At 40.4% G+C, this 60,948-nt stretch overlaps 3 protein-coding genes across 3 annotated transcripts; 1 reads left to right on the top strand and 2 right to left on the bottom strand.

The window, feature by feature from the left end:
* The first annotated feature begins 12,944 nt into the window (after positions 1-12,944).
* Positions 12,945-20,109, top strand: pnpla4 (patatin-like phospholipase domain containing 4). The gene is made up of 7 exons (XM_061067040.1): positions 12,945-13,100; positions 14,229-14,417; positions 14,540-14,634; positions 15,409-15,544; positions 15,915-15,980; positions 18,363-18,515; positions 19,734-20,109. Exons 2-7 carry the CDS (start codon positions 14,238-14,240, stop codon positions 19,863-19,865), a joined length of 762 nt encoding a protein of 253 aa, XP_060923023.1. The 5' UTR covers positions 12,945-13,100; positions 14,229-14,237; the 3' UTR covers positions 19,866-20,109.
* A 2,996-nt stretch (positions 20,110-23,105) lies between these two features.
* On the bottom strand, positions 23,106-34,902 carry sts (steroid sulfatase (microsomal), isozyme S). Its single transcript, XM_061066754.1, has 10 exons — positions 34,786-34,902; positions 33,411-33,595; positions 32,026-32,147; positions 31,020-31,142; positions 30,014-30,425; positions 29,710-29,846; positions 28,517-28,636; positions 26,869-27,028; positions 26,039-26,160; positions 23,106-25,068 (listed from the first exon to the last, which is right to left on the bottom strand). The coding sequence occupies exons 2-10, from the start codon at positions 33,575-33,577 to the stop codon at positions 24,722-24,724; spliced, it is 1,710 nt and encodes a 569-aa protein (XP_060922737.1). The 5' UTR covers positions 33,578-33,595; positions 34,786-34,902; the 3' UTR covers positions 23,106-24,721.
* Positions 34,903-36,772: 1,870 nt separating this feature from the next.
* LOC132996869 (fumarate hydratase, mitochondrial-like) lies at positions 36,773-38,272 on the bottom strand. Its single transcript, XM_061067233.1, has one exon. It carries the CDS (start codon positions 38,270-38,272, stop codon positions 36,773-36,775), a length of 1,500 nt encoding a protein of 499 aa, XP_060923216.1.
* Positions 38,273-60,948: the final 22,676 nt, after the last annotated feature.

Here is a 60,948-nt window from a genome sequence, read left to right as displayed (position 1 = left end):
TCAATAATTTAGCTTGGCCTGTGAAGAATGCTTTTAAAAATGAATTGGCCGGATAGGATTACATTTCCCCACCCCTGGTGATATTGTGTAAATGACTGAATATTTATTTATTTTTTATCATTGGAGCTTTTTAATGCCTCAAATGGCTAGGACAGAGAGTAAGCTGTGTTTGAAGAAAGAACCGCACAGAAGTTGTCTCTTTTATGTTTGTGTTCTATTGAAATTGAATATTGTAGTGGCTTAAGAAACATCGAGTTTGGTTCAATATTTCGGATCCAGAGAGATTGAAACTCTTTTTCTCGTAATGTTATGACTTCTATATCATCCAATTGTGACTTCATTCTCGTAATATTATGACTTATTCAAATTTATTCTCAAAATCTCAGTTACCTTTTCAATCATTCATATTTGCTTCTCCTGTAAGTGGCCTTAATACTTTAGATATAGGTTCTGTGGGAATTAAGAACACTGGGTTACACAACATGTGTTTGTCAGGCTGAACAAATTAAGAAAAAGTGAAAAAGGAGCAAATGTTGTCAAATTACGATAAATTCTTCCCTACTTATGAGCAGCTCTGTCTTCAGTATGTACATACACATACTGTTTTTATCTACTCTTGCAGTGCAACTTTACACTTTTCTCCTCCTGACCTCCTGAGTGATGCTCCAAATGCCCTTTGGGATTGCTTTGCAACACTGCTCCCTACTGGTTGCACCACAGCACCCTCATACTTAACTCCGAGGACCCCCCTATTCATTATGTTCTATCTAAAGACTCATATAAACAAAGTATGGAAATTGTATGTTGTAAATTGTTGTGAATGTATCATTATGTAATGGTCTTTGAAAAAAAATGCGTTAATGCTCCAAGATATATAGCATTCAAAATGTTTTACTTTAATGTAAATGGGAGCAAAATAGTACAATCAGTCAGAATTATACAAATTAAGACGTCAAAATAAAATTGCTTTAACATTTAAGCTGCTTCCTACTCTAAGAAGGATGAAGAGGATTACATTGGTGTCATATGTTTTTCTAAATGTCATTTTCTTTTAAAAAATACATAAGTAATTATATTATAGTTGATATTTTTGTAATTAGATAAATGGGAAAGCTACCTCAAACCTTAAGCCTCAGCATTTTAAGTCGTTCCATATGCAGAGGTGCAGGAACTGCGACCTTATCCCAAAACCCCAGCTTTCATTCCTTCCATCTTGAAAAAGCAGTTTCCAATCGCTGACTGCTCCTGATTTCACATTCAGATACATCCAAGTTCCATTTTTCTGGCCGTGGGAGCAAACTGCTTCTCCTCCGAAAAAACTGTGTGTGGAGTTCATCTGACTTTGTTTGTCACTGTTTAGTGTATATAACCCTTTGAACCTAGACTTTGCCCTTATAAGAGTTACTGTCCATTCGAATTAGAAATAAAAAAACACAATTTCAACAATGGCCTCACCATTTAATCAAATGGAAATGAATGGAACAATCTAATCCAAAAATAAAATATCTAAATAATATAAAATATTATATTGTCAGCAAACATGTCAGTATTTTGTTGTACTGTGAGTATTGGGTTGTGATGCGAGTAATTTGTTGTGTTGTGAGTATTGGGTTGTGATGTGAGTATTTTCGTTGTACCGTGAGTATTGGGTTGTGATGCAAGTATTTGATTGTGTTGTGAGTAATTGTAGTATTATGAGTATTTGCATAGTATCTTCCCATTTCCCACGCACGTCCTATCAAATTGATTAAAAGGTTCTCTATTGCCACCTTTTTTTGTGTAGTTGGACGTTTTCTTAAAATGTGTCAAGTTGCACTCTGTATAACACAGCCATGATCTGTTCTTTAGATTAAATGAACAAATGTATGTATCTGTATTCAGTGTTGGGAAGGATACTTTCAAAACGTATTCCGTTACAGAATACAGAATACATGCACAAAAATGTAATCTGTAACGTATTCCATTACATTAACTAATCTGAGTAACGTATTCTGAATACTTGGAATACTTCCGGTTTGTATTGCATTTTTTAAGTGTATGATTGCGGCGTTGTTATAGTCAGTGGAGCAGCAGCAGTTTAAACTCTCTCTCCACCGATGCTGCGGGCCCGCTGGATGTCCGGCTCCCATCCACTCCCACCTCTGTGCGGGTCTCACCGGAGGCTGAATCCCCCCCCTGCGCCAAGGCTGCCTCGCGCCGTGCAGCGATCGTTTCGGCGTCGGGTCTATTTTTTGCGCTTGACGCGAGCATATCGCTCCAGGAAACACACTGAAAAAGGATTTTAAACGATATTGATGACATATTTTATATGATATAAATGATAAAGTATGCATCCCATAGTTTGTATTCCCCTTCTGTTGTCCTGGAGTTTTAAATAAAGAGAGGGGGGGGGGGGGGGGCGGAGAATACGTAATTTACCCTCGACACCCGACATTGAACGGAGCAAACAGCGGAGAAGTTCTTGAAGATGGATGACATTAAATTGGGACGCTGTTGCAGTTAATGTTGGAGCAACAAGTGACCATATGCTTTTATACTACTGGGTCAACGGGTGATATTATTTTAGCGTCGCTTCAGCGTCCGGTGTGAACCCTGCGTGCCTCGCTGGTCTCCTGCAGAGCCATGACAGCGGAGCTCTGGGAGCGCAGGTCGGTCTTCTCTCACCAGGCGCTGGAAGGGCAGCTTGCGGATCAGCAGCTCCGTAGATTTCTGGTAGCGACGGAACTCTCTCAGAGCCAAGGTCCCGGGGCCTGTAACGGTCCCGAGCGGGTAGCGGTGAGGCTTCTTCACGCCGCCGGGGTCCGGGCGCTCTTACGGCAGCCCTGGTCTCCAGCTGCTTCCTGGGGGCTTTGCCTCCGGTGGATTTACGAGACAGTGATTAAACTCGTGAAACAGAGAAGTACCGTCATGTAATCCACTGATTTCAACAATGTAACTGTATTCTGAATACCATCTATTTAATTTGTAACTGTAACGGAATACAGTTACTCATAATTTGTATTCTAAATACGTAACGCCGTTACATGTATTCCGTTACTCCCCAACACTGTCTGTATTATTTTTCATTCAGCTCCTGAAGTGTGGGTTGCAGACTGCTGCTGGCAGGATTTTACAGAATAAAATGGTGCCTCACATTATCGGTTGGACGTGCTTCGGCTAATTTACTTCGTGAAGTAATGCTCATGTGTAAATGATACAGGGCTGTTTAATGACCCACATGCCGAGAGAACTCGCTCATGGAAACAGGGAGGGAGGCATTAAATACGAAATATTTTCTCACTAATTTCAAAGAGGATGTATGTTTGGATTGATTGGAGAAGATTCTCATTAGCTGAGCTCAGCGGTTACTTACAGTGCAGTGCTTTAAAAAGGTCCTGATTTCTTAATTCACTCTGGTGGGCATTTTCTCATAACAGATTATATTAACACATTTACAAATCTGTTAGGCATACACAGATTGAGGCAGAGATACACAACTTCACACACACACAAATTATATAGCGACACTATTGGCCCCATATAAATCATCTAGATTAATTTAAATGGGATAATATATTGATCGGGACAATTGAACAACACCTTGTTGGGACATGTCTAAACTGCCCACTCTCAGATCTACACCCAGCTTATGTTTAACCCTAAAATTAAAATTAACCCTTTATATCTATAAAGGGTTAATTTTAAAGTAATGAAATGCTCAAATTTCTCATATCCTTTGGGTGAATTATCAGACATCAATGCAAGAATAAATTACAAGTTCTTAAACTTTTTACTTTCTTTCTGACACTTTCTAGGAAAGTTCAGAAAGAAAGTCAGAGCGCATTGTAAGATAAGGACATCTATAAATTTGCAGTTGATATTACGAACTATACTTTTCAAAATCAAAATTCAAGGTATGTCGACTTCACTTTTCCAATTTCCAGTTTCATACATCTGCAACTGCATTTTGTTGAGTCAGATATTTGTTCTTGATAAGGAAATGTCATTACATCTCTGGATTTCTAAGGAGGAAAAAAAATTGTTTACGCTCCAAATCTAGATAGTAAAAGTACTGAAGTGAAGATTTATATAAAAACCATAAAAACCAGTCAGCAAAGTCAATTAAAATCCAGTCAAATATAAAATTTATAGCAGGCTTTGACCTTCGGAGTTCTGTGACTCCTGTCTGTTTGCAGCAGCGACCACAGACTGACGATTGGGAAGATAATCTTATCACCCAGGTGCTTTTGTCCCCCCCCCCAGCTCAGTTCAAAGTCTCACACAGTTAAAACGTCTTCAAGCGTGTCTCCATGTCTGAACGTCTGTGTGAGCTGAGGTGCCGTGTTGAGACAGTTGATCTTATTAAAAGTCAATTAATAATAAAAATAGTTTGCAGTTTTTGGGTTGTGTGGTGGGGGCAATAAACAGATGAATGAGATTTGAACAACAAACCTACTGATCTACTGTTTCAAGGTCCTTCTCTGGACACCAATAAATTAAACAAGCTTGTACTTAGAAGAGAAAGAGACGTGTTTTTTCTCAGGAAAAACACATGTTTTATTGAAATAATTCAAAACAATAAAAATCACAGCGGCTGGAACTGCTGGGGGAGAAAAAGAAGCATTAAAACATCTAAGAGGAGGATTCAAATGTTCCACCATACACCAACCATTAAAACTACTATCCCTAAAAAAGGTGAAAAGTGAGTTTAGGCCACTTGTGGAGAGGCAGACTAACTAAGGAGAGTGAATGGTGCTACCTCAGTTGCAGCACAGCAAACCACAGCAACCATGGTGCAAACAACATCATGTCCCTGTGCTTTCACTCGTGCATTAAACATGGGGGACGTGAGCCTGAAGGCTCTTATATACTACTACGTGTCCGTTTCTTGGAGAGGTCTCAGCAGGAGACAAAGAGTCTTTTTGATTTTTACTTCTCCGACACAGTCCGTCGGAAGCTTGAATCTGCTTGAGGCTACATGTAGCTAGAAGCTACCCGGAGCTAGCTCTCCCCCAGCTTCCACACACAGTCAGCAGGGACTCCCGGCACTAACAACTACTATCCAGTGTTTGCTTCTAACCTGACGGTATTATAGAAACAGTGTCATGATAGAAGTGGAATTAAAGTCGTGACGGCGGGTTCTTGCACTGTTACCACCGCAGTTAGCATGGTGGCTAGCCTAGCCTGCTAGCGCTGTTTTGAAAGCTCGTTATAACCGTCTGTGACCGTGCACACATGCCCTCAGTGCTCTAACGAGCCACCGTCAGCCGGACAACTCCGCTGGCTTAACACACACGTCACATTAATCGTAGAATCATAGTTGTGTTCGTGTTTGTTGCTACAAGTAAACAGGAAGTTTGAGGTCCGGAAATACGGAAATGACGTCATACGGAAATTATGTCGTTCGCGGACCAATCACAGCCAAGAGCGGTCCGTCGGGTCTCCAACATGAAGACGGATAGTTAGAAAAATCAGACGTGTACGAAAAGCTGTCCGAAGCACTCGGAGAGGGCGTTTCACGACGGATAGGGCGGTCTTATCTGTCCGTAATAGAAAAAACGGAGAGGCATAAATTGGCCTTGAGAGCCCAGCCTCACCACAATGTGGCACTCAGATCTAGAAATTACCAGCATTATAAAGAGCGGCCGTCCTCCAACTAGAAGGTCAGCGGCTCGATCTCCAGTCTTCCCCATCTGAATGCCAAAGTGTCCTTGGGCAAGACGCTGAACCCTTAATCGTCCCTCTTAGAAAAAGAGTGCTGCCCATAGGTGCACTGTTATGATTGTGTGTGTGTGTGTGTGTGAATAGGTGAATGGCAATGAACTGTACTGTACTGTAGAGTGGTCATCAAGATTATAAACTCTACATAAATACAAGTTGTTTTTATATTTGAAAGGTATTCATGTTTTTCAGATCCCACACTATATGAACAACAAGTGTTAGTGTACGATTAGAATTCCATCTGAACAGCACAGCTCTCATATAAATCATTTTACTGACGTTTCACCAAACGCCTCTGTATGGACGCCCCGTCTCTGATAATCACACAGACCAGACATTGTGTAGTTATCACGTTGGATTTTTTTACGATATCCTTTGATATCTCATTCCTGTGGCGCTCTGCCTCATATTTCAGCTGTGAAACATTGGGGTGACGGGAGCGGCGACCTTGGATCCACTGCTGCTCTGCTCCTCTCCTCTGGCTGTTGCCTGCAGAGCGGCTGCTATTTTGAAGCATATGGAAAGCCTCTGTTAAGCACGTTAACATTTTTTTTTTTTGCGTTCAGTGCAGTGCTTCAGCTGAAATGGTATCGGGCAATAAATGTGTTTGGCTTTTGGGGAGACAGCAAAATGGAAATGAGGAGATATGGGCCAGGCATCTCTCTTAACTGGTTATTTTTATCTCTCTCTGTGTTCTCTTTACTTCTCTATAATTTGTTATCACGTTGGTCCACTTTGTGCAGTGACCCACTAGAGGAACCTCCACTCGTCTGACTGACAGCAAATTATTAATCGCAACAACAGCTCACTTCTATACGTCCCCTCTTGCTGCACACTTTATTCGCTCATGCATTTCTTCTTGCATGTGAGAAATTCGAGTAAACTTAAAGCCGAAAGAACCTAATTCCCATTTGCACGGTTCACCTAATGCACAAATATCTACTGGAGACGGAGATGTCTTCCGAGTCCAATTCACTAAGTTCTCCGTCCGGTGAAAGCTGGACTCGACAATATTACATCTCCGGGAGCCACCAGGCAAAGCTCACTATTTGCCACTTGATTTCCTCTCAGCGCTTTGCCCCAGGTGGTCACAGTCACTGAGCAGAGACCAGCGGAATCAGTGGAGCCCAGTGATCCATGAGCACCTCGCTGTTCAACTGCCGCTCCTCTGCATTGACACTATATCTCGGGATTTAAGCACCTGTTAAGAAGGTCCCAACCCCCCCAGGCTCCAGAAGGTCCCACTAGGATGCCTCGGGTCCCTGTCTGATGCTTAACTGAGAGCTGCACAGTGGGAAGAGACATTTGGGTGAGCTCAAAACAAAGTGCTAAGGACTTGTCAACCAAGGTCCCCAGATATCCAAGTGTTTACCTGTACATTCACTTTTATGCAGATGATATAAAATTAAAATAATAATAAACTTTATTTGTGTAGCACTTCACTTAACAAGGTTACAAAGTGCTTTACAGAGAAGGAGAACCAAAACAGCAATAACAAAAACCATAATACACACAACAGAAGGTTCAACAACATAAAAACACTGGGAGGTGAAATAAAGTAAAACTAGTAAAATGTCAAGGGTGGGAGGATTAAAATCCAGCAACGTTTTAAGTATTCATAAATGCACTGTGATAAAGGAAGGTTTTAAGAAGAGATTTAAATTATACTAATGATGTTGCCTGCCTGATTTCAATAGAGTATTCCACAGTTTGGGGGCTCAAGCAGCAAAGGTCTGGTCACCTTTAGCCATAAGCCGAGATCTGAAGAAAAAACAGTAGAGATGGATGATAGTTGTTATTATTATTATTGTTATTATGTATAAAAGAGATGAGAGATCATTTTCTCTACCACATTAGATAAAAAAAATAATTTTGAGATAGGTGTGTAATTGTGGAGAGGTACAGGGTCCAGATTAAGTTTTTTCAGTTGCGGTTGAATAATTGTGATTCAAAACAATTTGGGAAAGATGCCAGTAGTCAGAGAACTGTTAATAATCAATAACATAAAAGGACTAACAGTTCATCTGGACTTCTTCCATTTGCGTTAAAGTTTTTTAGGGATCGGGTGTGTTCATTAAGCCAGGGGAGGGCGTTTCAGTGACTGATAAAGATGCTAAAAATTCATCTGGATTTGGAGAAGAGTAGAAGTAGGGAAAAAAACATTTGCTGGATTTTGCTGCAGAGTCAGCAGTAGGAATGTGGGAGTAAGTCATGGTGCGAGCTTTTTAAAGAGAAGAGGAGCTTTACAAATTACCAGGTTTACAAAGACATCTGTTAGTTCAACATTCTCTGGGCAGAGACCCGAGGAAAGTATCACGGGTATATGACCTTTCGCATGTGTAAGATCTTTAACTGAATTTAGATTGAATGATTCAGCAAGATAGAGGCATTTGTTAGACATGGGGTGTGACTGGCAGCAGACGTGAATATAAAAAAACAGCCAGAATAAGCCCTTTGTCGCACTTGGAGAAAACGATAGATAAAAGTTGTGTTAAAATTCTGTAATAAAATGATTATACCTTGGAGGTCTATATACTAAAATACACAGTAAAGGAGTAGGGCCTGAAATTAGAAAGCATGAGACTCTAAATCAAATCAAATTACCTAAAGGAAATGAGAGAGCACTTAAAACCTTTGTTATAAAAAAAGCAGCTAAACAACCGCCTCTCCCACAGGGACTAGGAAGATGGAGGTGGTTAAATTATAGACCTCATTGTATCTTGCTTCTTTATTACGTAGCATAACGGTCTAAACCCTCTAATTACTGGAGGATCCATGTTTTTTATGACTATATTCGAGGGCTACACATTTATCGAATGGAGACCCTGTTCAGAATGGCTAATGCATTTTCAAAAACAGATCAAATGACCAGATTTCCCCCGAGGCCAAGATTTACCCAGTGGCAGGGTAAAAAATTTTCATGGTTGGTTTCTAAACATTTTGTCTAGATATGAGAAATTGGTTCAAGCAAATGGCTTTTCGACCTTTAACATTTCCATCTGTTTCTGACATGGTAAACATGATAATCCTTATGGGTTATTATCATGTTCATTGCCGTTAATGGAGAAATTACAAGACCTCTTCTGAACGTTTTTTTATGGAAAAAAGATCGTTTCCCCTTGAGAGAATTTAATTAATTTTTAAAAATCTAATAACTGGATGGCAGATCATTTCCAACAACTAATAAATCCAATTATGACAACTCCAATTCAGTTGCCATTGTGTTCTGACAGTTTGAAGTTGCCTTGGAAGAAGAAAAAGGCTTTAATGTGTCATATAGCTGAATATAGCAGCGTTCTTTAGGGCCATGTCTGGGGGGGTGGGGGGGGGGTAGCTGCAGAAACCTGCAAAGATGTGACTTGACTGCTCATGGCGTGGCCTAATGATTGGCTCTGTGGCAGATGGATAGTGGTGTTGTCGAGTACGGATGGTCCATTATTTGCTCTGCAAGCTATCAAGTGGTCAGCCTCAGCACAGTGCACTCATTTTAAAAACAGGCGCGTACACGTATTGGCTGCAGTGCATGTTGCATTTCAAAGACTCGACAGCACGTTGGGCGACTGCCAGCCGAGGTGCACAGGTCAGTGTTTGCAAACAGCACGGACGCTTCAACACTACAGCAAAAAACTTAATTTAAATTCTTCTTCTTCGTTTGTGAGCAGCAATGTTTAGTAATATGACAAATATTGTGCATATTGGTTCTGAATGCCCCAATCAAAGCCGGGCAATTGTCCTGGATCGTCATAGTAAGGGGTGAGATGCAATTGGGGTTCAAGTGCAGGTAAGATTGCACTTGAAGGCGTTGATGTGTGTGTGTGTGTGGGGGGGGGGGGGGGGGGGGGGTTGCATGCTGTTGCAAGCTGAAACGTTCAGATTGTGCAATGTGGGACCCAAACAACAGATGCCAGTATTTCTCCACACTTCCAACAGCTTCCCACATTCACCGGCAGACATCAGGTGAAGGGGGTGAAAAAAAAAAAAATCATCAAAAGGATTTCAAACGGAGATGCGGATGACAAGGACACCCGAAATCGTGTCGAGGCTGTGTATGACTCCGTGCATGACTCAGCAAGGTAATGTGAGAGGCTGCAGTGGCTTAAAACGTTCTGCAAGCCTCCGAAACACGATGTGCAGAGAGAAAAATATCGTGTTTGGAAAGAGAGAAAAAGAGGACATGACATGTATAGGTATACAATAAGGGAAATTATAACGTAAACCCTAAACATTGTTGTATAAATACTTGTAATTAATAGTTTATCATATTGTACTGGCTCTCAGCACCACATTGGCTGCACTCTGGCTCACATGGGGTAAGCACACCAGAAATAAAGGGTACAACCACACTACAATTGCAAAACAATGTAGTGTGGTTCTTTTACAGAAGAATGCTGATTGGGTCTCTTCAGCCACAATATGCTGATTCGTCACGCTCCTATCACATGACCCCCTTCTGGCTGAAAACAATCAGTCTTGGCTACCTGAGTAGAACGCAGCCCGGGATAACCAATTACAAGAGTTGCTGACCCTGTTTCCTTTGATTACAGCGGTTGTGTGATGTTAAATTCTGCATTTTATAACGATGCAGCTACATGCGTATAGGAGCAATTATTCAGGAAAAATGCCACAAGTCCTGTGATCAGTGTGACGCACATGCCTCCCTGTATTCACTGGCAAGCACATGCCCAGTGTAAGTGAATGGGAACATGATATGCATTTTCAGGTGCTAGTAGGAACAGGCATAAATCATAATGATTGATATTTAAGTTTTAAAACGTGATAGTATGGATGTTGCCAAAGGCTGCCCCCATCTGTGCCTGATGGAGTGAGAAAGAATGGTCACATTTTCTTGTATTAAAAACCCATTTGATGATCTGTGGTTTAATAATAGAGAAAAACACAAGAATGAAAGAAAAACACTAAGCAGAACCAGACTCAACTGTGCTGTTAACTGTCAGATTGGGGTTAAACACAGCTAGCTTGCAAAATCACAGTAAACTTCCTGTAAACTGTTAAAATAATGATTAAAAGCAAATATTGCATACATGTCCACATTCGGTAAATAAATAGACTAAATGTTCCTTACTAAGCGAAATAACCAAGAAGAAGAAGGATGTAGGTGCTTCAATGTTTCCTTTATCATCTCCTTTAGCATAGGATACACTGAAGCATCCTTCATCAAAGGAAAGGAGATAATAACGTCCCATTATTCCCGTTGGCTGCCACATATTCATTCATGAGATACTTACTGTCATGTTGCATCATGACCCCACCCTGTCACAATAGAAATCCTGATTATTATTCACAGGTTTTATATTTATATTATGTATTTGGTTAGTTTGAACTATAAATATTCTGTAGGTCATTTAGCAATTGATGGTTAAAGTTCTAAAAAGATTAAAGTGAAAACCCTCTTAAAATCTGTGATTTTGTTTTGGACAGGAAACTTCCCCCGAATTGTTGCACTCCAGCATGGAGTTAGTCACTGTACATTTCTTCCATGTGTTACAGATAAAGTTGATTCAAATTCTCAGCCTATGTGCAGTCGGATTTTCTGAGAAGCACAGATTTCTTTATCTGAAATGCCTATGAATTCCCCTTCACATCTTTCTCTAGCCTCATGACGTATTCCATCAAGGTCGAGAAGAGTGTTTACAAAAAGGAGAATTTTTTTTTACTTTTTCCACCACAGCCGAGGACTTGTGATGAATAATAGTTCCAGAAGCCTTGCACCTCACCTCCGTTACTGCTCTGGTTCATGTCTTCCTCTAACATTACCCATTTTGTTGACCCCCATAGTTTGCTTATTCCCAAACACTTTGGTCCTAAAAGACAAATTAAAGCCACTAAGCAAACATAGTATGAAGCACAAATCATAGCCCATTTTTTATCCAGTATTATCTGATAAAAGGGCCACTAGATCACATGTAGGCTTTATGTGGATGCCCTTTACACTGATTGTGAATCTAATCTGAATATTCTGGCTCCACCTCTTGTCAGTCTGATTCACAAAATGTTTTATGTTGGTTAACTTAACCTTGTATTTCTTCTGAACATTTGATTTGATATCACTTCCAATTGGATTAGGGGCAGAGGGTAGTCAAGGACTCCATCGGGCCTCGGAGCACAATTGCCACAGCAGTCAACCCCTCATCAGGATTCACTACCCCCAAGCCGACTGTCTGGCAGACGAGGAAATAATAAAACTGAGGTTGTAGAGAACCTAAAGGAGTACAGAAGAAGGCAGGAAAAGGGACAGATGGAGTCAAATCAGGAGTTTTATACTGGTATCTGTGAATGTAGCCTTATTTCAAAGTACAGTTATCAATTTTATGGATCGGATTCATTTGTTTTGTTTTCAAAAAGGAATGGTTATCTATCACATTCGGTTTCCAAAAATCAAAAGATTCCTAAGTTCAAAGCTTCCTGACATTAAACGTCAACCTCAGTGCAGTGTTCACTTTCATTTGGGATTTGTAGCATGGTGATAGCGTTTAATAATGTCATTTGATTATTAAAAAAACATCTGGATCTGTCACAAAAACTGAAGGCAGTGGTATAATAAAGCGGTTTCAAGAAGTTGAAGGGAAATATTTCAAAGTTAAACAGGGTTGAGGGAGCTGGTATTATTAATATAACGGGGTTTTGAGTTGGTCCAAAGTACATTTGAATGAGGTGGAGCAGGTTTCTTGAGGATGGAGGATGCCCCTCTATGATATGTCCTTGTGTGAAGCGCACATTATAGAGGATTCCACATGCTGGGGGAACTCCTGATCAAAATTAAGAGCTAACCTGCAGAATGGGCCATGCTATGCTGTTAAATAAAGCGCTCCTGCAAACTCCCTTGTAATGATTGTTTGAAAGGGGAAACATGGCTGTTTCATAAAATCCTTGAATCATGTAATGAACATCTATAACTCCAGAAATCTCCCAGAGGAGTCACATATGCCTTGAAATGGAGTGAGGTGGTTAAGTCTTGCTAGTTTAATTCATATTCATATTAGAGGAATGCAAGTATTTATTATATTATGCAACTGCTTTATGCAGTTTTACATTTGTGAAGAAAGAGCTCGGTAGAAATATATGATTTAGATTTTGTTTCATGTTTTTCCTGTATTTGCATGTGTTGCGACTTTTTGCACCAGTGTCGTCCAATGGATGCCCTTAATTTGCAGCTCGTTGAGTTCTCTCGGCCACCGTAGTTTTATTTTGAAACGTGGTTTTATTTTGTAAACAGAAGCGGAACAGGTTCAGCGTGCTCCTCCGCTCCGCGGGGCGCAGCTAAAGTGAATCCTGGACTTTCTATCAACAGAAGTTCTTTCTGTCATGTTAAATTATCCACCGGTAACGAATGTGATAACCGAGCAGCCAATCAGATCGGAGGGTTTCGGACCGTATTCACGGTACGTCCTCTCCTCCGCAGCCTTTAGCGCTTAGCCTGTGCACTGATTGTAGACCCAGTTGTGGCGGAAGGTTATAACATGTCTATACACGTGTCACCACAGCCTCTGTGATCTATATATCTGCAACAGAAGCTGTGTGGCGTTATCAGTGCATTATGGGATGTTTTCAAAGGAGCTGTAATCTACGTCATCCTGCGCTGTTCTCCCACAGACATACAGAGGTGCTGACTCAGTGGCTTGTATGACAGGACCTGAGCACAATAAATCCACCCCATGCTTCTTTACAGCTGATGCCTGTGCACAACATACATAAGGGGGGAGGGGGAGAGGGACAGTTGTGTAACGCTCATATGTAAGCCCTGTAAGCATCCAATAATAATAATTCTGATAATAATAGTATACAGTCGTCATAATGGCAATTCATTTGCACATTATGAAAGAGATTTTGCTAACTTAAGTGGGTTACAGCGGTTATATATAAATTATACGACGGATTTAAATAAATGAGTAGATGAAATAAATCAATGCTGGGGAACACTTCTTCATACGACAGCAAGTGGCTTCTTCTTGCATCTCTGTCCCACTTGGGAGAAGGATCCCTCACATGTGGCTCTCTCTGAGGTTTCTATATATTCTTTTCTTCTGTTAAATGTTTTTTTTACAATTTTTTCCTTATACTCTTGTTGAGGTATGAGGACAGAGTATGTTGCACTATATGAAACAAATTGGGATTTTTGAATATGGGATTGTTACGACCCAGAAAAAAAAATCGATTCTTGTTTATATTTTGAGAGAGAGAGAGAGAGAGAGAGAGAGAGAGAGAGAGAGAGAGAGAGAGAGAGAGAGCTCCACAGGCACAGTAGATACAAGCACCTCAGGGTCCCAACAGGGATATACAAATAACATTTGATTGATTGCCTATATAACTTAGGCTACTTAAGTAAGCTACTTAGTATGTTGTATGCGTGTGTGTTTACAATGTATGTGTGTGTGGGGCCTCTCAGCACTGCATTCTAATGACCTTTATTAGTATTTTCAGGGAGAAACACTTGTACTTTAACATTTTGTGATTGATTAATTGGATGCTAAAAATATTTATATATTTTATGTGTGGTCATGTCTGTGTAGGTGCTGACTATGACGGTCCTGAATCTGTCCTTTGCCGCCTGTGGATTCTTGGGGATCTACCACTTGGGGGCCGTGGGAGCCTTCCTCCGCCATGGCAACCAGCTGATTGGCTCCCTCGGGGCCTGTGCAGGGGCCTCGGCCGGGGCCCTGGTGGCTGCTGTGATGATCACGGCCCCCGACAAGTTGGAGGTCAGATATGTGTTCTGTTCCGGAACAGATCAGCTTGTGAATGTGGCCTAAAATCATTAAACACAACTTCGTAAACCATGTGTCAGGAAGTGAGATGTGATCATTGTTTCCCCGTCTTCCAGGAGTGTAAAGACTTCACTTACAGGTTTGCTCAGAATGTGAGAGCACAGCAGCTCGGCGCCATGACACCAGGATACAACTTCATGCTGACGTTACGGTATTTACTCAATTCTATTTTATTTATATAACACCAATTACATTGGAAGGTGGGGAAACCCAATAGTTCCCACAAAGAAGAATTTGGTACCCACAACCTGAGGATACATTTTTTATAATTTTGGAAATCATTTAGTCAGGAATTTAACTATTATACCAATTTTATTTTTATAATTTATAAAAGGGCATATACTAAATTTGATTAGCTTTGTAGGGAAACACCTTTCTTCAAGTGTTTGTGACGTCATGCACCACAAACACAAACATTTATTGGATATTTACAGAGTGGAATGAAGTTATTGATTCAACCATCACCAGTAAGCATCTGCAACATGAGTCGGATTTACAATTGGCTGCCAACAGTGTCCAATCATAAGCCGAAGATCCTCATCTGACCAATCTGCATTTATTAGCAGAGTACAACAATGTTTTGAGCATGATCGTCCTCTCTGTTGAAATTGAATAAAATTGGCCAATTTGTCAAGAGTAGAACCACAAAGCATCTGTTTCATCTTACTGAGCTGTATCCAGTGAATATCAAGGGTTTACACAAATGTCAAAACACATACTTTTTAATGAAAACAAAAAAAGTGAATTAAACTGTGATCTCAGTGTTGTGAGTTCAAATCAAATGAGCTGACCATGTCGTTACATCCTTCTTTAATATGCTTTGGTGAGTCTGTAGTTTTAATTACGTGAAACTGTGTTTATGAGACACTGTGGGGACATTGGTGAAAACCTGACAAATGAGCATCAGTGTGTTGTTGCTCTCCAGGGAGGGGATGGAGGAGATTCTACCCGGTGACGCTCACAGTCTGGCCACGGACCGCCTCCACGTCTCAATAACACACTCCAGAAGTGGCAGGAACCACATTGTGTCGAGGTTCACCTCCAGGGAGGAGCTCATAAAGGTACACACCCACACTCGCTGATCCTTTCACTTTAAAACGCTCTCATAAATGTTTATGATTGTCTTACGTCCTCGTTTCTGTCCACTCTTCAGCTTAGTGTTTACTTTTTACTGCTTTGAACAGAAAGTGACACTAACAAAGTCAATACCTGTGTAATGAAGTAATGTAATATCATCAGCAATGCCACTAATAGCATTTGAGGCACTAACTGTGATCTTTGAATCTACTTTATGGTACATTTACACAAAGTCACTCATGTTAGATGTTGACTGGGCCAAAACATTCAATGTACAGCCACCGCCTGCTGAAGGAGCATTGCCTCTTGTGAGTATTTACTGGTTTAATGTATTTCCCCTTGTAACTTCTCCAGGCTCTACTGGCCAGCAGCTTTGTTCCTGTCTATGCTGGACTCAAACCAGTGGAATTCAGGGGACAGGTAATGGGCTCATTCACTGTTTGTCCAGAGAAAAGTCTCAGAGTTCTTCAAATTTGGCTTCTAGTGCAGTATTTGTGGTTCTCCTCCAATACATTGCTCCATTATGAATTGCAGTGACTAGTGTTTGGAATGCAAAGTACCTGTACCAAGTATAGGCAATACCTAAAAACTTGAATTGAAAAGTACAACCCTTTACTATTGCGTATGACGCCTACAAATGAACCAATGTACTCATCTGCCAGGACCTTCCAAATCGACACACACATTACACATCAACACAATAAGGTGTCCATTTGTTTAGATACATGTTAACTTGGGTTAGCACAAACTACTTGACTAATACTCGATAATCAAAACCACCAGTTGAAACTGTGCATTGTTGTAGACTAGTCGTCCATTCGTGGTTTTAGCCCTGTGCAATAATGGATCTATCGCAGACATGCAGCAGGGGGTGCTGTTGTTTAAAAGTAGTCGATAATTCATAGGCCTGGTTTGTCATGTTTGACTTGAAGGCCAGAGATATCCTCGCTTTTAACCATGCGCACGCATCATCTCCCATGAGTAATCGACTAGTCTATGACGTTTGTTGAAAGAGTTGACTGTTAAACTACTAAAATGCAGTAGCTGTGAAAGCCCCAGTGCCAGCATGCCTCGCCAAGAGTGTGAAAGATGGACTGCAAACGGGAGAAGAGAGCGAGAAGGTTAGAGAGAGAGGGAGAGAAGAGAAAGAAAGGAGTAAGGCAGGGTGATTGTGGGCTCCAGTTGAAACATCTGTCTTTGTTACCGTGCCTCTGTCCACTCCTCCATCTTTGTGCAAGTGCTCTATCTTGATACTTGCATCTCTACAAATTACAGCCGGTCCAATGGGCCCTGTGTTGATGAGGAAAGGTAATTGTTGAGCCTCTTGCATTAACTCCTTCTCTTTGGCTGTCTGCCTTCCTCCATTGCTTACTGCTCCACACGTACACACACAAACATGGCGGACAAAATGTTCCTCTGTGTGTGTGTGTGTGTGTGTGTGTGTGTGTGTGTGTGTGTGCACTGGCTTGCTCTTTATCTATTATTTAAGATTTTTGGCTCAGACACAAGATTGAGGCTACATCAGCCAGTTCATCTTCCCATTGGCCTTTGCTCTTTCAAAATGAGTTGGTTCTTACAGTTTCTATTACATCATCAGGGGGGTGTTTGTCGTATTGACTGACATTTCCCTTGAGCAACTTTAGAGCAAATCTTGCCTATTTTTGTAGAGAGTCCCCAGTTATGTTGCTTTGACTTGTTCTTATTTGAAGTCTGACTGGTGCTTTTTTGTCTTTGTAAAGCACTTGGTATCATTGTTTAGAAAAGATTGATAGATTTTAAGAAAACAATATAGTGACACATGTGTATTTTGGATTGGTCCGAGTGTAAGAACACACGTAATAAGGCATATTTACCATTTCCAGTTGGATAAATTCCAAAATAAAAGTCCCAACAAATGTCTTTGTTGTGAAGTTTGATGTTCCCCAAAAACATAATGGTCTCTCTGTTTCTAATTGGTACTGAGGAAAACCATTATACTGTGTCAATCTAGGGACATGCCAACATACAACTCCCAATTAAAATGCTTCATTTCACAAAAATCAGGATACAATAAAAACATGAGCATATTAAGCTGAGAGGGCCTTTACACAGTAGATGTTTGGACCTAAAGTGACTAAAATAGATCCTCGGGGTACACCACATGAGATCAAATTTCCCAAGACGAATGCAAATATCACATCCTTTAGGGTATGATAATATAATGCTAATATTTTCATTAAAATATTATGACCGATTGTGTCGAATGGCGCACTCAAATCCTGTAGTACTAAAATAGACAGAATACCATTGTCATTATTTATTCTTCAGTAATTTTTTGGCTGTTTCTGTTCTTTGCAATTATAAGAATATTTTATAGAGTTATTTAATAGTTGATCTATGGTAGAGATAGTTTTTTGTTTATTATCTTTTCCAAAATGTGCTTGCCTTGCTTTTTTAATTACTGAGGCATAAATAATTAAAGCTGTTGCGATGCTCTAAAAGTTTGGTTTTACGCCATTTGTACTCTTCTTCAGTTCCTTTTCCTCCTCCCTATCGATTCACCAACTACCCAAGGACTTTTAGTTTTATTAGCAGCACTTTGATTTTAACAGGAGCAATGTCATCTAAAACTTTAGTTTAGTACCTTGATTAAAAGTAACAAGATGGCATATCCGATCTTACATAAAGCATCAGATCATACATACATTGTCTCTTTACAGAGAGTAAGACCTGACAGTGATATAGAGAGAAACCCAACCCCTAGATATTTTATCACCCCTCCGACCGGCAGTTTTCACAGACTCTGTTTTTTTTTTTTATCAGAAATGGATTGATGGAGGGTTCACTGACAGCCTGCCAATTCTGCCTGTGGGGCGAACCATCACCGTGTCTCCCTTTGCTGGACTGCAGGATGTGTGTCCTGTCCACAGTGGGCACTTCAACACTCATCTCAGGCTGGCCAACATGAACGTTATGGTGAGTAGTGGATTGTTGCATCAAATTGGTCTGAGAGAAAGGGGAGTCTGACATAAGGGTTCTAGGTGTATTTTTGTGTGTTTCTAAAGATGTGGCACCATTCGAACACGCTATTGTTAAGCATGACGTTTGTGTCACCGTGATGACCCCAATGGGGGAAAAAACAAAACAACAGTCAATGTGGAGTTCTTTAGTTTGGGATCAGAGAGACATTCCAGCAGTGATCCTTATTGTGTGGGAGTGGGCCTGAAAACACATCCAGCTGAATACGTGACACAGGACACATTTTAATAAGCCCCACACGGACCGTGGTCTCATTTCACTGTCTGGGTGGTGTGTTTCATTTTGCATCAGCCTTAAAAGCAAACCCCATCAGGGATAAAACACATTTAGCAATGCCTAATCGAAAGTCGTTAGTTGGTTAATCATTTCAAACGCTTCACTGGGGAACATGCATTAGATCATAGTGTTGAAACCATATGGAACCATTAAAACAAAAGAGTCTGACGCATTTTCCCTCATCAAAAGGGCTTTAGACTTCGTATGTGATCTAATGGCTCAACACATTTTGCCTCGCATCCCTTGTGTACTGCATCTGCAAGTGATTCAAGATATTTTTTTACATTTTTTAAACATACCAAGTAATTTCTTCAAATTGTTTATCAAACAGGAGGAAACACCTGATTTCTTAAGGACTATTTTAATCAGGAAATTAAGTTGTATCAGTTGCTGCAGTGTTTTTCTAGCAATCTTGCAAATGATGGTGTGAAAGGGAAATTTTATATTTTCTTTGTCCATAAATATCAGGTCTTCCTCCTCCGTGCCATAGAGCTCTATCGTTATCCAAGAAGTATAAAAATGCATCGATGAGCCACACACAGCGGTGTATTCCATACTGTCAATCCAGAACATGCTGAGAAACTCAAGATAAACCTCAAGACAAAAATACATCAAAACATAAGCCGACAAAATCACAACTATATTCAAAAGAGTCATTTGAAATCTAGCAGACCCGACCCTGAAAAGCAGACATTCACACATAAAGTAGCGGTCGCCCTAATAAAATCTAGGCACATGGGGATTCACGGCTCGTGTAAATTTGGGAGTTATTTCCATTTCTTAAATAATATATACTGTTTGTTACTTTTAAGTGGAAACAAAGGCCTGGAGTTTTAAGGACACTTTCTCTCACTGTGCTGTTGTCTTTGGTCTCCTCAGTTCTCCATGGAGAACATCAAACGTCTGAACCAGGCTCTGTTCCCTCCATCAACCAGCGGCATGCACTTCTTATGCGAACAAGGTTTCGATGACGCCGTGAGGTTCCTAAAGAGAGAGGACTGGATGAGCTGACGGGAAAAAAACAAAACTCATGGAAAGAACTTGCTCTTACGAACGAGCACGAAGCCAAATATCATTCGCCGAAATGACAGATTTGATTGATTTTACTGTATTCTATTTCCAGCGTGACTTTAGTTTTATAGTGTCTCCATGAAGCGATGCTGGAGAGAAGCTACCAGCACATGGATTCAACAGCTCCATGCAGACCGATCTGTGATGGCCTCAGTGTATATTTATAAAGCAGAGCATGAAAGAGTGTGTATCATTGTGAGCTTCAATCAGATAACTGTTATCACACACACACACACACACACACACACACACACACACACACACACACACACACACACACACACACACACACACACACACACACACACACACACACACACACACACACACACACACACACACACACACACACACACACACACACACACACACACACACACACACTGGGTATCTCCCTCTGCTCTCTGACAGCAGCTGAGCATGATGAAAAGCCTTCATGAGAGCATGTACTCTTCATCAATTTTCCAAGGAGGCATTTAATTTCCCCTAGCTTGGTGCAGCGGAGGGGGAAAAAAAAATATTGGATATCGCAGCACTTCACAGGAAGTCCATGCTGCCGTCATGAATGCTGCCTGGGAGCTCCCTTAGGACGCGGGAAGGGAGCATCGTCTTTGAAGTGCCCGGCGATTCCACGGGGTTTCTCTGCCGCTGGGTTATTTTTTGATTTCTTCCAGCGTCAGGAGACAAGAGCAGGTTCTCCGTCGGTTCCTTTTTAAGCCATTTGAGCTGGAGCTCATGAGACTCCGATTTTTTTGCAGTTCCAGAACAGACTAGAGCCTGGTTTCCCAAATGCATCTTTCAACTGAGAAGATGGCAGGATCCATCATACAAACCTTCCTCAGCTAAAGACGTTTCCCAAAAGCTTTGTCACTGAAGGCAACTAAAATGACGAAGGATCAAAAAGCAACTTCTACCAACCAAAGGGGGATCAGAGAATCTTAAGAAGCTGTTGAATTTACAGGAGGAACAAAAAAGCTGCATGAATTATTGAAGTTTGATCTGCTGTACTATTATCACCGAAATGTCAGCTGCTGTAGAATGAGCTATAATGTTTAAATTTGAAATCATGCAAATGACATTAACCTAACATCATGGTACTCGTTTCCCTCCTCTTGACACTGACACTTCCTGGTGGGACATCTTTAACTTCTATATATCTACTTTCTATTGATCCTGTGTCAATTATTATGAGACACATATGTAAAGCAGATCTGATACAGAAATGATAACATGGCAGAGTAACAATGACGGGCATATTCATAAAAATGTGCTCCTGTAACAGCAGCTAAATCAAAGTTGACTTTCCATAACTAACTTCTACCCAGGAAAATGAATTGTAAAGACTGTGTACAAATGAATAAAGAATAAAATATTTGATTAAAGTTTTTCAAAGCACAGATCTTAAAGGTTCCCTGTGGATCTTTTACGTCAAATAATAATAATATGTTTTATTTTGAAGTGAGATGCTCAATGACACTTAACAACTTCAAAAACACACAACTGATCCCACTGGTAAACCCACTATGTTTGCCATGAAAGGGTATTTTTAGTTTTAATTTGTCGCTCCAGTTAAAATCATTGCATATACTTTATGTATACGCATTTACTTCCCAAGTGCTTTCTGTAATGTCAGTCAATGTATTGTTTTTCTCTCTTTTTTAGTCCTTGCAGACTTGAAATAAGTAAAATTATGATTTGAAACAAGCATCAATCCATCTACATTATTATCTAAGTCTTTACAGCTTGTCCTTTGAGGGTCATGGAGGAGAGCTGGAGCCAATCCCAGCTTGGACTCAAGGATGATCTGATTACCAGAGGTCAAAGGTCAAGGTTAGTTTGACCTCCCAAAGCACATAGTGAATGAGATATCTACTCCTTGAGGGAAACCTTTCACATTTGGCACAAACATTCACTTGGACTTGGATTTGATTTTGGCAAAGGTCAAGGTCACGGTGGGCCTTATGAAGTATGTTTATTTTTTCTTGAATGTGATATATTAAGATCAAATTGAGGGAATGTTTTAAAATGTGATACAACTATTTACTTGGACTCATAGATTTTGGTGCCAAGGTCAAGGGCAGGACTGCCAGTATAGGGAATTTCATTACATCTGGCACAAGTTACATGGATGACCTGATTTGAATTTTGTGTCATCTCACAAAAAACAAGTTTCAGAGGCATATAACTGCAGTCATCATCATAAAGTGAATGGCTCACAGGTCGTAACAAAATCCGACTGGTTGATGTGAGTAAGCTGAACATCCTCTCTGCCGAGGAGGGGAAATAAAAATAAATAAATAATGGGGACATTAAAGAACGCCTCCCCGGTTGAAATACTTCCAGATTTAATTTGGAGTGTCACACAGAGCTCAGAGAATGTGCACAAATTCTGCTCGTAATGCAGTTGAAAATAATCTATGTTATTGGGTTTTTGCTTCAGAGCCTCGAGAGATACAGGTTTATTTTTGCAGTGCAGGAGTTTGTGCATCAGCTTGTTGATCAGGTAGCTCTTCTACCTGCTGGATGAATCTCCCAGCAGCACTGGGGCTCAGCGGGGACGTCTACTGTAGAAATATGGCCACAGGTTAGGCAGTTGCAGCAGCACAACATACACGTGTGCGACTTGCGTACACATCAGACCTGTGAAATGTTATCAGTGGTGTTGTACATGGTGACACTCAGAGGTGTCTAAAGTATTCAGATTCCTTACTCAAGTAGAAGTATTGATACTAGGGTTTAAAAAGACTTTTGTAGAAGTTGAAGTATCAACTCAAGCTTTTTACTTAAGTAAAAGTGTATAAGTACTGGTTTCAAAACTACTTAAAGTATAAAAGTAATGTAAGGGGAACTTTTTTTCCATTAAGGACAAACTCTTAAGCCGCGTCTCAGGGGCCTACAGTGCACTACACCACATCCTCCAAAAAAAAACATTTTTCTAAAGGCCATTATGACTATAATGTTATATTAAAATGTTATGTTGAAAAATGTGGGATGCACTAGGCTACCCGATTCAGCTGCATACTTGCCCATTGAAAATGATCACATTTTATTACAATGCAAATACATTAAAGTACCATATGTGTACTACTGAGCATTAACATGCGTTTCATGGAGCGGAAGACATGATAACTAGTTGCCAATAAGTATTGTAATAGTGCAAAAAGTCAAACTTCAGTAGAATGTTATCAATAACCTTTATTGGAAGAGACCTTGAGACCTTTGGACTCAATCCTGTATTGTAATCTTGATTCGACTCTGGTTGAGCATGGCACCCAACGATGACAAACCGAAATGAAAACAAGCCAATAGTTAAATAGGAGTAACAAGGCTATTTTTAAGTATTTGTACTTCGTTATTTGACACCTCTGGTGACCCTTCATACTGTCTCTCTGCAGTGACTCACACTTGGCAAGTGTTCTCCTCTGTGAGCTGACGTTCTCGGGCTTTTCCGTGGATTTGAACACACTTATCAGGGCGGTAGCACATTGCAGGTGCATACGGCTCCTTTCAGTCAGCAGCTGAATAATTATGCTAACAAACGTTCTCTTTTGGCATTTGGCCTGTTCCCATACAGCAGGCCCCTTTAGTGCTTCATTACCGAGAGTGAGTTTTCCAACAAGAAGAACTGGAAATGTAATGTACAAAAAAAGCTGAGCCCCGAGTGGAAACTTTAATTTAAGGGAAGCCTTAATTGAGACTCATTAAGAGAACCAACAGGAGGGCTTACATAATACCAGTGGGGAAACAGTGGGTACATCTCTCTATGTGTGTCTGTTTTCTTCTTGATTTACATACTAAAGCTATTTCATGTTTTTTTTTAGGGGTTTGTTAATTATGTAGTTATATGATGCTTCACATCATCAGATGCTCAGTGTCAAATAAGGGCTGGGCATCATTTGGAATATTCTGAGATGAGTGAGACAGAATGAGCCAGGTTTTAGGTCTCAAATATTTTAGGTCTAAACAGGCAATAATACAAGAGCTTTTGCAAAACAGGAAAAACATCACTCTGGATTTGTTTAAATGAGAGAGTTTTTTCTCAGACCTTATCATTTCTCAGGACATCAATGCATAGGACATCAAGTTTTCATCCACTTCCCACCAGATAACATCAAGAGCATAAAAAAGACTGTGTCAATCTCTGGCAGACTCTCGGTAACTCTGTCTCTGTATCAACCCCTTTACAAAGGTTTGAAGCTTCTAATAATAAAATATACACGGAGGGGTCTGTTGTGCGATCTTTATTTTCAGATTTCCACTACACCAAATTAAAATGAAATTTAATGGAATATAGCTGGCACCTGTTGTGTTTTTCCAATTGGATCTAAAAACTTTTTTGTTTGACTGGTCATGATACACATGTGTATCGAATTTTGTGAAGATCGTTCAATGTGAACACGTTCCGGGGGTCACCGTTGAGCCATTTTGCGACGCCCATTGAAAATTCCTCCAGAATAAGTACATTTTCACCACTTTCTAACCTTCTGCAAATTTTGGTAAGAATTTGAGCATGTTAAAGCCCTCAAAAAGCCAATTCATTTGCCTGAATAATAATAATCCTTACAATTTCAATAGGGCCTCACCTGTCAGTGCCTGTCAGTGCCCGGGCCCTAATTAAATTGAATTGAAAAGCCCAAAATATCTAAAGATCCAACCTGCTACTGAATAACATGTCAAATAAATCTTATTTTGAATTGTATCTAGGATATTTTTCATGGAAAGAGGTCCCATATGTGACTGCAATGACCTTCTGTTCGAGGTACAGCGAGGTCCTACTGGTCCTGCTGCTCATGCTGCTAATTCTGGCACTGACATAACTGTCCAAGTGTGGAGCAGCAGGGCAGCAGCCAGGGCTTCCACATCAAATTCCCTACAGATAATTGGTTCTCCACGGGCTTCACCGATCTCCGATGCCTCTCCACGGCCTCCGCCATCACAGACACGATGGACTCGAAGGCCGGTTCGGAGTCAGGCGTCAGCGGCGTGGTCTCCGACGGGTCCTTCGAGAGGTCAAAGAGGAGCGGAGGATCGTGATAGGTCACGCAGCCCGGCGTGCAAAAGCAGATTTGTGTGTTGACACATGTCGTCGCGTTCTCTGAGTCGAAGTTCGGTGTGAAGTAAAAGGCTTTCCACACTGAGCTACCTGCAGAAATTAGAAATGGAACAACTCAATGTGACTTATTGCCTTGAGGCAGCCTATGTGTTTTCCTACAGTCTCTCACGTAGATCAGGGGTTTCTCAACTTTTCAGCCGCCGACCCCCAAAATAACCGAATTGCAACCCCCATTATCCCCAGAGGTTGTTTGAAGCATATAAAAGATATTGATTTCAAGTTTACTTTTTAAGTCTATTTTCCTTGTGCAAAGTATATGGCTGATTGAAGACTATTAATGTTTATTGAGCTTTCAAACACAGTAAAAAGTAGTAGGGTATATACATAAATATAGATAAATAATGCATGATATTTGTATTTGTATATTACTGATAATATTACTAACATTTGTAAGAATAAGAGTAATAGAAGTAGTGATAATATAATAAAACACAACTTCTTACCTCTACTTTCTCTATTTTGATTTGATTGATTTATAAATACTTGCATACCATGTTTTATTCAAATTGTATTGTACTTTATATATTAATAATAAAATGTATATATGTACACATCTTAAAATAGTTATACTATATAATATACTGCTATACTAGTATACTATGGTATACGCACATACACACATCACATGGAATGTTTATTTTTATATCACACCTGCCATACTATAACAGCATATCTTCGGTAATGTCCATTTTAATATCTCATACTTAACGCACAAATGCAGTTTACACCCTCATTCAATCATCTTGTACCATTGCACTTTACTCATGCACATTTATCTACATACAATATTTCTTACATATTATCTGTGTTTTTATTTAATTTTCTTATTTTTATTCTATTGCCTTTTTTACTCTCTTGTCTACCTCATTCTGAATATCTGTGGGTGTAACATCTCATCTTATCTTCTTGATTTCCAGATGACCTGGACCAGATATTTATACAGATTATTTACATGTATGTTGTGGATAACTCATCAATCAGGGTCATTGTTTGGACTTACTGTTTCGGGGGTGCCATCGGACTGCATTAAAGTAGGCGTTGCAGTAATGGAACAGAAACTCGTGGTTGGACCTTTCAACTCTCCCCTGGAGCAAATCCATGAGGTCATGACCATCGATCTCCCTGCAGAGCCGAGGACACAAACACATTCAGCTGCTCAGCATGTGAATGGGTGTTGTCAGGATACCAACTATGCATGGTATCCATTTATTGATCCTTTGTCGTTTTCCTCCAAATAATGGCCAAACTGTAACAAATGTAAAACGGGCATCTGACCCTCAGGGTATAGTTATCCTGACCCATTTGCCTCTCAAGAGATGATTGATTCATCAACTTTACTCTACTTTTGGGACTTTCTGCATTTGATATCAGCAGGTTTGTAGGGTTGTTTGCTTCCGGACCAATGTTGTGTGTTGCAGTTAAGTTCCATTTAACCATTAAACCATTTACTGCACAAATGGAATTTCAGTTATGCTTGGAGTGGATGGCTCCATTCTTTGGTTGTTCCCTGGATTAGCCAAGCAGCATGCTAAAATAAAACAGGCAACACGTGCAGAACCCCCTGGAATTGATACATCACGTATTATTGATACATCACGTACTATTATTATTGTGACTCACCGTGGCTGTCGAAACCCTCAGATCAAAGCCTCCGAGTTATCCTTAATACCCCCTGTTCATTAGTAAACTTGTTTGCTCTGCTCAGAGCCTGCATCTCACTCACTGTGGGCCCAATGACTCACTCACTTCTGAATGTGACCTAGATTTCCGGCTGCGCTAGTTTTGACTGACGTGTGGAGGGAGTGCTGTCTCACCGCTGCGTGGCCTCACCTGTCCTCTGGGACTGAAGCTCCACTCAGGTGTACCACTGTCGGAAACAGGTCCATGTTGCTGGTGGGCTCGTCTATCTCTACGCCACCGGGGATTTTTCCTGGCCAGCTAACAATCCCGGGGACCCGGATCCCTCCCTCCCAGTTTGTGCCTTTCCCTGCTGCTCAGAAGAAGGAAAAGGACACAAATCCATGAAAGCACTTCTCATCCAGCTGCCATAACTCAGCATGTCTAGTCTAAAACCAGCGTTGGGTTGGTAACTAAAGCAACAACTTGCTCCTTAAGAGTGGCTACTTGCAGAGATAAAAGAGCATTGCCGACTTTGGCTGCATAACAAAAGCTTTCGCTGCTCTTTGAATCCGGTCTTCTGGGTCCAAACAGAAAGATTACATCAAATCTGAGTCCACACTGTGAGCCTCTGTCAGGGAAGCTTGTCTTAAATCATAGACAATAGTCTGTTGCTGTCTCTCTTAGGACGCACCGCTCGTCTGATCTGAATAAAACAAACATTCTTATTTTGATTATACTTAGTTTGCAGGATCTAGATTTCAGTCTCATCACAGACAAAGTTTTGTAACATTTGGGTTTTTTAGAGGTGTTTCACTTGCTGGAAAATTTCCTTGAGGGATCTACGCAATTACAGAGAATAACGTCAAGCAAGGAGAAAGGGATTGTGTTCAATACAATTCACAGTTATAGTTAAATGTAATGATGATGCTTATGAACGGATGGATGTATGAACATTAATCCGCTTGTGGACCAGGAACATACAATTTACACAGCGCGCAGAAACCACGGTGACATTTTTACAATTTATCCTGAGGGCAAATTCCGTTCAACAACTGTTGCAGAAACACCGGCATCCCTTAAATCTGTCAATAACAATTCAGATTACTGGTAAGGACATGTATAGACGTGTTGTTGTACCTAACACAGCAATGGTGGATAAAGGGATATGGGATGAATACGTTTCTTCTAAGGAATATTTAAGTAAGCGTTATGGTGTTATTGTTACAACAATGGTTGAGATTTTGTATTTCATTGCTACACTGTACTCCAATGCTTGTATTCGCTGTATGTCATATGTAAATATACAATTTGAATTAGGGTTAATGTTGATTTTTAATTGTACTATGGTGCATAGAGGCTGATGGAGAAATATGCATTGAGTTATCTTATGACGCGTTATATTGGAGCCTTGTATTTGTTCGGAAAGCATGGAAGTCATTTTATAGTCACATGTTGAGTACTCCTTCCAATTACAAATAAATTGTGTTTGTCCTCACAAAATATGTGGTCCATCACCTCTGGCACTCATTCATCGTGAATACTGGGCTCTGTGTCCTCACCCCTACTCTTCTTCTTTCACACATTCATCTCCTGCCGCCTCCACAGCCTCCTCCTGGATTATCTTTTAGCTGGACATGAATTGTTAATGTGTTAAATGAGTGTTCATGTTCATTAAATGTGTATCTCAGACTCAGGGAGGTGTTGTGAGCTCAGGGACATTGAATCTCAAGGTTGCATCAAATTGTTCCTGAGCATAGCCTCACTGGCAATATAAAGAATTCATAATTTTCATAAACGGTAAAAACCTGGCAGTGAGAGGCCTGGCAGGGGTCTGAAAAGAAACACTTCTCTCGTGTACCTTTATATATTCCATTGGATCCATGTAGGGCTTCCTCCAGATGAGCCCCCTGGTCTGAAGTGAAGTAAACCAGAGTGTTTTCTCTCAGTTTGAGTCTTTCCAGAGTGTTCACCATCTGACCTGAGAACAGACCATAAACTTCGGGTAAATGGCCAGTGATATTGTAACATACATAATACTAATTCCTTGTAAGGATTCTTGCCGCTGGGTGCAAATTGAAAGCTCCTCGCCAAACACAAGAGGCAGGGAGAAAAGAAAGTAGCATTCAGCAAGCAAAATACTAAGCCATTATTGCCCCCCTCCTTTGTGCTGACACAGTACTCCTCAAGCTAAAATAATTGGGGTAATTACACGTTCATTAGCAAAGCAGCCCCCTGCATTCAGTCCATTGTGGGGCGGTATTGTACGGAGGCCGTCCTTGAGACTGAGCAGCAATAAGAGCAGAGAGAAAATGGCCTTTTTCAACGAAACGCTATATTAATGAAGGACCGTCTGATGCACTAGAAGTGAGCCTAAATCTGATAACAGTGGAAAGATATGTACAGGATTTTTTCAATTCCCCACACTCGAGGATTTTGCTGCTGTAGTCATACTTGGTGGAATACAATGAGTGGTAAATATTTAAATGGTTGCTGCTCCACTGCAAAGTGATGATTAAAAATGCAGTCTGTTGTCTTTTGCCACAATACCGCTGGGTTGGGGTTGCACTTCCTGGAACTGTGAGGAGATTTTGACGTAACATGACGGTAGTTTTACAGGGAGAGGTTGTTAAACTCACTTTCCTTTCCCAATTTTCTGTCAGGCCCCATAGCTGGAAAAAGACAAAACTAAATATGAGAAGGCCCACCAAGGCTTTTCGCCACCGTCCTTCACCCAGTTAACAGTTATCCTGGAACATGGCATCATCCCACAAATACCACTTGTTTAGCAAAAGACACGCAGGCTTGTGTGAAAAAATGAAACTTGAGACCAAAAAAATATTTTTAAACGGTTCACAAAATATAGCTGCAGTCCGAATCAACTCTCGCCAACAAAATTCAGCCCGAATGGCGCAACAGCTTTGTAATATCACCAACTTGTGAAGTGTGAAAAAGGTTTTAGGTTCCCATCCGCTGTGGCTTGACAAATTAGAATCTGGCGAGCGGCCACTGTCTATATATTCATGGCAAATAACGTTGTGGGTGCTGACACACCTACACTCCAGTCCACCTCATGGATGGCATCTCCATAGAGGCCGTGTTGGCTTGATCCTCTGAACGCTGCCGAAGCAAACACGGCCGTGTGCACTTGGATGAAAGACAAAAACAGCAGGAAAGGCTTCGCTGAGTTGCTGCAAAAACAGAAAATAGAGTTTAACCTATCAGCATTACATATGAATATTCATAGGAGTGCAATAACTGAGATAAGATTAAACTCATCGCAGCTTTAACCTATTGTGGAAAGAAATGTTCTCTATTTCTTCTCTATGAAATGTAATTCAGGAAAGCTGAAATGTACCTCTCAATGAAGTCCACGGCCTCGTTAGTCATTGCTTGTGTCAGGTTTTCAGACGTGAATTGCTGCTCCACAATTCTATGGTCCCTCATGAGAACACAGTTCATGTACGGGATGATCATCATGAATCCTCTAAACAGAGCCGTGGCCACGAGGGTCAGAGACAGCAGGCTCCAAATCAGCCATCTGGGGATGGTGAGGATGCTGAAGTAGTGGAGTACGGCTGCGGTGACCAATACAATGGCCAGTGTCTCGTATGGTATATATTTAATGGGGTTGATCACGGCGCCGTGTCCTGGCTGGCATTCCCGCAGGTTGGTCAGCGGGATACCGAAGAAGTAGTCGAAGCCGTGGACGCTGGGGTGGTGGCAGTGATCGTCTCTGCGTTCACAGTTAAGTCCAAGGTGCCATTTTCCTGGGACCAAGACAAAAAAAGAAACCAAAAAAAGAACAATGGACTAAACTTTTTTCGTTTTTTTTTCATGTGATAATTGGAGCCTTAGTCCTGCATTACTACTGTCTGGGTGAACACAGCTTTTACTCAAACCCAGCTGTCAATCCTGTTGGTGGCTGGTTTGATCATTTATTCAAATTATTTTCCATTTTGCTATATCACTATATATACTACTGTCACAACATAAGACATTGATCTGCCACGACACTAAAACTGGAGAGTGATGAATACACTCATTTCACAGCACATGAAACCAGTTACCAGTGTTAATGGTGTAGCTGATGTGGAGTAAAGACAGTTGCCCCTGGGCCACACTGGATGTGTGCATAAGGGAACATGTTGCTTTTCTTTCTGGCGCCCATGCTATTAGGTTAACCCACACTGTCCCGCGAGTCTATCGTGAACAATTTGAAGTACCAAGAGACGCACGGCTTCACACTGTAAATTCTGGCATCTACATGAGCTCCTTTTTTATTCAAGGAAATACAGAAGTCATACCAGGAACCTCACATTGCGGCTCAAGCAAATGTGAAAGAACAGACGGCTGCAGTGTACCTATTAGAGCCGTCTCGTAGCCTTGTTGTTTTGCAATCTTTGCAAAGGTCATCTCCTGGCTGGGAAGACCTCCGGATGCTGCATTAAATACAAAGACCCCAGGATATTGAAAACCAGCTATACCTGTTGAAGAGAAAAAATAAATGAACATATTTGAATCCACAAAACATAACATCTAAGCAGTGGCATCCCATTAGGGCAAGCAAGTCCAACAGTGCTTGCTTGACCTGTTAAATCTAAAAATAGAGATCAATTAAATGATGTGTAAGTGGAAAGGATGTGGGTTTTTGTCTTTGGAAGCTAGCTTGACTGCCGTCCGCTGAATCTATCGTTTCTAAAAAAATGTCGTCAAGTGGAGGGGGGGGGGGTGCAGCTCGTTCTAGACCTTTGCCCATTGAGCATCATACCTGGGATCTGTGACACGGGACTGGCTACAGACTGGGCGCTTCTAAAACTGACTCCGCTTGCACTGCTATGAGATCAGGTAGCTTGCGTGAAAAATTATACTCATAAGCAGTCAAACTGGTTTATTAAGCAAGTCGTTGTGTGCGTTATGAGGAGACAGGTAGAGAAAGAGAGCGGATGCATGAGACTAACGACTGGAGCAGAGAACTAATAATTAGCAGTGTTCTCGTTGCTCTCATAAGCTCTGGCTGCAGAAGTGCTCTCACATACTTTGGTCCCACATCAACAACTGCTGTCAGATGACTTTCAGGGTCATTCCCTCATTTCTTTGAAACCATTGGATGAAACGACCCCACACGCTACTGCATTTGAGGCTGCCACAATCTCTCTCTCTAACTTGTAGGCGGGTTGACCTCATGACAATCCCGTGTTAAATAATTCAGCCGTGGAATAAATGGGTTTCCTGCAGGAGGTGGAGTAAACATCTGTTTTATGTGACAGTGTTAAACAGTCGTGTTTCCCATGGTCCTGGCCTGCAGAGGAACATTAAGCACCGTGTCAGTCTGTAAAGATTTCCCCGCGTTAGCGTCCTTGAACTGGCCTGATCGTATCGGGTAGCGTCCGGTGAGGAATGCTGCCCTGCTGGGCGTGCACAGGTTGGCTGCGGCGATGTGGTGAGTGAGCTTCACGCCTTCCTGTGCCAACTGGTCAATATTGGGGGTCCTGGAAAAGCACATATCATCACCAGTCACATGCAGGTTCAACATTAAGAGATGAATGCAGGACTTCTTGAAAGGCATTTCCAAAAATTCGAGGAAAAGTGTCTAATAAAAACAACTTGTGTCCAAGCAAAAAAGGAAGAAAGAAATATAGCTTTTTCAAAACCTTCCTCTGAAGAATAATGAAGATACATGTTTTAATACTTCCATGCTGGTGACCTGCTTATCCTGGGTTTTCCCACGCATCTCACCCAATGTCTTCTGGGACTGGCTAATAATGGATGGATAGAAATATTCCCCATTAAATAGAGGATCTCATTGAAAAGTGTGGGGGCAGAATTCTCTGATACACACAATTGAAGTGAAAATAATTGGATGAGCTGACTCTTTAGAGCCGCTTTACTGAAAACTATTTAAAGTCAAAGTTCATTGAGAAATTAACTTCATCCGCCGGCATCCCAAAAAATTTTGGGCAACTGAGGGACAAGTGGAAATACATCACCAACTTGTGATCCACTTATTAACTAATAGGAAATTATTCATATGAAACAAAAAAATGCAGGTGACCTTGATAAAGCTCAGCTTTCGACACACTTGAATTTTTTAATACAAAAATTATTTATTATATGTTCTACCAAAACCTTTTTCAACTCCAATTCACCTCTTCAGAACTGCTTTCAATCAATCACAATGAGTATTTTCTTGTATTAAAGTAGTCCTGCTTTCTCAAATAAAGTAAGTTCTATAAAGTATAAAGCCGTGCATTTTTCTCTCTTGCAAATAATTCACAATAAACCCCCCTTTTTTTAAACAAAAGAATGCATTTGGTCAGCAGAAACGCTGGGGTGTTTTTATTTTGAAGAGCATATACAGAAAGTGTGGAAACCATTTATGTTTCTGACATAAACATTAAAACTCAGGTAAAAGATAATCTCCTAAAAGCCCTCCAGTGTTAAATGTTTAAGTGAATAATAATACATGTACAGGACAGGGTGGCAGCAGATGAATAAAAACGGTAGCTTATGAATAAATATATATGCAGAAGCTAAATAGATACATACATAATGAACAGTGAAGGTAAATACTGAAGAGTATATATGCACAGGACCAGATAGCAGCATATGAATAACTAGTTTCAAATTTGAATATATATTTATAAACTAATCACATGATGTAGCCTTCACAAGGTAGTTGACGTACATTGAATGTACTTCACACTGGCTGCTTTTTTTATTACTAGTCAATAAAACCAGCTAAATCTTTTTACCTCAGTGTTGTATTGCCATAGCAGCCCAGGTCTCCAATTCCCATGTCGTCCACCATTATCAGGACAAAGTTGGGCTTGTTGCTTTCCAGGGGAGACGCACAGCTCATCTCCAAGAAGAGCAGCAGCAGCAGCAGCAGCAGAGAGGCTGGCAGGCATGTTGACTTCATGGTGTCGGAGCAGAAACACTAAAGGAAACCACACCAAATGTTGACTCTGTTGTAATATACTGTTATACACAATATACACCCACTGCTTCAATTATGGCAGCCAATATCACGTCATGATTCTTTGTTTTTTCGACTACCAGCAACACCACAGTGGTATTCCATGATATTTCAAGATACCAGCTATTCAATTCATGTATATTTCATTTACGCAACAATTTGTTTTATATTAAAGTGGATCGTTAGTTGAGTGTTTGTGTGAATTACTTGTTTGTTTTGGTATTTTGACATGCAGCTCATGTAGCTCTAAAACGAAGGTGCAAATGTTATGGAGAGTGGCACTTATCACTGAAAAAAAGAAATTCCCCTGCAGGCTTATAAATAAACTGGGATACATGGTATGTAGTGTCAAATGCTTATTAGGGCGAGTTAATGTTTTAGTAGGAAATGAACCAATGGACCATTGTTCCTGCCATATGGAAAGCTCATACATTTGTTGAGGGTTACCTTAAGGGTAGAGGATATCACTTTTCTTATTTGTGTGCTTATGCATCTTTGCCAATCTAATTTTACTTCCTCTTATATTTATCTTAACATCTGCCCTCTTATTTTGAATTACATTTTAACACGTTTTTATTTTCATCTATTTTGTACGTAAAGGACTTTAAGCTGCATTTATTGCATGAAATACATCCATACAAATAAAACATACAACGTATATTATTAATACCCATAATATTAGTCAGTTTTTTCACGTGCATAATTACTTCAAATTTCTGCATCATTTTACTCCAATATTTCATATTACTCACTCTTATATTCAGTATGCATAATATACACTACCGTACACTGTATATTATTATTTATAATTCTCAGTATACTTTCATTTTTATTTTAACTTTTTCGACTTATTACTTCGGAAAAGTACACAATAATAGCTTTATTGTGCGTAATATTTTTGTTCTTATAATATTAAAAGTACAGACTGAACATGCTGTCTCAGCGGGATTTAAAGCGTAAACTCCCGATGGACTTTGCCCCGTGACTTTGCAAATAAACTGACAGTTCAGAACAAATGTCCCATTCGATGTGACAGTTTGTGACAGAAGAGAAGTAAAACCACGGAATCGGAGCGTTACGAATACACACGTTTCTGACTTCCGTGTAATACCCGGAAGCATGCAAACCATTAAAAAACGGACAGTACTCACATCACCCCTGTGGTCGATTTTGGAGCGGACAGTGTTGTGGATGAATGCATCCCCTGCATACGTAAGTGCAGAAATACACACGCATGTCAAGTCTACTCCAGGAATTTAAGCATTGGGCGTTTCTTTCTTTTTTTTCAAACAAACTTTATTAACAACATGTGACAAAACGAGAACAAGACTTATTGCCAGTCCATTAAAAAAAGAAACAAAAAGAAATAAATAAAATCGTTACAATTCAAGCATATGCATTTTAAGCGGAAATAAACACTCAACCTTTATTTTTTTTTACCTTATTTACAATGTAAGTGAGTATAGAAAATATACAAAGCAATCCAAGACACCAAAAGAAAGACACATAAAGACAAGAGCAAATATAAAAGCCTTAAAATAAATAAAGCACATACATTTAATTTAAAACAAATTGATGAAATAAATCAAATCAATCAACTAAACTGGAGGTGAAATAAGTTATAAGTTATTTTATTCCATGTTGCAGTTGCAAGAAGAAAAAAACTGGAGCTCAGTAAAAACAGCGGCCCCTGTGCTCACTCTGTGGGGCCTGTGAGAAAATGTCCAATTATCAATAAATTGTTGGTTGCGCTGGTGTTGGAAGCAAGCAGGCCATTACCACATCTGAACCAGATCCCAGTTGTAATGAGTCTGGTCACAACAGAGGTTGCTGGCAAAGCCAAGAGCAAGCTTCTCTAAGGCCTCCTCCACTCCAGCCAGCGACCAAGAGAGACATGAGCACGGCCAAAAAAGAAAACTGGACCAAGAGAACTGTAGCTTTCAGTCAAGATGGGAAACAGATTCTCTTTTTTTTTTTTTTTTTTTTTTACAGAATTCAAAGGCAAACCTATGTGTTTAGTGTGCCTTGAAACCAAATCAGCCATGAAAAAAGCCCTCAAAAAGCCAATTCATTTTGGTCACAATAATAATAAGAATAAGAATTAAATTCGCTTTCATTTCACTTCAACATGTGCAATATTACGGGTTATAATATAAGCCGAATAAAATATAATAAAATGTAACTTTCTCAGTATTCCAATAAAACATTCAACACTTCATTAAAAGCGACTTACAAATGAAATTAAACTTTTAGAAAAATCTCACACAACCCTCTCTGGAAGTGTATGTTTGTTATTTACTTATTTTATCGATATACAATAAAATTAGATTTTGTTGCCGTCCCTGGTGTATACAATATAGGATTTGAGAAAAGATACATTTTGTCAAGTTTTTCCTTATCTTACAAACAATATATCCTTTATGACCAAGCATATTGGCTAATGTTTCATTGTGTGTGTGGGCAATTCAAGAAAAATGTCAGAAAGCCAGAAAATATTTTTTTTATATAGATTTGCATTTGAACTGACGCATTTGCACAATCGATACAGGAACTGTAAACCAGAACAAACGAGGCACAGAAGTCAATGTTGAATTATTTGAGATGGCACAGAGTCAATAAGGGAACTGAAGTGAGGGTAAAATCTAAAACGAGGGGCACAGGGTGAGACTTCGAATACCAGAACCAAACAGTGTATTTGCATTTTACTACAGAAACAGTTGTATCTATGTGAATCGTCGGGTTTATGCAAAAGTTATGCATTGCTGACTGAAAACAAAATTTAAGACATACAGCTTAATTTGTGACAAATCATTCATAAATAACTTGAGTACTACTTGATTTAACATTTTGTCTGTCTTTGCATCATATGTTATCAACTTTTGGCCAATTGAATAAAACTCAGTGGCTCAGTCATTATAGATGTAAGAAAATGCTTTAGTTCAACCACATTCGATGACAGTGAGCTGGATTAGCACCGGTAAGAAGCTGCATCACAACAGCAGAGGATTCGCAATTTGTATTAAATAAGAGATGTTCAGGTTTTGTGTAGACAGTTCTGTTGATCGGACAGAAACACTTCTCACAGCTTATATAGTAGGTATTTTGTGTGTAGTAGTGTCCTCTGAGTTTTTCTAGAGTTTACTTTGGCCCCAGCATTTCACATGGCCTCACCCACTGGTTGAACTGCTCCTCGGTCAGGTATCCCAGCTCAATGGCCATAGCCTTCAGCGTGGTGCCTTTCTTGTGAGCCGTCTTGGCGATGGCAGCCGCTTTGTCGTAGCCGATGTGTGGGTTGAGTGCTGTCACCAACATGAGGGACTCATTCATGAGCTTGTTGATCCTCTCTGTGTTGGCCTGGATCCCCACCACGCAGTTGTTGGTGAAGGAGACAGATGCGTTGCCCAGTAGCTGTGCAGAGTTCAGCACGTTCTTGATGATCATGGGTTTGAAGACATTGAGCTCAAAGTGTCCATTGCTGCCTCCGATGGTGACCGCCACGTGATTCCCCATAATCTGGGCTGCGACCATGGTCATGGCCTCGCACTGGGTGGGGTTCACCTTGCCCGGCATGATGCTGCTCCCCGGCTCGTTCTCTGGTAAGATGAGCTCCCCGAGGCCGGAGCGGGGTCCTGAACCCAAGAAGCGGATGTCGTTGGCAATCTTCATCATGCTGACAGCCACAGTGTTCAGGGCTCCGCTCAGCTCCACCAGGGCATCGTTGGCCGCCAGGGCTTCAAACTTGTTGGGAGCTGTCACAAAAGGCAGGCCTGTGAGAGAAGCAACGGTGGAGGCCACTTTCTCAGCAAAGCCAATTCGGGTGTTTAGTCCTGTTCCTACCGCTGTGCCACCTGCTGCCAGCTCATACACCCGGGGCATGGCGGACTTCACTCTCGCTATGCTGTACTTGACCTGTTGGACATAACCACTGAACTCTTGTCCCAGTGAGAGCGGCACAGCATCCTGAGTGTGTGTGCGCCCTATCTTGATGATATCTTTGAACTCTTCGGATTTGGCAGCCAGAGCATCGTGGAGAGCCTGCAGGCCGGGCAGCAGGACATGGTGGACCTCTGTGGCCGCAGCGATGTGCATGGCGGTGGGGAAGGTGTCGTTGGAGCTCTGGCTCTTGTTGACGTGGTCGTTGGGGTGGACGGGATCCTTGGAGCCCAGCTTCCCTCCCATGATCTCAATGGCCCTGTTGCTGATCACCTCGTTGACGTTCATGTTGGTCTGGGTTCCAGACCCAGTCTGCCACACCACCAGAGGGAAATGATCATCCAGCTTACCCGCTGCCACCTCGTCTGCAGCCTGGCAGATCGCATCTGCCACCTGTGGGTTGAGGCCGTAGTCCTTGTTCACCTCAGCAGCAGCTTTCTTCAGGACCCCAAAGGCCTTGATCACTTGGAGGGGCATTCTCTCACTCGGCCCCCCGATCTTAAAGTTCATGGTGGATCTGACAGTCTGGGCTCCGTAGTACTTGTCAGCTGGGACCTTCAGCTCACCGAACGTGTCCCGCTCCACCCTGAACTGTGAGCAGCTCATCCTGGAGGTGCAGAAGAGCCGTCTGGAACGGACGTTGAGTCTTTGTAAAGCCTGGAGCTTGCAGTTAAACTGCTGGAAGCTCCTCCAAGACCGAAACATGGCTTCTCACGAGAGGTGAATGCAGGGGGAGGTCAACGCAGCATAACATTACTTCATATCAGAAATGAAAACAGGGTTCAATCCTTCCTAAAGTAAAAGTCGATAACCTTACCTAACTTGTGATATACCCGACAAATAAACATTTGAATAGATACAGATGTGACATTTCTGACATAAGGATTTTCTGATATTTACTCAGAAACCTAATAATAACACTGATGTATGTATTGATCAATGTGCGAATGTGTATGAGACTTGATTGATGTTTAACACGTGGTGAATTTACTTATTTACAGAAAAGTGTTACATTCATAAACTTTGAATTAAGTGAAGACAAATATAAAGAGAGCTGTTCAGGCTTGGACTCTGGTCATGAGACAGAAGTTTGGTGGTGACAGGACAATGCACAGTAGAGTTATCACAAAATCGTTTCCTTTGTCAAAGGATGAACCTTCGACCTACCTCAATGTTTACAGGGTTTGAGGAAATGTCCCAATTCTGAGAGAGAATAAGAGAGAGACGTCACCTTGACAAGAAGACATCAAAGATTCCTTTGATCTATGACCACTGACACTCTCACTGCCGGAGTGGAGTTGTGGTTGACGGCTCAGCATCAAAGGATTCATAGATTCATTATAAAAATTACAATAAAAAATGACTAATTCATTTTTATATGGAGTTTTTAATATTGAGGAAATAATAATAACAATTTCAATAGGGCCTCACCTGTCAGTGCCTGCCAGAAATGTTAATTATGCTAATTTCATGCAAGGGTTGTTATATTATTTACTGCTACAATGAATTTCTGTATCAAATAGGATAGGAACAATGTGGTATTGATGCTTAACTTCAACATTGTGGTGCAGCACCATGATCAAAATTTAAAGAAGAGACAATTTCTAATCACTGATTGGAACCAAAACAAAATTCTGTGATTATTTATAATGCTTTAAACGATTTGTTTACTTTGATTATATTAGTAAAACTGGTTTAAATGTGAAATTTTTAATATGAATTAATGGATAAACAAAATGCATATTTCATCTTGATTGTCAGTGTGGGCTTTTCAATACTGAGTCATGAAAATGTCATTAAAGAATACAGGATACAACTCTAATTGATTTACAAAGGCCACATGGATTAACACACTCAATCCAGATTAATACAACACAACACTTGCCTTGATCGGCCCACTTGGCTACGAAGAACCAATTAATACAAACTGTTAGACTTTGCTTCATCCTCTTACCTGTAAAATTCATCATCAGCCAAATTGCTTTGTTCAGTAGTGTCAGGCTGTGCAAGTGTCAAATAGAAAAATAGTCCAAAATTCAGTGTAGCACATGGTGATGCTCAGTGCATGAGACCATGTTGAATGTTTATAGGATGTCTCTTTGTCACTGAAGTCTCTGGCCAAGGCGTCACGCAGCCAGAGAGAGTCCTCATACAGCCGGGGGTCTCCAATGTCCTCTGCTGTGCATTTTTATAAGTAGTAATACAACACTGCTGCTGTTGACAGAGAGACTCAAATCAGTTTTCAAAATGTGATCTGATCAACCTCACTTCAGTAACTGTCTCTGTACATTTTCTGCCAGGAGTCGACAAGCAGCTTCAACTTACATGCAAATAATTTAGGGATACACCGATATGGTAGTTCTCGGCCGATACTGATGTTTAAAACAACAATCTAGCCGATAGCTGATACCGATATTTGTTTATTTTGTTTTTCATTCACCCTTTTGCGCCAGGAAAATAATGTAATAATTATTTAAAAAACACCATTTAAAATTATTTCAGCTCTTTATCACTTTTATCTATTAATGAGCACAAATTCAATCAGATTTATGAAACAATCTTTAGTTTAACTAAACTTTATTTAAAGGAGACATATTATTCCCATTTTACCACAAGTTGATATGGTTCCTTGGGGTCTTAATGCTTAAGCTGCAAATCTAGTCACTTTATGTTAAGTTTATGTTTGTTCACATGTGTGTGGTGGATCAATAAAGTATGTTAAGAAACACTTCCGTCTTTGGCTGTGTGTGGGAGAGCCCCATGGCAAGCACCACTGCCACACACTTGAATTACAATTAATTCAATTACATGCACCTTGTTAAGCTCTATAGCACAAAATGAGATTTATGAATATGGGCTGTAAAGATAAAATGTGAATGATTGATTGATAAAAATAAATAAAGTGTATAGCTCTATAGGCAGTGCTCTTTTACCTCAGTCTACAGAAGCCCTAAACATTTCCTCTGTTTTCAAGACCTCTTTCCAGACATTGGTGCAGGCAATCTTTAAGATTTTCATGAAATTAAACAGGAGCTTTGGTCCCACATGGACACTTTGCACCATATAAAATACATGTCAGACATGATCAGTTCGCCCTCTGTCTAAAAATGGGAAAATATTCCAGGAATTCCCACATTTTATCCAGGAGAGAAATACTTTGAGCATTTTGTCACTTCACTCTTTTCTAGCTTGTAAAATATCAGCTCCCTATGCCACTGACCTGCTCCATCAGCAGTTCCATTAGGGTCATCAACTCCTGAATCAATGCCCATGAATAGGAATATACATGGAATGGTTATGAAGATATCCTGAGGAGCAAATACATAATGTATATAAGCAGCATCCACGTATCTTTTCCGTACATTGAGTGCATGGACATTTTGGTTGTGCATAGATTCCATCTCTCTACTTATGTCGTCCCTGGTGTCTTCTATTTTTCTTTCCAAGCGAGTCATCTCCTCTATAAAACGTCCCAGCTCTCTCTGAAGGTCTTTGAGCTTGGACTGCTGCTCCTTCTCCTGGAATTACACAAAAAAACAGTGAAATCACAAGTGCCTGTTATAAGAGAGAAAGCTTCGACAAGTTTACAGAGAGAACTTTTTCCCCAAATCAGTTTTCAGTGTATTATTTCACCCTTATTAGAATTATATTTCATTATAGACAGATAGCCAAAGGACTGTACACAGGCCAAACAAACACACCATTCCAAACAAGCAGATTTGCTCTAGTAACAGTGAAGAAGAAGTTGCTTTCGACGCTGTTACACATTTTATGAGCTCATTTAGCCAATGCATTGGTGTGATTTGGCACACGCCAGGAAGGACTCTTGTCACGTCAGACCCCATGAGATGTAATCGCTTCCCCCCCGATTGTACGTCGCAATGCGCTCGGTCCAAGAGCTCCAGCTGCCAAACAGCCACAAAGACACACAGGAGCCCAATTAACTGTCTGTTACTGTTGAAGGTTTTGTACAAGGTAAGACCCACAATCTGTTTGATATAAAACACACGCACTTCACAACCATAACTGTGTCTAAAACAACGAGAAAGGTCATCTCTATGTGGAATTAATTACACATTTCTCCTGTGTGATGCAGTAATAACGGTCCAAAAAAAATTCTAACAGATAAGGATCGTCCCACTCCGACCAAGCGGATATATAGTGTTTTCAACCCAAAAACTTGTAATGAAACTCCTCCCACAGGATGTCTGATAGCCCTGTCATATAACAACCCAAATGATAAACCAGTGCACTTTTTATTATTAGCCCTACTTTGTTGTTTTCTCGCTTAAAGCAGTGTCCCCGGAGTGCAATTCTTCCTCTGCTACCACTTCAGTCAGCATTTATTTCCCATGGACCCTCTGCCATCGGAATTCTCCACTCGTTGCTCTCGCCCCCCCCTGCTTTCCTGGCACGTCAGCACAAATTTCCCCGTTACTTCGGTGTTGCCTATGATTATGTATGGCCTAAAGTGGATTTGGGAGGGGGTTATGTGCTGTGGAGAAAAAAAAGGAGAGTGCGGAACTCCATCAGAGGGGGCAACAGTGTTTGGATGCTGCTGAAATAATGGAAGGATGATGAAGCTTTTCATTGGTGAAGGACGGAAAGAGATGTTTTGGACTTTCAGCTCTTATGCAGCAGAAATGTTTTACTGTTTGGAATGACTCACATCAGGATTCCTGCGTGTTGAGGATGACAGACCTCAAATAGAGCTGAAAATCGGGTGTGCAGGGACTTTTACACCATCTTTTAATGACACAAATGACAAAAATGGACCTCACTAAAACATATAGAATACTTTATCAAGACAGCAGATCTCTCCTTAATTTTGTGGCGTCAGTCTTCTCTGCCTCTCTCCTGCATCTTATGCATCCTGGAAATCTTCACCTGGCTGCACTCTTTCTTGGCTGAAGGAGTATAAGTGCCCAGGACAAACATCTAATGTATCACTTATATAATAACCTCAAAATAATTACCTATTTTCTCTATATAATACTATTAGCTCTATTTCTCTATATTTCGAATGTGCAAGTAGTTTATTCATCTATCAGCATGTCTCTAATACTCTTGCAATAGTCTGTAGCTACAGGAGTCAAAGCCAGCTTCCCGTCATAGATCCCAGGTTTTATTCTGAATGAACAAACTTTCAATGGGACTCGGCCAAGAAAATGTCATGAATAGTACTTGAAATTGCTTTTATTCAAGGGACCTTCCAGAGACAGTTTCTAAAGGGTGTGGCCTTAGAGAATCTTCAACTTTTGGAATTTGCTTGGACTAGTGCAGCGCCTGTTGCAGGCCTGCCAGTTAGGATTGGATCTATTTGCTTGACCTGTCGTAATGCTCTGGAGTTACTTTTTTTCTTCTTCTCATTAGTGAGCCCTTCTTAAATAGTTCTACAACAAAAATAAGCAACAAAGTAACAGACTGTCATTGAGAAACAAGCTGTTTCCACAGACTAAATTTACTTCACAACCTCAGATTTTCACCCAGACAATATCAGGACAATCTGAATTTGAAAAAGTAAAAAAGCACTTGGAAGTGTCATATTTTGACTGTTTTGGTTGTCGCAACAGAAATGGAGATTCTTATGGCACTTGGCAAAGATGACAGTGGGCAGTGATGTAACCCAAATTGGGTTAGCCTACAAAATTAGAGGTCTGATCCTTTGCTTTGCAGTGAGGCCTTGAAATGAGTCGAATTCCCGGACTAAATTATTGTCCCAGTCTGCCCCTGACAGATGAGAGTGTTGTTATTACTTATATGATATATTATCTGAGCAGAGAAACCCAGCAGTACGATGTGAGAGCAGATTATTTAACAGTTCATAAAACCTGTCTCACTAAGCCTCCAGGAGCTGCTGACTCCTCTAAAAATGGTTTCATTAGCCTGAGTTTGGGGGGGAAACTTTCGTGTCTCCTGATGCTGAAACAGTGGTTCAAAGGCTTCCCCACTCGGAAAACAGCTCACACCACACAATTCTGTAAGAATGAATTGGCTGCAAACACAATTATTTGAATCCTATTGCATTATATCTCATAACAACGCCGCATCGAAGACTGAACATTGATTCCTTCACAGCATCAAGAGACTTCAGTGGTGCAGTGGCCGTTCTAAAGCTGACAGTTTGGAATGGGCTGTGATGCTGGCCGCAGCTTTTAATCTCAAACTACAAAAGTTTCTGTTTTTGAATCAATGTTATTCATGATCTGAAACTGAATCAGGTTTATTATTGTTCACATGTGTGGCTTGAATTTATCTTAGATTAATTTACTGGTGGTGACACTTTCATACACGGCATGAGGGATATTTCTGAGGTCTGTTAAGCAATCAACACAATATTGAACTCAATATAAAATGTAGCATTAACTGAATTGAGTTCTAGATGCCTGAACAGACAGATGCCACCAATTACAATACCCCTGCCCATGTAAAGCATGTAGAGTCGGAGTAATTAAATCATGGTTTGAAATGGCAGTGATCGTTAAATTCACATTCCTCTGATCACAGGAGTGCGAACTGGTCCATAGGAAGCTGAGTGTAAGAGAGTGTAAATCTGGGGAGAAAAATCTACTGGAGTAATATCGCTGACAAGAGTAGTTGGCGTCAAAGTGAGGTCAGTACGCCAAGTCATCGAATTCCATTCCACAGTAATATCAGTGAAGCTAAGTTGCGCTGCCATAGATCTATACCGCTGCAGAAACTCCCATGATGCACTGAGCATTACTCTCTCTCTCTCCCTCTCGTCAAGTGTTTGCTCATTGTTGGAACTGTTGGCTGACTGTATTTATTGTAAAGTCTCCTCCATACAGTGTAGAGTGCTTTGTAGGCTATGTACGTTCTGAACTGGTGTTGTACAAATAAAAGTGAATTGAAAGTATCTGCTGTGATGTGGCCTCGTCTGTTTATTCTGAGTCACTTTTCCACCAACGCAAGGACGGGAACAGATGTACCACCGCACGCAATACTTTCCTTGCTCCGACGACATTGGTCAGCTACCAGCAGAGGTCAAAATTTAAACCTGAGCCGGGATTTCATTATTCCCCCAGAGAGAGAGAGAGAGAGAGAAAGAGCGAGAGAGAGAGAGAGGCTCATCCCAGTGAAAGTCATGGATAAAGGAAACGAAGAAGTCCAATTTCTGCTATCAGACTAATTATCCAGAGTAACGTCTCAATCAAGAGGGACTTTCGGGAAAAATGGTGGAGGGAACATTATCTGAGTCACACCCACTGCGAGGAGTGGGCTCGATGTTTCCATGTTTGTGTGTAAACGGGGGGGAGTAATTACACTTCTGAGGGCTCGGGCTAGCTGATAAAGGCCTAAAGGCTTTTTTTTTATGGGCAGATTGAGGAGAAAGCAAACCCGCTCCCCCTCCTCCCTCCACAAACCCATCGACGTGCCGCTGGAAAGACATTGCAAGGTCACGCAGATAAAGCAAATCTGTTCAAAGATTAAATACTTCCTGTAGATCGGAGGAAAAAAAAGAGAGACCTCAATGTGGAGCCGAGGCAGGAGAGAGGAGAAATCCGAATGAAATCGAAAAAAGCACAGCAGAGAGGCTGAGGGTGCGATGGAAGGATACGTGGGCGTGAGGATGAGAGGAAAAAACAGAAACAGATGTGACAGATGACAAAGGAGAGAGGTGACGGCTTGCTGAAAGGCCATTAGGACAAATCACATCAACACCCTGCAAACATGTACCTGTCATATCGCCGCAGATCTGCATAGCAGAGTGTGAGGACAAGAGGATTACTCACCTCGTCGGAACATGACTCATAATGATGTTGGCGCGGTGTTAGAGGCATTTCGTGGCAAAGCCCAGATCCTGTGAGACTAATTAAAGTTTAGTTTCCTGACAAAACAACAAAGAAAGTTGCTTTCCTTCTCTAATACATAACAAGCAGTCGTGATTGAATTACTGTACACAGACTGAGCTCAGGGTAAAGTGACAGCAAACATTCGATCACAGGAATAAGCAGTAGCTCGTCGTCTCGGGCACTTTTTGAAATCTCACTGTGTCTCCTCGGGAAAATGAAGGACAAACTATTTAAGGAAGGGAAAATTGGATATCCTTCACTTCAGGAGGAGGATGGAGGGAAAACAGTGATTGAGATTCTTGGAGCGGATGCTGAGGCCGCGGAGGAAGAAAGAAGGAGAAAAAAAAACTGTGTTCCATATCACATTTAGGGCCCAGTCGAAACTCAATCGCTTTCTGCAATGGGACAAGTTTACTTGAAAGGAAAGGAGCTAAAAGTTTTTCGGTCTTCCTGTAATTGGACAACTTCACCTCCAACTACAAGAGGCCAGTGGCATTCCGAGTCCTCTACTCTATGTGGACATGGGACAATGAAAAACATTACACAGTTTTGTTTGTAAGCCTCAGTGTGGATAACATTCCTTCTTATGACCTTCATCATCTCTACCCCTGAGGGACTCAAGATGCTTTACACTGTGTTCACCCGGTACATCCAATACGCAATATACAAATACGCCCGAGCTGGCAGAATAACAACGTACAAAACAACTTGTGAGGGTCATCTCACAAGCTGAAGGCCTCTGTCGGCTACTTTTTGCCAACCTTGCTAATTCATAAGCATGTGTTTGTGTGTTGGGTGTGTTTGTGTGTGTGTGTACAGGCATGAGCGTCTGTGATTAAATTGCTCCATCCGACCATGTAGATGTATGCATGTAGGTAATGAGGGTGCAGATAGTGTGCAACAGAGCGTGAGAGGAGCGTGAGGACAATTTTTAGGTTGGAGCTTTGCCTGATCTCCATCCTGCTCCAATTTGGCTCCTCTACTGCTCACACCATAATTAATTAATAGTAATTAATTTCTATGCATTTCATCGACTATTTTTTGTTTTTGGCAATTCTGACAGAGATGAGTGTAAAAAGCCTTTGGAGAGTTTTTTGTTGTGTTTTTGTTTGTCTTGTCTGTAATTTGCCAAATAAGCCTGGTTTTGAATTAGTTTATTTCAAATGTTTTTAAAAGATAATGCAAAATAAATGTGCCGAAAAGAATCACAAAATAGACAATCAGCACCATAAATAGAAGAAAAAAACAAAAGTATTAGCAACATAAATTAACATAGATTGACATTTCATTTCAGAGAGCAGAAGAAGCAACATGCTTGTCTTGTCCTACCCCTCAGTTATTTGATTTTAGCGTGAAATGTCATGATTGACAGCTGAGATAAGACATTGCTTTCCACTTTTTAATGTCTAATTGCATGTCTGCATAGAGGACAGATTACATTCAACCTGGATTACCATGTTTTGGTCTTGATCAAAACAAGCTGTGACGATATCAAGTGAAACTTTAAGAATTATAAAAAAGAAAACCAAAAAGTTAGAGTCACAGAATGTCCCTTCTTTTACTGATAGAATTACAAAACATCAAATAGGACGGCCATGAATTATTGCGATTCTTGCCGAACCTTTAAACTGGTTACAAGGCTGTATCCTCACACTGTGGGTTTTCAGACTGATTAAATATTTATCCTGTGCTCCAAAAATAAAGCTGAAAATCCATCTCTGAATTGGTAGAAAAAGACAGCGGGGCTTTTGTATCGTTATTAGCCCTGAAACACATTCTCATCTTGCCTTTGTTCCGTGCCCATATGACGTTACATTCCACTACAGCGAAAGCTCCAGGCTCTCCTTACAAATCCAATCAATAACTAAACTCAGGCTTCATATGAGCCGTTTCTATTTTACACTTCACACTTGCTCTTAAAGAACTGCGCTCACTACTTGTTACACTCACATATAGAGAGGAAATGTCCAGATCTTTTGTCTTTCTTTCCTTTGGAGATATACATTTTAATATTTTAGCACCAAGCATTGACAGCTGCTAAGACCCTATTGTAATTCTAGACATTCGGATATTTTTTTTCCACCCCAAAGACTCACATTTTTGAGGGGCCAAACTCATGAAACCAGGCATGTTGAGGACTTTTTGAATATCCTCACACATTACTCTATACGCCACTATATATAATGTATATTGTATATTACATTATATCTGTACAGGAGAATAGTGCTTGTCTAATTCCACAGATACTCCCTTCTCTTTCCAAGCAGTACCCAAGGTCAGTTTATAGATAAAGGGCCGACCATCATTTTTATTGTTGGCTACTCATCTAATAACTATTCATTATAATACTTTTGAGTATAAACAATTGTATGAGTGTGACTGTATTATAATAAAAATTTTGGGTTTAAAACTTTTTATGAAACCCAACAAACTTATCTGAAGAGGTGCAAACATCTGCAGTTTGTTGGGAGGAAATCTGGGGAAATGGCTGCACTATTGGGTGCTGTAATAAAATCACTTGAGAGACCTGACATTGGTGCCTGCCATCTTGCTTCACACTATGACAGGCCCAATGAGATATGATTCATACTTCTCACACACAGCATCATAATCTCACACACACACACACACACACACCAGTACACTCTTACACAAACACCATTGATCTCCCTTTCATGTAGGCAACCATCATACTTTGTTACATGCTCCATGGGGTTTTCAGCAGAATAGACAGAAAATATGATATTTCAATCATGTCAAGGTTTATCTATTGACGAAATGTCACTAACATAAATATTTGCAACATTTCCTGGTCACATCTCGAAGCGTTTCTATTGACTGAATCCATTCATTTGTTTGTAAAAAGGTTTTTATGCTGAAATTTTTGCAGAAGCGAAAAATGCTTCATAACTGCATAGTACTTTATACGGTGGCCCTGAGAGCTCAACACACTGCAACGTAAGAAAACACATGCAAGTGGACATAACACAATCAAAGTAAGAAAACATCCTCATCAATATGACACAACACAAGTACTCATGTGAGAGTGAGTACATCATACTCTCTAGTACTCTCTTTAGTAGTGTGTGTAAGACTATAGTGGCGTGCGTCTGTGTGGTGCATGAGTATAGTAGTGTGTATAAGAGTGTATATGATGGTGTATGAAAGAGGGTATAGTGGTATTGTGTTACAGTATACTGGTGTGTGTGTGTGTGTGTGTGTGTGTGTGTGTGTGTGTGTGTGTGTGTGTGTGTGTGTGTGTGTGTGTGAGATCAAGATGCTGTCTGTGAAACCAAGTGTGAATTATGTCTCATAGGGCCTCTCATATCACACAGATTATGAAACAAACAGCTCACCGAAATATCAAAAGAAGTAATTATTGATGCAATCATCCACATGCAGCAAGTGGCTGCACCATCACGTTTTAAATCTACTGCAGCAAATTACACAATTTTCCATAACAAGTGAACAGAATTTTTTAGATTGTAGGTGAACTGTTCCTTTCACAATGAGCTATCTTTCAGTGTCTTTTGAGACCATGTATCTTTTTTCCTCTTGGATTTGCCTTACAATGACAGGATTCTCCTCCACTGGTGTTGATCCCCAAAAATCCAATAGTCATTTCAGGGCCGAGAGGTTTGCCTCCTGAAAATCTAACCACCTTGTCATTTTGAAGATTTGCCTCACTATAGGTGAGATTTCTAACAATTGCATGGTGGCGTTATTTGTTCTCCCTCAGCATGTAGCTGCCGTCTGAGCCGGCCAAATCTTATTTAAAATAAACCCGAGTAGTACGTCATGTTTTGTCTCCAATCTGCCGCTGTCACATTTCTCTGCCTTGTTTAATTTTCACTGGGGGACCCTTTTCCCCCCCGCATTACACATAACACACATAACGACATTTCATGCTTGTACGCTGCAGGGCAGGCAAGTCTCTAAGGAGACAGATGCCATGTCCTGACTAATTTGAACAACATATAAACTGATTATAAACAGGCGGCTGCAAGGCATTCTGTTTTTTTTTTTAAATCACAGCTTGAGAGCGTGTGCCCGAGTCCCCTCAGAGCAAAGTGTGCAAAGAACGATCAATACCAAGAGAGACATCCATAGACTGACATTAGCCATTCCACTGTTTTGTTTGGCCCTCCGGTCAAAGTGGGATGTTCTCCTGATAATTCCATTGATCACAGTCGGCTTGGAAATGCTGAGCAGGGGATGCCTGCATAATTAGCTACAACAAGTGGCCGTAAACACAAAGAGCACATTACTGAGCTTATTGAAATGCATACACCGAGCATGTTCATAGATCAATTCCTCACTCAGCATTACTCAGACTCTGATCAGACCAACTGTTTGCCTGTTTTCTGCAATATTCGTCATCTGTTCCTTTGATTCGATCTGAAGTGCTGATGTAGTTTCATTAAATCTGTTGAGATTTGGTTAAAATGCATAAAAACGCTTTGAATGTGACAGCTCGTTCTTCATCCCAGAAACAATAGTTTGATTAAATAATCGTAATGTTCCAGTTATTTTGTCTCCTCTATAATGTATGTATGTGTACACTCACATGTATATACATTCGGTGATTATTGTTATGGTATTTTCCTCTCTATGGGGCATAGTGCAACTGGTTGTTGTGTTTGGGGAAGTGGGAGAGCTTGGAAAAGGTCAAAGGCTTCACTCCCTAGACTCCACATATGAGAGACTGCGTAGGCAGGCAATGCCGTCTCCAGAACTAGCAAATACATTTAATTGTTTAGGAACTAGCAGACCCATAGATTAAATGATCTGTAGGGGTTTAAAGTCAGAGTGCAGGAAAGCGAACTTCATGCACAGTTGTTGTTTGATGAATTCAGATTTTCTCCTTGGCCAAACTTCTATTAATATTTCAGCATGAGACATCAAAGGGCTCCTGAACACTTTCTTCACTGATGAGTTGACCATTGACCAGCAGACAACAACTACACCCAATGGAATACAACAAAACATCCTATAAAAGGAGCTGTCTAGTTCATGTAGACTAAGGAAGACCGTGCCTTGCATTGGATCCATCGTTCCTCTGAAAAAGAAGCACGTCTCAGCTGCATTTGAAGACTCCTTTGAAATTGGACAGTCTCATTACCACTGTGATGCAATCGGCCTTTGGTTGTAGCCTCAGGATGAGGCCTTGTCATAAAGGCTAAAGACATCTTTGAATTACCTTTTACGTTCAAACACAGTATCACACCACACAGCAATCAATCAATGGATCAATAATAAAATTAAACAAAATTGAATTATACAGCCCATATTCCCAAACATCGCCATCTTCCCTTAACCCTCACAAAGAGTAAGGAAAACTACCGAAGAGGTAATTTTTGATTTAACAGGGAAAAAAACGCAGAAAATCTCAGAGAGAGTTGCATGTGAATGATCCCTCTCCCAGGATAGACAGAAGTGCTTTTGATGTCATGTGTAACAGACCATGTCAACAAAATAACATTCATGAAAAAAAGACAAAATCTAACATAAATATAGAGGTGTATCACTGTTAAATGACAGTTATACCAGTGATTGTCCTTTTTTCCCCTTTATATTTCAACAATTTTTGGGGTTGAGATTTATATTCGCAAAAAAAATCAGTTTTGCACAGATGTGTAAGTGTACACGAGTGTGGAAGAGAAAGTGCCCACATTCACACACAACTGACCCCATACAACTATAGAATCACAACTGCGCCCTTAAATTAAATGACCTGCCCTGTATAATCCTTTAATTCAATTCAAAATAACAGCTCACTTAATGTTCGTGTTAGTGTTACCTTGTCGTCATGGTTACAATAATACGTCTAGAGTTATGGTTGTGGAAATGTCATGGATAAAACAACCAATTGCAGTCTGCAGTTTTAATGTTCAGTGGACACATCCTAACTGTCCTGCTCCTCTGCCAGCTTTCAGAGTTTCTTATTGTGTCTTCACAATTCAGGAGACAACATGTAAATTAGAAATCTCAACTTAAAGCATACTTAAAATGTACTTTATTATCAGATACTGATAAATACATATATATTTCTGACGTTAAAACAATGGATAGAAGTGTTTTCTCTCATTAACTAATGATAATCATACCAACTCTACCTCGTATTTTTAATTTATTAGTGCAGTGGTCATTCTAAAACCTGCCTGTTCGGAATAACCTGTTTCCTCCTCAACAGTTTGACAATTAGTGTCAGCTTCCTATAACAGTCTGTGGTGCAGAGTGAAGTTAGAAAACTTTGTGTTCATCCTACATGGTTTATTTGTACGGAAGAGCTTCCGTATATTTGCAATGAAGATTTTCAGAGTAAATGTTTTCCATAAAATTTTACTGGATTTGCTTCATAACTGCTCACTTGTGTGAGACAAATATTTTGAGAAGCATCCCACATACAGAGAAACAGGGAGACAGATGTGTGTGGAATATGTAGGAAGAGGATTCAATTTAAAACTCTGAGGGTTTCTCTCTTAAACTACTGGCAGCATCCCAAGGCACTGCTGCCATTCTGACACCCCCCCTCTCTGACTGTTATTATTTAGTAACTTACAAAAGTTTACACGGAGTTCCTTGAGTTTACAACTTGTATATTTAATTTACTCTGCAGCGCAGGTTGAGAGGTGAGGCTGTGCCGCTCTCCAATACTATCTGATTGTTAAATTGAGACAGAATATGGTTTTTGACACCTTAAGATAATTGCAAGGTTAGAATTTCTGAGGCTACTCCCTGGAATACGATAAGACTTTATATTTTATCACTGCAGCACAGTTGCCTTAATTCCCACACTGGCCTGCAGTAGCTTTGGTCTACCGGACAGTTTTGAATTGGGGGCTCTGCTGGGAAATAAGTGGTGGTTAGACTGTATCAGATAGCTGCCTCATATTAGCCTTGAGTAAAAAATAAAAAAAACCTGATGTCCACCAATTAATGCTTTCTACCAACAAATAAGCAAGCAACGGTCGCTGGGGAGGGTTGAGGGCATGGGGTGGGTAATCTCTCAGCAATTGCCGAGGTGTCACTCTAGAAAACCTTCGATACAAAGCACCCGAAAGGATTGGTTACTGTGGAGGGCTGAATGCAGGGAAATGCAGTTATTTTCCTCCGAGGGGTGAAACAAAGAAAACTTGTGATCTGATAGAGTTTCTTGACACAGAGAAATATCAATAATCAGTCGGCTCAAAACTCCCAGTGTACGTGATGACGCTTTATGATAACGCTTAGGAAGTATAAATGTCAGGCTTGTTATTCTCCACAGTGAGTCAACCCAAGGCACTGCCACGTCATCTAAGCTGCTACTGTGACTCTGTTAAAGGTCCAGTGTGTACGATTTATTTGAAGAAGGAATCCATTGGCAGAAATTAAAGATAAAATAATCCTAGTGATGTTTTCCCGAGCGTATGGTTATCTCAATTCTACAAATTATTATTTCAATTTACCCTAGATGAGCACTGAAGGCCACCAAAATTTCTCGTTCATGTTTGAAAGGGGAGGGTGAGGTGAGGCGTATTCGGCTGCAACATGCAACGTCACCACTAGATGTCACTAAATTCCACACATGGAACCTTTAAACGGTAGCTGGTAAATTACACAGTGAGCAGAATGTTTTGTTGTGTTTGTGACAAACAAAGAGCTGAGAGGGTTGTGTGGGGTATTGGCTGTGGAAAATTAGACTCAATAAACAAACAAATAGCCTAACAGTGTTCAGTACAACCCTAAAATGCATTAACTGGCTATACTGTCATTAGGTTGGTTATGCTAATGATTTATTCATAGAGCCACATCCTACTTTACATGAAACCTCCATCTGTTTGCTACATTCTGAAACACCTTGTGTTAAACTCCTTGGGGGAAGCACGCCAAGTTTGCAGAAAAGTTCATGAGCTCACACCCGATGCTCACATTCCTCCTCATTGGATCATGAATGTTATCAGAAATCTGGCCAAAAGACTTCAAAATGAAAAAGAAAAATACTTTTATCTGTTGAAGTGCTGCTTCTCCCCGTTCAGAGAGAAATGTGTTTTTGTTATTAATTCTAACAGCTTCCCTCAGACATGAGAGCACATTTACTGATAGAAGTAAGTGTTTGCTCACTTTGTGTTATCTCATGATATGATGGAGCCATTTTCTTTTGTGTCACTGTTTGAATCAGTGGATTTTAAAGGATATTCTTTCTATTGAAGCCATAATTAATGTTCATCATGAGCACACGGGATGCTCCCCCTCCTAAGTGAACCCACTCATACATTTTTCAGATCTGTTTCTTCCACTATACTAGAACCTCTAACACACTTTGAATTTAAGAGACATATCCCTCTTTTATTCTTCTCTTTATCGTTTTTTCAACCAGGGACAGTGCACAATAAATTAATTGCATCAGACACATCACAGTGTTGATTTCAATCAGGAAACCCCCAAGCAGTAAACCCTTGATACTTGAACTTAGAGATTAATAAATACTTATGTGTAGTTAACTGTCTGTAGCCAACTTACTATATGAGGCACTAATAAGTAAATGTGTGACAGAGGTCAGAATCAAACAGATTAATAGAGTTGAACTTTTAATGGTGAACTGAACTGATAACTTAATGTCTGGCAACAGTTATTAGAAGCATTAAGAGTTTCTACTTCCAATACTTTAAACATTGATACATCTCTATATTTCCGTCAGTCTTTTCTCATTAATGTTGTAAATATAGTGTTTTGTTGATGTGCTCTGTTACACATGACATCTTTTACACTTCTGTCCGTCCTTTGGTAGTTTTCCTGACTCTAGTTAAGGTAGAGGATGTTGCACCTTGTTAAGATCTATGAGGCAAATTGTGATTTGTGAATATAGGGAGAAGTATGTAGATGGTGGGTTTCCTTGTTGGATATGATTCGTCCACAATTTCCTTAACAAGACTCTTTGAATAGTCTGAAATTAATTCCAAAAACCACCAGAGCTTGGCTTACTGAAATAAGAAAAAATATAAATAGAATGCATACTTTTACAAACACTATGTTGGATCTGCACCAATTAAATTTGGCATTCAGATACAAACCAAGTCTTGTTCCATTTGGTCTATTCAACGTCATTGTGTTATTTCTCAGTGGCATTCAACCGGAGAGGCATCCTCACTATACATCAATGTCATTATTTAATGTTACCATGTCAGTGAGTTCTGCCGCCTGCCTCTATGCCTCTCGTTTAATATCTTCTCTGCCCACATGCTGTTTGTGAAACCCATTTTAAGGAGTCATCCTTGCAGTTGCAATGCGAATTGAAAATCCAGAGAGGGAGCGCTGATCCGATTTTATGGATGCACCAGTTTTGTTTTTTATCTGGTGAAAATGAGAAAAAGGTTTTACTGACTCATTCCAGAATCTCCTCAACCACTTTAAATCTCTTTTGCAGCGTTCATTGGCAAATTAAAAGATGTTTTTGTGTGTGACAGACAAATATTGAGACTTTGTGCTATTCCAGTTTGTGTTATCTGGTGGCATTCAGTTCAGGTTTGTGTTGTGCTTAAAGTGATACAGAAATGTACAGATCTGACACAAAATCACTATGAAAGCAGACTATTGTAAAGCAAATAGAGGCTGTTGCTTCCTGTCATTATTTCTTTGTCCACCTTAAAACGTAAGGGTTGAAATAAGTTGGTTGTGCAGGTGATGTATGGACTTGTTTTCTATTGGACAGTTTCTTTTAAGCATGTGTTAGGAGGCAGGATCTAATCTTTTCGCTCAGACTTCAAGCGGTCTGAAAGTATGCAAAACCATCCTTTCAAACCACTGTGTCTCTCTGACATTCAGTTCCAGCTATGAGTCTTCTTCAAAGCAGGCCCAGCTTGATTTCAGGTGTGAACTTGACCAAGACACATTGAGGAGGCGTTTTAGATCCAATCTCTCAGAGCAAAATAAAACCTCACTTGTGAGGCACATAGAGCAGAAAAACACGAGTCTCTCAGAAAGGCACACAGTAAAAAAAACAGCTAGTTCTGTTTTCCTTGTCCTGTGTCACCAACACAATAAAAGGTAACACTGCACAAGTAAAGCTAACTGTACATATAAATGTTTTTTTTTTTTCTTTTTCAATTGACAGCTTACACGATGCCAGTGCTTCTTTAATAGTCAGTGTAACAAAGTGACAGTATTGTAGTGTAGAGTTCTCTCCTTTCCATTCCCCAGCCCAAAGCCCAAATCTAATGAGATCGTTTTTAGATGAGGTTCAAGAGTCATCTCTGCGTTTTTGACATTACTGTGTCAGAGCAGAACAGCTCTATGTTACAATTAGCCAGTGGAAGCAGTGCAGCAGAGGAGGACCCATATAAAGACACGAGGCAGCACAATTTTAAGTAAGAAAAGCAGACTTGCAGGTAGGTGGGGTGTTACTCGGAGGGGGGGAGAAGACAGGCAGGAAGGAAGAGAGAATTGGATTGCACAAGTGGCACCAAGGAGCATAACATGGGACGAAAAACAGACAATCTCACAAAGGGCTGGTAGTACAGGCACAGAAAGTGAGATACAGGTGTGTGTGTGTGTGTGTGTGTGTGTGTGTGTGTGTGTGTGTGTGTGTGTGTGGGTTAGTTGAGTGCTGTCCAGATGTCCCCAGGTGATGGTGGACATCTGGTGGGTAGCAAGAGGGAGGACTGGGGAGAAGAGGGGAGGAACATGGGAGCAGTGAGCGTGGAGACAGGGGCACAGGGGACGATCATGACAGTCTCTCTGGCGCACTGAGCGGAATGCAGATGCCCTTTTTCTCACTTATTTTCTATTCTCCTGTGGAAGCTGACCTGAAAAGGTCAGATCACCATTTTGTAAAAGTCAAACCGCCGCACAGCATTGTGGTTTTCTTTAAAGAAAATGACATTTGGCTTGACGCGATTCAGTTTTACTCTGCAAGCGGATACGTTGCCAACAGAAGAAACCATTTGTGTGTGCATGCGTGTCAGCGGGGCTGATGGGAATGTAAAACTGAGTTTGACCTGAAAACCTTGTTGATAACGGCAGAATGGGGAAAGAGGGAAATGTTCTCTCTAATTAGCTGTCACATTATTGAGTTCAAACTTGGTAATAAATACGTCAACAGTGTTACTTTGGTTTTCACCCGCAGTCAGTGTGGAACACTCTTTAAAGTCAGAAGAGATGGCTTTATATAGAGCCTGAAACCCACTGAGACAATGGGCCTCAAGCTATAACAGGGTTTTTTTTGCCATTTTCATATTAGAACATTATTTATTTATTCCCATGACCCAGTGTGACCCTCAGGTTATACAACAGTTCAGGCACTGCTTTAGTCAGTCGGCCATTTCTACAGAGAGAGTCCTGTCATGTTTGCTTAAATAGTACTTCTGGCATTCACTGTGTTTGTGCAGGTCATTCGTACACTTGCTGAAGTAAGACTAATTTGCTTGATATTACATGTGTCATGTTCTTTCAAATTCACTGAAAGGAAAAAAAAATGAGAGGAATATGAAAATGTTCTTGCATGAGCCCCAAAGTTCAATATCAAGTTGTTGAAAAAAATAAATGTCTACTTAAACTTTTTGCCTTTAGTTTTCTCACCAGAAATAAAAGCCAATCTGTTTTCTTAAACGCATGCATGTTTCTTTTTCACATAAACAATGCATTTACTATATATTTCATTTACAAAACAAGACAAATCAATACAACAGCAAAGACACTCTGTGGTTGTGCTCCTTCTTGACGTGACTGCATCCCATCATCTCTGCACATTCATGCTGCCAATCTCCTCCATATCACAAAGCTTCTACTGGATTCCCATCTGCTGACTGTGGAGAACACTGAAGTTCTCTGTCCTCACGAAACCAGTTTGAGACTTTGCAACGTGGGGCACTATCCTGCAGAAAGTAGCCATTAGAAGATGTTAAACTATAACCATGAAGCAATGATAATTGTCAGCAGCAATCCTCAGTGGAGGCCGTGAGGGATGCTGATTGCTTTGCCCATCGCACATTATCGCCTCTTTCATATTCCCCCACCCTGGACACTGGTGTGCGACACTGCAGTGCTGATTACACTGAGCAATTTATGAGCCCGACCCATCGCTTCAATGCTAATATCAAATAACTGGAGAAGTGTGTCTCTTACAAAGTAAGACTGAGATGTTTGGAGATGTGAGAGATCTTAATTATTACGACAATGAACAATGGTTCATTTTAACAAAGCTTAGCCTAATATCATGCATGCTCACATCAATCATGAACACTATGAAAGTAATTAAATAGAAACTGAAAAATGAATAGGGAAATCACAGATACTTGCATATTGAATAGACACTATTGTGGAACAGGTCAAAAAAATAGATAAATAAATAATATATTGGGTTATTTGTAACATGATTAACTTATAAATAACTTATATGTTATACATATAATCACTCATTAGGAAACACTGGGGTGGAATTTCTTAAAAATCAAAAATCTTTCACATAAATCCAAATATTCCAACTCGAAGGGGGTGAAGCGAAATACGTAAATTTCACTTCTTTGAGTTTTTTGCATCTCGAATTTCACGTCTATTTGCATCATTGCACTGACTTCTCCCATTACGCCACATAATCCAAAAAACAGTAGACCAACCTTACTGTGTTAAGATGCTCCACCAACTTTGCATTTTATGTTTGGGGCTCTTTAATTTGATTAAAACTATGAATATACAAGCTTTTTAGATTCATAATTTATTAAGGCTAATAAGGCAACCAGGTGGAATGCGCTTAATTCCCTCACGGATCAGAATCTGTGAATCTAGAGACAAAGTGCAGATTTGGTTACAGTAAGTAGCTTTCAGAAGTTATTTTAGTAAAGACGCAGTTACAGAGGGAACTAAACAAGGGATGCTAATTCAGCAAGTTACCTTATCTTTACTCCTGCCAGAGTGGGAGCATCAGCACAGACACCACATGTTGTCACAGGTCATGTGCTTTGGCTATACAGTCATGAACCTGTCTGTATAAATATATAAACAGGCAAATGCATATCCACATTGAAAAGCATACACTGCATTAGATCACCTAAAAGGTCTCAGTGGTTGGCAAAACACAGCACGGTACATTAAGCCCTCACAATATTATACCTATAAATTATTCAACCTGATTTCGTAATGAGCAAAATGAATCACCTTCGTGAAATAGCCTCACACCTTCTGACATGATATTTTGGCAGGACTACGATTCAATATAGAAATAAATCTTATTCCAGTAGCCAAATTAGAAAAGAAATGTGGGCAAGAGATGGTGTCAGAGATTGCTCAAGAACGGGGAATAACTCAAATTCAATTTTAAATCTACATAGAACTCCTTCTGTTTTTATGTCAGTCACACTGCTCCAAATAACTTGCATGTGTATTTATGCCTTTGGTGTCCCAGTTCTGATATAACATCATAATATAAAGGGCTGTGTCTTTGTCCATTCATCACTCTGTCCGCCTCTGCACAGAGTGTCGTAACATCAGCCTTTGAGGAAGATCACCGGTTCGATTTCAAACTGGCACTTACAGCCAAAGGGTCCTGGCAACAAACAGCAAATCGGGGTAGGAGCAATCTTAAGAAGGTCAGAAAGATGATTTCTTAACTTCCACTTATTTTACTTGCCTCTTGGGTAAACTTTGGAGGAAATGCCGAAAACCTGTTTGGTTCCTGAGTTACAGAGAATCTCAAAAATCCACATAAAAGGATGTTACCTGCTGCACTCATTTAAATGCTTCTTCTGTAGTGGTAGTTGGTGTAACAACTGGTGAACTATAAGGGAATAGTGCAAAAGTGAGAAACTGGTCAATTCACAAGGAGCAAAAAAAAAAAACACATGCAAAGAAACAAATCCAAAAGGGCCAAGGCAGAGACCATAATAAAGAAAATGTTAAGATTAAATGTCTTCTTCCACATCCTCGGTTTAACTTTAGCAACTCGGTCAAAATCACAGCCAGATGATTTTGATGATTTCATTTTTTTTATTCACCATATCACACCAACACAGACATCGACAGGTGCTGATCTCCGTCATGGCAATAACATTCATAGAATCACCTTTTTCTTAAGCAAGTTGTCTTCAAAGTAAAAGCACAACATTTGTTTCTTTCATGTAATGAATTCATACCTTAGAGGGCTTTAATTTGAATTGTTGTGAACTGGGGTCTGAAGACAGCGCTGATTGCTTAACAGACCTCTGAAATAGTCAATGTCCAGTGTAGAAAAAAACACAAACTCAGTACAACATGCATCCTTATATATAATCCACACACGTGAACAGTAGTAAAGCAAAGTTTCATGAAAAATATTGACTATACAATCTGCATTGCAAATAAACCAGGTAGGATGAGTTTAAAAAAGCCTCTGCACACAATGTCCAGCACGCAAACAAATTCATTTATCTTGTAGAATCAAGAAGGAACAAAAAGAGGATAATTAATGCTAAGAAATTCCTATAATTCTTTGTAGATTGCTGGCATTAGCTGTGAACACCCATGCTTCCTACTGTTTGGTCTGACGTAAGTTAGCCAGAGAGCTATTAGCATCCTCCTGCCTATTTAGCAAAGGTTAGCTCATTTAACAATCTCGTCGACATCTGTCAACACCTGATGAGCATGTATTGAGTTTATCTTGCAGTCCTTTTGTCTCTCAGGATTATTAGATAGATGGATGCACTTTATTGAACCCAATTTGGGAAATTATCGCGTCCTAATGAGCCGTACTGTGTGGCATTTATCAGGACCTGGAAACTGACGTAGCCAAATGGAATCAAGCCATTATTTGTCTTAATATTCATGTCTGCACTTTCCCTGCTGTCACATGTCACATTGCCTTCTGGTGGGAAAAAGCCTGTAGGGTGGCAACCAATATTTCAGAGACATCTACTGTGTGTAAGAAAGGAAGTAAGCGTTTTGACCATAAATGGTACAGAAAACGACTCTGGGTTTCAGGAGAAGAATTTCACTCGGTGGATTTCAGTAAATAAGACGGGACACAATGAAAGACAGCTAGAATGCATTTAATTCCTGTGTCGCAGCTCTATGGGTGTCGTCTCAACATTCATTTGGATTCAAAAGCTTTTTAAACACAGCTGCAGACCATTGTGGCGAAATCTATTCAGCCAGCAGATTGCTGAGAATGGCTGCTATACCTCGTCCTTCAAGAAGGCTCAGACAATAGTAAGTAATCAAAAGAGAAGGGGAGGAAAGGCCCCCTTTTATTTATTGTGATGTCTTTTTTTAACTATTGTTGTGGACATGAGTAAGATGTGAAGATTTGTCTGTGTGGGTGAGTGTTTGTCTGTGTGTGTGTGTGTGTGTGTGTGTGTTTGCTGTCTCTCTGAGTGTTTCTGTGGGGGCATGCAGTGCACAGTGTGTGTGAGCATGCTGAATTACATCTGATGCGTAGGTGTGTCCTCAGAGACAGCAAGCAGTTCTTAGGGGGGGGCAGGCGGAGGCCAGAGACATGTAGTACCGCCTGCGGTCAAATGGGGGAGCAGCTGTCCTGCAACTGCCGCCTCGGAATCTGCTTCTTATTCAGCTCTCTTAACACAATCCAAAGAGCCTTGCCTCGAAATAGATGTGCTTTAG

The sequence above is a fragment of the Limanda limanda genome, chromosome 23, assembly GCF_963576545.1.
Source record: "Limanda limanda chromosome 23, fLimLim1.1, whole genome shotgun sequence".
NCBI classification, from domain to species: domain Eukaryota; kingdom Metazoa; phylum Chordata; class Actinopteri; order Pleuronectiformes; family Pleuronectidae; genus Limanda; species Limanda limanda.
Note: the sequence above shows the minus strand (reverse complement) of the source record. Positions and strands in the feature narration are given on the sequence as shown.

Bases quoted from the DNA above. Each gene is read 5' to 3' on its own strand.
- pnpla4 (XM_061067040.1), top strand. From the start codon at position 14,238: ATGACGGTCCTGAATCTGTCCTTTGCCGCCTGTGGATTCTTGGGGATC. The intron at 15,981-18,362 runs GTAATGGGCTCA...TTTTTTTATCAG, and splicing joins CAGTGGAATTCAGGGGACAG to AAATGGATTGATGGAGGGTT. The intron at 18,516-19,733 runs GTGAGTAGTGGA...TGGTCTCCTCAG, and splicing joins TGGCCAACATGAACGTTATG to TTCTCCATGGAGAACATCAA.
- LOC132996869 (XM_061067233.1), bottom strand. From the start codon at position 38,272: ATGTTTCGGTCTTGGAGGAGCTTCCAGCAGTTTAACTGCAAGCTCCAG.
- sts (XM_061066754.1), bottom strand. From the start codon at position 33,577: ATGAAGTCAACATGCCTGCCAGCCTCTCTGCTGCTGCTGCTGCTGCTG. The intron at 32,148-33,410 runs GTAAAAAGATTT...GTGCTTTTCCAG, and splicing joins TATGGCAATACAACACTGAG to GACCCCCAATATTGACCAGT. The intron at 30,426-31,019 runs GTACACTGCAGC...TCTTGGTCCCAG, and splicing joins CTACGAGACGGCTCTAATAG to GAAAATGGCACCTTGGACTT.